Source organism: Trichomycterus rosablanca, chromosome 24 (genome assembly GCF_030014385.1).
Source record: "Trichomycterus rosablanca isolate fTriRos1 chromosome 24, fTriRos1.hap1, whole genome shotgun sequence".
Classification (NCBI taxonomy): domain Eukaryota; kingdom Metazoa; phylum Chordata; class Actinopteri; order Siluriformes; family Trichomycteridae; genus Trichomycterus; species Trichomycterus rosablanca.
The window spans coordinates 1,433,250-1,505,338 of record NC_086011.1 but is presented as its reverse complement, the minus strand read 5'-3'; the positions used below and the strand labels follow the sequence as shown (position 1 = coordinate 1,505,338).

The 72,089-nt window shown below is 43.9% G+C and overlaps 2 protein-coding genes and 1 long non-coding RNA gene across 3 annotated transcripts in view; 2 read left to right on the top strand and 1 right to left on the bottom strand.

Moving 5' to 3' along the window:
• slc6a11b (solute carrier family 6 member 11b) overlaps positions 1–15,237 on the top strand; it is a 21,341-nt gene extending 6,104 nt beyond the window's left edge. The window contains exons 6-15 of the mRNA XM_062986155.1: positions 2,185–2,317; positions 4,693–4,827; positions 6,921–7,024; positions 7,987–8,111; positions 8,438–8,550; positions 8,639–8,776; positions 10,755–10,857; positions 11,863–11,963; positions 12,514–12,684; positions 13,301–15,237. Of these exons, the coding sequence (XP_062842225.1) occupies positions 2,185–2,317; positions 4,693–4,827; positions 6,921–7,024; positions 7,987–8,111; positions 8,438–8,550; positions 8,639–8,776; positions 10,755–10,857; positions 11,863–11,963; positions 12,514–12,684; positions 13,301–13,450 (1,273 nt within the window). The 3' untranslated portion in view covers positions 13,451–15,237. The remainder of the gene's footprint in view (positions 1–2,184; positions 2,318–4,692; positions 4,828–6,920; positions 7,025–7,986; positions 8,112–8,437; positions 8,551–8,638; positions 8,777–10,754; positions 10,858–11,862; positions 11,964–12,513; positions 12,685–13,300) is intronic.
• Positions 15,238–15,240: 3 nt separating this feature from the next.
• On the bottom strand, positions 15,241–18,337 carry LOC134301464 (uncharacterized). Its single transcript, XR_010007454.1, has 2 exons — positions 18,146–18,337; positions 15,241–15,483 (listed from the first exon to the last, which is right to left on the bottom strand). It is a non-coding gene; the product is annotated as an uncharacterized LOC134301464 (long non-coding RNA).
• Positions 18,338–36,168: 17,831 nt separating this feature from the next.
• On the top strand, positions 36,169–56,042 carry slc6a1b (solute carrier family 6 member 1b). Its single transcript, XM_062986156.1, has 15 exons — positions 36,169–36,480; positions 40,371–40,745; positions 41,821–41,952; positions 42,057–42,157; positions 43,051–43,160; positions 43,433–43,565; positions 43,664–43,798; positions 44,666–44,769; positions 44,975–45,099; positions 47,249–47,361; positions 47,478–47,609; positions 49,800–49,902; positions 51,214–51,314; positions 51,409–51,576; positions 53,279–56,042. Exons 2-15 carry the CDS (start codon positions 40,511–40,513, stop codon positions 53,381–53,383), a joined length of 1,797 nt encoding a protein of 598 aa, XP_062842226.1. The 5' UTR covers positions 36,169–36,480; positions 40,371–40,510; the 3' UTR covers positions 53,384–56,042.
• The last annotated feature ends 16,047 nt before the right edge of the window (positions 56,043–72,089 follow it).

Sequence of the window (72,089 nt, the reverse complement as noted above, 5' to 3'; positions counted from 1 at the left end):
AAATAAACAAGGCAGGATATTCCGCTAACACACCAGCTCGGGAACTCTCATTTCTCTGATCTGAATCTCAGCTCTTCTACTGGTTGTCTTGGCAGGGCCTACAGCAGACAAAACGGGCCACTAGTCTACCGGGTGGGAAAAGACGGGACTTAAAAATGGGGTGGGGTAAGGACCATGGTTCGTAGCTTGAGTGAGACCGGCCTCATAAGCGAATCCATAGAAGTACGGGTGAATAAGAAGGGGTCGGTGGAGGGAGGGCGTGTCAGGCGAATATACCCTCCTCGTACACCATCGGGGTCTCCAGCAGCAGAAGAGTCATTGGCTATGACTAAATTGGGAGGAAAAGGAGGAAATGCAGAAATAAAATAGTAAAAAATAAACAAAGGTGGAAATTGAACATGTACTGCCAATTGTTTTTATGTTTGTATTATGCATTATATGACCAAAAGTATTTGGACACCTGATCATCAGATCATCAGATCTGATCAAATATTATGAATTTTTATTGATTGTATATGGAAGTGACTTTGCTTTGCAAGAGAAGCTAGCTCTCTGACTTGAAGTGACTCCCAGTCGTTATCTATCTGCTGTCACTGGCACAAAAGTCGAGGAAGTCACAAAGCACAGTGGCACCGGCGCTTGCCAGACAGCTCTTGGCACCGCGCGTCCGTGCAGCGCCCGGACGGCCGCTTACTATTCCGCAGAGCCGCGTAACCTTTTTCACTGATAATTTGTCATTCTTTTCGCATCGGCGTTGTCGACAAGCGTCAAAAGGCGGCTCGCACAGCTAGAAACGGTACGGACACAAATTTGGCTGCGGTCGGCTTGTCTTTTTCAGCTCTGAATGTTTGTGCGTGTTTGCCAAGGCCGGGCCCGGGCAGTCGGGCCGTTCTTACGGGCTCGGACCCTGGACGCGGACCAAGGACACGTCTGAGATGATGAATGGCAGCAGCAGGAAGTGCATGAGAGTGAGCCGTGTCTTTAATACGTCCGAGTTCATATTAAAAACGTGATTTTACGTGCTTCCGGGTGGGCGTGGTTAAACAAAACGTGTGAGAAGAGGGCATTATGGGATATTGACCTCATGTACATCCTTGGATGGCGTAACTGGCTCATTTAATCAGATCTCGAATAATGATTGGATTGTTTTGGCCTGATTGGTTTCATTTAGAGCTAAATACAAATCACCCTTCATGGGTCGTCTTGGCGCCCCCTAGCGGCCTTAATCAGCAGTGTAGACGGTGCAGCAGACAAAACTGCTGGGTAGGAAAAGACAGGACTAAAAAATGGACACTGTGTAAGGACCCTGGTTAGTAGCCCGAGGCACCTGTACAGAAGTGGAGGAAGGTGGAGATCAGTGCGTGACTCTACATAAGTGAGACCGATCCATCGAAGTACAGGGGAACAAGATGGATTTGGTGGAGCGTGCATGCCCGAGTTCAGGCTTCTGCTGTGCTATCAGCCTGGCCCAGTACTCAACAGACACAACTGATGTTGTCAGAGGGAGTAAAGTCATGGAACAAACCGGGCATAATGCGAGAATCCACCGCTTGCTGGTGTAAAGAAGTGACCAGCAAAATGTGTTAGGGGGCAGGTGCTAGTCTGCGGCTCTCCTCGGTCAGCATTTGGGTGGTGGAAGTGATAAGGGAATAGGAAATGACTAAACTGGGGCATTCAGCTGGCACTTTAATGTGTGGTATTCTTTCTCACTGTACATTGTATTACTGACTGTAACCTGTCTGTTGCTCTGTTCCATACACTACAGTATATGGTCAAAAGTATTTGGACACCTGAACGTCTCTAGTCTACTTGACTTCATAAGAATTTTAAGTACGTCTGTGGGAATTTGTGCCCATTTAGTCAAAAGATGACAGTATTTGTATATACTAGGCTGGGTGCTGATTGATCAGTTGATGTTCCGGTTCATCCCAGAGCTGTTGAGTGGGGCTGAGGTCAGGGCTCTGTGTAGGACACTGGAGTTATGCTGGAACATGAAAGGACCTTCCCTAAACTGTTGCTGCAAAGTTGGAAGCATCTTATTTTTGTTATATAACTGATTTATTACACCTGTTAGCAACTGTTGTGGCTGAAACATGAGGTGTCCCAATACTTTTGTTCATATATGGTATGTTGTATGTGGATATTAAGTCCAGATTTAATTGTGAAATGTCTCTGTGTTATAAGGCGACGCGTGCTCAGTATATCTGATGGAATCGAGCATGCTGGGAAGCTACGCTGGGAGCTGGCGCTGTGTCTCGCTATAGCCTGGGTCATCTGTTACTTCTGCATCTGGAAAGGACCGAAATCAACCGGCAAGGTAAAAACAAACGTCTTTATTTATATTATAAATAATTTATAATAATTTATAATTTATTATTTATATTATAAGTCATTTATTCTCCTTCATTCGCTGTTTGTTTTAGCACCTCTTTTTCCTGGTCAGGGTTGCGGTGGGTCTGATTTATTGGGTGAAAGGCAGGAAACCCCAAACAGGTCACCAGTACAACGATTTTTAGTATTTGCAGTTGTCCTGACTGCACGTCTTCAGACTGTGGGAGGAAACCGGAGCACCCGGAGGAAACCCACGCAGTCACGGGGAGAACATGCAAACTCCAAACAGAAAGGACCCTGGCCTTTCAGCCGGGAAATCGAACCCGGGCCCTTCTTGCTGCAAGCCACCGTGCTGCCCTTTCTAGCTCATATTAGGAGTCGTGTCCTTCTGTGCTGCCAAGTTTGGCCAGCAGAGGGGGCACAGAGGCATAGTGTGATCTGTCAGTCCCTGTTCATGTACACCACCTATCATTGTAATAAACTACGGACCTCTTGCTACTGATTACTGGATCAACCTTTAACTTACTTGGCTGTGTTTTAATATCATTACACTGAAAATAATTTATTAATAATAAATAAATAAACAAAAACACAAAGTAAATCCCCCAAAATGATGAATTATATGGAAATAAAAATGTCAAATAAATGGTACCTGGTGTATTTTCACTACATTTTAAAGTTGGGTGACCATTTCTAGCTTTATTCGGGATGCGATTCGTTCGGGGTCCTTTAAGAACAAACTCAATGAGGCAGAAAGAGGAAAGAAAGAGGGATGTGAGGGTTCAAGAGGGGGATAAAAAGGGGGAAAGGGATGTGCGAGGAAAAATAAATGGCTCGGCTTTGTACAGGTCCGGGAGAAAAGAGCTCGGCAGCGAGGCCCCGTATCTGCTGAAGTGGCTTTTGTTCGGCCGGGGGATGAAAACCTTCTCGGCTTTAGCGTCCGGGCCAAGATTGATTTCTGTATTCAGCGGGTGAAAGTGGAGCGATCATGACGAGCATGCAGAGTCCCTCCATCGCCTCTGTTCTCCACTCTGGGAGGAATTATGGCGTCTAGCGAGGCGCTTTCTTCGCTCCTGTTTGACCGCTTCGCACATTCGGGCTCATTGCTAAGCCGCTTGTCGCGGCCGGGCCTTTGTGGGGCCCCTGGCGGCCCTCGCGTAAGCCAGCGGTAGATTTATGGTGCGCCGCTGACCCGTGAATCCCACGGCTTAGGCGTTCGCTGGGAGAAAGTCAACGTGCTTCCGAAACCCGAGGATTGTCCGGGAAAGCCACACACGCATCCACACAGAGCCGCAGCGAGGATTTTCGGTGCCCACGGTTCACCCGCGGTTCTGTATTTTGTGCTCGTAGTGTCACACTAATTGAAAAGGATCAGATTTAGGAAGTGGGAAACGATCCCGACCGCGTGACCAGGGATTAAAGGTGTTCTTTATACTGCTCAGACCTCCAGCAACCTATTAGCCTTAATATTGACTAGGTGTCTCCACTCCACTCCCTCTCTGAAGGCTTCCTGCTAAATTATGAAACACGACTGCTGGGATTCTCTTCTGTTTAGCCACAGGAGCATCAGAGAGCTCACTGATGGGCACTGGTGTTGGTGGTGCCAGACTAATCCCCCAAACCGCTGCCACAACACCTACTAGAATGTCTCAGCAGGCTGCTGCACAACGATCTATACTGCTGCAGAGTCCAATAGCAGTGTGTCCTATACCGCTTCACACACTATAATCCTGTGTGCGGCTACTCAGCAATAGCTTGCTCTAGATGAACAGCACCAATGCCGCTTTTGGACTGTGTCTGTAGGAATTTGCACCCGTTTAGCCAATTTAGAGCATCAGAGCATTTGAGATGTCAGATGAGAAGGCCTGACTCACAGTCGTTGTTCCAATGAATCCCTAAGGTGTTCAGTGTTTTTAGGGTCGGGACTTCAAACGTCTAAGGTCAGGAATGAACCGAGACATCAGGGAAGGCTTCCAATGGGCACAAATTCCCACAGTCTTGTGAGCGGCCGTTGTTCTAGATGAAAAGGTCACACAGAGGTCACTCTGTTTTTAATACCATGTGTTTGAAATAGGACGTCCAGCAAGCTTATGGTCAGGTGTCCGAATATTTTTGGCCGTATAGTGTACATATCGATGAACCTCACCTTGTGCACCAGTCATGCTGGGACTGGAAAGGTCCTTCCCCAAACCATTGCCACAATGTTGAAAGCATGTGCTTGATTTTAAATCATTATACAGTATAATAATAATAATAAAATATAATGAAACGATTCACCTGTAACAGCTGTAGCTACCCAGAGCGGTTTCACCATCTGAAAAGGAAAACCTAGAAAATTTAGCATGTTCTCTCTTTCCTCAGGTGGTTTACGTGACGGCAACCTTTCCATACTTCATGCTGGTGATCCTGCTTATCCGAGGAATCACCCTTCCTGGTGCAGCCGATGGAATCAAGTTCTACCTTTACCCGGACATCTCACGTCTCTCCGACCCACAGGTGAGAACAGATCTAGTCCAGGACCGGTGGAGTTTTTCTTTCTCTTGTCGCTGCTGCCCCCACCTCCAATCAAGGAGGGCAGCCGTGTCACTTCTTTTCACCTACCAAGGGCAGGGTCTCACAGAGCACAGTATCTCATGCACGGAAACACCTCGACTGGTCAGCAGGGGTCGCACTCGCACCAGCGACGAGGAACCCTGTTTGAACCATCGTACATCCCTCTCCAGACAAGCTTGTGTCTGTGTAGGTGCCCGGCTGGCTGATAGCAGAGCTCGAGAGCTCGAGATCTCAGTACTGGTGGGCGAGTGTGTTTTATAGTGAAGAAAATGTTACAATCTCTTTATAACGACAAGGAAGGCAGGCTAACAAAAGGTCACATTTTTTTGCATTCTCTCCCAATTGTTTGCCATTTCCAGTTATTACGATCCCTCTTATGCTTGCACCACTGCTGCCTGCGGAGGGCTGCAGACTAGCACCTGCCCATTCGCTGCTTCTTCACACATGACCTTTGTGCTCCTGTACTCCTCGTGCCAGTGCCTTATCCAGGCAGCAGGGGTCACTGTTACAGCAGCCCGGAGGCAAACCTTTAACCTATCTCTCCTACCTCAGATGAGACCGGTTGTGTCTGTCGAGTGTCAGGCCAGGCTAGTAGCACCGCTGAGACCCAGATTTAGCTCGTCCTAGCACGCAAACCGACACTTTATAAAGAGACACTAAAGGCAGGAGGAAGAAACCAAAGCTAAACTTTATTTCAGGCATCATCTGCCGACCCAAACAAGACAAAACAAACCTCCAAATTAGCCACAACACCGACGCGCAGCTCCTCTCTAATGGAGCGACGTGTCCGAGCAAAGCCAAGCTAGCATATCCGCGCTGTCCTCAGGAGGAAGAAAAAAGAGGTAAAAGGGTGTCGGAGCAGAATGGACGTTCTTCGAGGGAAGCGGCCCTGAGTTTATGGGGTCGGGTGGGTTTCCCCGGTTACCGTGCGGAGGAAGTGAACACCGCGAGCTGTCGATTGTTTGCCCAGTAAAGGAGATTAGTGGCTCAATGGTTGTGTGAGAGTGGCTTGAAACAAGCGCTGGCGTATTTACCGTCCGCTCACGGAGACCCTCCGGCTGAATTCGTGCCCCCTCCTCACGTGGGACGACTCAATTCAGGCCAAATCGACTCGGATGTAAAAACAAGAACACACAGCGGCGTTGATGCGAAGAACCGTTGTGACACAAAGACTTGTACAGTAGGGACCGTTTAAAGGTGAGCGGGACAAAAAGGGCACAAAGCAGCCATTAGATCTCCACCGAGCTGTCCCAACAACCCCCAAACTTTACCCAACACTCGTAGGGGCAATATTTAAATGATTTCTGTAACTTACAAACGATATTTTTAGAAGTGGTTTGTAACATGGGTGCACTCGTGATGCACAATTAGGGGGAAGAAAAGGTCAAACGGGTTGCTCAACGTTGCTGCCGTTGCGCCCTCTGCTGGCTGGCGTGGTTGATGACGGGATGGTAGTTCGTGGCTCTTTGTGAGACCCCGCACTCAGCCATGTGAAGCGGTCAGCAAATAAGCATGTCAGAGGGGCGCATGCTAAACTGTGACTCCTCGGTCAGTGAGGATGTCTAAAATGACTAGTTTGGGAGGAAAAAGGCCAAAATGTGTGTACAGTTTGTTGCTGATCAGACAGATAAAGAAACAAAACGTCTGGAGTGGACCTCTGTGGTCAGATGGAACCAAGATTGTGTCCCTTGGTCACAATAACCAGACGTATGTTTGGTGGAGAAAAGGAGGCCTTCTCTGAAGCAGGGTGGTGGTAGCATCATGCCCTGGAGATGCCCGTGGAATCGGTTCTTTAAAGTTCTTCATTTAATTGGATTAAAGGTCCGAACAGAGTTGAGTTGTTCCAGAAGCTTGTTGATGGCCGTCAGAAGCAGCGGATGAAGGTGGAGGGAGCTCAGAGACGGGCATCATGTGCCACCCAAAATTCTTTTTTTGACTCGTGGAGGTTCAGAGGTTAAAACGCGACGTCCCACGAAGTTCTGACAATATTTTATAGACTGTTTAAAATCGGTGTATAATTCTGGCATGTTTTTCAGGTGTGGGTTGATGCTGGAACTCAGATCTTTTTCTCCTACGCTATCTGTCTGGGGTGTCTGACCGCTCTGGGTAGCTATAACAGCTACAATAACAACTGTTACAGGTGAGTCATTTCATTCTATATTATTATTATTATTAATATTATTGTTTTATATAATTTATTCAGTAAGTAAAGAAATAAAGCCATTCTGAGAGCAAAGAATATTAGTAGGTGTTCCTAATAAAGTGACCGGTGTTTGTTTTCATATTATTGGGGTCGTCTGTACATTATCAGTACGTTGGGCGACACAGTGCAGCAGCTAGTAGCGCTTCCTTTAGGTACTATGATTGGGTAATCCTAAAAACGTGCAGGTGGACTGGATTCTTTAAATTGTTTTTTTGGTAATTAGAAATGTGAATGTGTGTTGCCCTGTTCAGGGTGTACAGGGTGTGTTCCAGGGTGTACAGGGTGTGTTCCAGGTCGTACAGGGTGTGTTTCAGGGTGTGTTCCTGCCTCGTGCTTATTAAGTGATGTACAGGGTGTGTTCCAGGGTGTACAGGGTGTGTTCCAGGATGTACAGGGTGTGTTCCAGGTCGTACAGGGTGTGTTCCAGGGTGTACAGGGTGTGTTCCAGGTCGTACAGGGTGTGTTCCAGGGTGTACAGGGTGTGTTCCAGGTCGTACAGGGTGTGTTCCAGGGTGTACAGGGTGTGTTCCAGGTCGTACAGGGTGTGTTCCAGGGTGTACAGGGTGTGTTCCAGGGTGTACAGGGTGTGTTCCAGGATGTACAGGGTGTGTTCCAGGTCGTACAGGGTGTGTTCCAGGGTGTACAGGGTGTGTTCCAGGGTGTACAGGGTGTGTTCCAGGATGTACAGGGTGTGTTCCAGGTCGTACAGGGTGTGTTCCAGGTCGTACAGGGTGTGTCCCAGGGTGTGTTCCTGCCTCGTGCTTATTAAGTGATGTTATAAATAAGTTTTAAAAAAGTGCGGAAACTTTCTGAAGAACCCTCATAGCTTACTAGATGGTGCAGAGGTTGTATATTTTTTGAGGGACTGAATTAGTCTAATGTGTGTGTGTGTGTTACAGGGACTGTGTGATATTGTGCTGTTTGAACAGTGGTACGAGCTTTGTGGCAGGATTTGCCATCTTCTCTGTGTTGGGTTTCATGGCCTATGAGCAGAACGTACCCATCGAGGCCGTGGCAGAGTCTGGTGAGTGTGACCTACCGCAGCTACAGTGAACCGAGAAACACTTTTTTTGTGTATTTGTGTAGCTTAGTGGCTCGAGCTTTTTGCCACAATCGGAAGATTGTGGGTTTGAATTCCGGCTTTGCCATGCAGCCACTGTTGGGCCGTTGAGCAAGGCCCTAACCCTGTCTGCTCCAGTGGTGCCGTACAATCCCTGACTCTTGACACTGAGCCAAGCTTTCAAACGAGCTGATATACCTGAAACAAAAGCATTTCATTGTATTACACGTGTGTACTTGTGTATATATGACAATTAAAGACATTCTATAACACTTCACATTGTATTTCAGGACCGGGTCTGGCCTTCATAGCGTATCCTAAAGCCGTTACCATGATGCCGTGGTCTCCTCTGTGGGCCTGCCTCTTCTTCATGATGCTCATTTTCCTCGGTCTCGACAGTCAGGTGATAAATCTCTCAGGTCTAATATTAAATCAGATCCAGCTCTGAGGTTTCGGATCGTTAATCGTGTGTTAATGATGCTGTTGTTTAGTTCGTGTGCGTGGAGAGTCTGGTGACGGCCGTGGTGGACATGTACCCCAAAACATTCCGAGTGGGATATCGCAGAGAGCTTCTCATCTTAGGAATGTCCATAACTTCGTTTATTTTGGGGCTAACGATGCTGACTGAGGTAAGAAGAGACGGAAACACGTGGCATTCGGTTGTGTCACAGTTACGTGAAGTAGAAAAATAGTAATTAAATAAACTTGTACATGAGCGCCCCCCTGTGGAGACTTTATGTTACATCTTGTAACCACAATGGGGCCAAATTATACATGAAGAAAGATGAGTTGCATAAAAATCATGGACAAAATGTGAAAAACCCTGATATATAGTATACATGTCATGTTAATATGCTGTCTTTGCTTTGTGATGGTTGGCTGCACAGATGGGTTAGCCCATGATAATACAATCCACTTTGAGATTTTGTTAATCCAGCTTTTTCTTGGTCTTCCTCGATTTACGAGTCCTGTTGTAACACCGCTTTCAATGTACTCATGTGGGCACTTCACACCCCCAAAGTAACGTAACTTGCTGGACTTAATGTGGTTCAGTTGCACCTTTTCTGTTCTGGCCATCTCATAATCTTGCTCAGTGGTGATCATCTTCCTGCATGAGATTCTCAGCAGTTTTCTGATGCACTTGTTCTCAAAAGCCTAAATGCATCTCTCTTCTTTCTTCAATGCATACACTCCCAGGCACAAATATGGACCAGGCTCAAAATGGCAAAACAATATGCTTTGACTAGTTGTAAGAACAAATTATTAGCAAGAAACAGGTCAAGTAACTTAGGTCAAGTAATCAGTTAATCAGTATCAGTAAATTTAATTGGCTTTTCACCAGTACCAGCAGCTGAAAAGGCTACCAAGACCTCTTCCTCCTCATCATCATGCAACTCAAATGTGATTGCTACTAAACAGGCGTCACCGTGCACATCTTGTCGGGTGGTATTAATGTCTACAATATTCTTTTGACCGCTTACCCTTCAGGAGGCAAGAAGTCAAAATAATATTAATACATTTACAAATGTGGGTTCGACTCTGTCACGCATAACACTGCTCATAAAATAATCATTAAGATCCTTAATGAAATAAATCAGTAAGTGTGTCAGTAAACAAGGACATCACCACCACCGAGGGTGGCAGGGTTACGCTGGGGGATGTTTACAAAATGCCCGGCATTAAATTCAAATTAAACACCTTATAAAAATAATAATAATAAAAAAACATGTTTGGGAATAGCTTTGCACAGTTTTTGTTTGTTTTGTGGTGAATGTGGATCTAGGGATCAGCTGCATGCTTACAGTAATAATAATAATGAAAAGCCTTTCTGAAAGACTCATGTTGTACAAAATAGCCTGCAAAGTCCTGCAAATATTTTGAGATCCACATTTACTATCCTGCAGACACCACGCTGGTGATCTTCCTGGGATTATGTAGAATCAATCAACAATTTCTTGTTGTTTCTACCACAAATAGTAACGTTATATTGGTCATGCTGGTTTAGAACAGCTGTATTTTTCTCCTGTTTGACAGTAGTAACGTACCAGTACTTCACAAACACATTTTAAACTTTTGCATTTTCTTTCCCCCAAATTCCAATTCCCAACTACAATCCTTCTGCCGCTTGCACCACCCTAAGGTTGACTGAGAAGTTGCTGGATTGTTTAGAACAGGACACGTTATGCTCTATGTGTTCCTCCACTACTCAGTATTAGCCCCTATTTTTGCCCTGACTGACCCTGGGACGCCTGTTAATAACCTGCAGGACACCCAGCCGTTATGCTGGTGGCTTATAGCCCATCGTCAGATCACAGTGGTTCCAGTTCCTAAATGTTTGTATGGTCCCAGTGTAAGATAGCCCATGTAGTCTTTATGTAGACTTTATATTTCAATAATTTCCTTCGGGATAAATAAAGTATCTATCTATCAATCCATCCATCTATCCATCTATATGGGAGTTCCCAATAACTCAGTACCAGTGTGGAAACAGTCTAATGCTTCGTGTTACCTGTAAAGAAATCTCTGACTAGAATTATACTGATATATTATTATTATTATTTTGATGTATGAGGGTAGTTTTATTGAACTGTGTGTCTCTGTTATCAGGGTGGAATGTACGTCTTCCAGTTGTTTGACTATTACGCTGCCAGCGGGATGTGTTTGCTCTTCGTAGCCATCTTTGAGTCCGTCTGCATCGGCTGGGTCTACGGTATAAAAAAAACCCTTTTCACCTCTTTAATATTTCATAATTCAGTCACATAACACTAAAAAGCCGAGCCTGGTGTACCAGCCATCTTTATAAATGATTCAGTGATTCCACACAGAGCAGGAATCTCAGTCTGAACACGCACAGACAATGGATGATCGTCCGGTTTTAATCAGTTAGTGAAGGAATGGATTATTCTTACACAGTTTTAAGTTATATTAGTGAGTAGTTAGCTAGTTAGTTAGGAATGTAAACATCGGATCGTCCCAATAAGTATTTGCACCCTTTAAATAAGAAGACATATTTGTAGGACTGCTCTGCCATCTGCTGGACAGTGACATGTACTGCATGTGGTAACGCCTCTGTAATGTAGGGTAGCTGTCCTCAAACTGTTTTTCTCTTAGACCCCCTGTGCTTAAAATAAATAAATAAATAAATAAATAACAATTCTGGGACCCCTTCGACACCGGATTTGATTTTATTCTTATGCTTTTAAAAAGTATGAGAAAAGGTTTTGTGTTCTTGCTCATGGGAAATTCAATGAATCTATGATGAAGGTAAATTATCTTCTGATTTTAATTGATGTAGTGGGTTTATTTTTGTTGAACTGGTCAAAGCAGCTTCCTCACCTTGGTCTACTCCTGCGGAACTCCTGCGGAACCTGCATTAACAACACCAGATTCATGGAGCATGATCTATTATCTATCTCTATCTATCAACTGAACTGGAATCTTTCGTAGTCGCTGTTCATTGACCTTTGCACGTCTATGGCGGGCAAATCAAATATGTGTCTATTCCTGATGACCCAATGTAGGCAGATTAAAATTGATCTATTTGACATCACAAGAAATCTCCCTTATGCCAATAACCTATTGATTTCCCTGCCCCATCACGTGTGATTTTTTTTTACTCTTTCAATTAAGTGCAACAGGCTCAATGCATTCAGCAGAGCGGCTGATTTCTGATTCAGAGCTTCGTCTGATTACGTGTTATTATTTAATTTTTCAGGTGGTGACAGATTTTATTCAAACATCGAAGACATGATCGGCTACAAACCCGTCTTTTTCCTCAAGTGGTGCTGGAAAATCCTCACACCCGGGATCTGCTCCGTAAGTTCGCCACACATTATCAGACCTGATATACACAATACGGCCGAAATTATGTGGTCACCTGAGCGTGTCTTATAGCCCATTCCGAAAACACCAGTATTAATTAAATACAGCACTGCTCTCTCTCTCTGTGTGGAAGAATTTGTGCCCATTTAGTCAAACAAGCTTTTGTAAGATTACGTATGAGAAGGCTGGCTCTCAATCAGCATTCTGATTCATCTCAAAGGTGTTCAAGAGGGTTAAGATCAGTGTTTGGTCCAGGCTGCTGGATTCCCTTCACACCACACCTGTCTTTAGAGAACTTACTTTGTTTGCAGAGGTAGCCACACGATGACTGAAAATCACCCTCCCTAAACTGTTGTCACCAAACTGGAAGCATGTAATCCCTAATCTTTATTAATTCAGAGGAACGTTTACACCTTTGTGGCCATATAGTGCATTTTTAGCACACTGTCAGTTTAAAAACATGATCTGTATGAAGGTCGCACCAGAACATTTGACGTGTTGATCAGAGTATCGATCTGATTTGTATTTGTTTGATCTGTTTTAGGCAATTTTCCTTTTCTTCCTGATCAAATACAAACCCCTGAAATACAACAACGTGTACACGTATCCAGACTGGGGTTACGGTATCGGCTGGACCATGGCGATGTCCTCGATGGTGTGCATCCCTCTGGGCATCGTCGTTCAGATCTGGAAAACAAAAGGAACCTTTATGGAGGTACGACTTTTATGGAGGGGGGCTTCATCTGTCCTTCCCTATTATGTTTGATTAAATTGCTCTGTATGAACAAAATACACAATATATGGGTCCATTCCTGACCTAGGAGGGTCGTAACTAACGCACGCTCCGTCAGACACACGTGCAGTACTGACCGCTTCTTTTCACCTTTCACATTGGGTTTATATGGAGATCTGTATCGTGCATGAAGTGTCACGCACTGATCTGTACTGGAAGTGAATTCATGTCCTTCCGTCTTCCAGAGATGGCCAGTTGTGCCACCAGCGAGTATTAAATCTCTGGACTTGGGTCCGGGCAGTGATGGGGTGACATGTTGGGCTCTCTGTGCCACCCGAGCCTTATAAATGTGGATTTTATGAACAGGAAAAATTTTTGTCCACGTGTTATTCATTTATTCTTTATTTATTAAGCTCATCAATCTGGCTAAGATCTGCAGAAACACACTCACATTTATTTAGCAGCCAATCCACCTACCGTACGTACGATTCAGAAACCAGATAGTCAGATAGAACCGTGCGATGTGTAGCTTGTTATCTGAGGCTCATACAGTATCGAGGCTGATCTGATCTCGTGTTCCGTCTGCCGGTGATTTCAGAGAATCAAGAAGCTGACCACCCCGAGCGCCGATCTGAGGATGAGAGGGCACGTCAGCACCAAGAGCCCCTACGCTGTCAACGACGCTGATGCCAAAGTCAGAGGGGATGGCAAACTCTCCACCATCACGGAGAAAGAGGCGCATTTCTGAAGCTGAAGCGCCGACCGGGGACGCGCCCGCAGCCACCAGGATGGGAAAGGAAAAGAACTCAAAAGTTGCCTTGATTATCGGTGAAGTGAAAACGATTATAAACGATTATAAGTGATTATAAATGATTATAAGTGATTATTACCTTTCTAGTCTTGCCCTTTTGCACAAATGATTAACACATCCATCACAAGTTAACATCACCATTAAAAACGTTGCCAGTATTGGAACCTAGACTGTTATCTTGTGTATTTCTGTGACACTAGTGATTAGTGAAGCCAGGGTGAAAACGTGCTGTAAAGTTCTTTTCTTCTGCAGTTTGAATTTTGGCGAGGCTGTGTACGATTTTATTGTTGCTAATGTTTAGATCCATTCACGGACCATTCCAAAATTTGCAGGGACATGTGTGAAGCCTTTTTTTTTATTGGTCGGTTAGCACCAGCCTTGGGGGGCGGGCGTGACTCAGCGGACTCGTTCTCCGCGGTGTTCATAACATTAGATTTTACGTTTACATTTTCGGCATTTAGCAGACGCCTTTATCCAAAGCTACTTACAGTACTGTTACAGTATACAGTCTGCACAACTAAGGGTTAAGGGCCTTGCTCAAGGGCCCAACAGTGTCAGCCTGGCTGTGGTGTGGTTTGAACCAGTGACCTCCTGATTACTAGTCCAGTACCTTAACCACTAGGCTACAACTTGCCCATTAACGTCAGTTTTCTGTTGTTGATCTGGGTCGGGTCAGTGAAATGATTAGCAGGTTTGCAGGTATATTGTTGATATGCTGGTAGTCCAGGGCAAGTTCACAGCAAGAGATTAGGGAAGGCCCTTTCCTGTTCCAGCATGGCCCCTGTACACAAAGCATGCAGAAAAGTTCACTTTAAATCAACTCTGGTGGCCTGAACCGAAACATCAGAACATCGCCCAGCCACATAAATGCTGCCGTATTTTGACTGAACGGGCACAAATTCTCACAGACATACTTCAAACTGTTGTGAGAAGCCTTCTCAAAAGATCTCTCACACAGAGGTCACTCTGTGTCCATCAACCTCATGGTGAGCTGTCCAAATACTTTTGGCCATATAGTTTATTATTATTTTGACTAAAAATGCATCAAATTTGATCAGGGGTGGAACAGTGGGTGCGGAATGTACCTGGTACAAGTTGTAAAAGTGTAAGAGTCTTTTATTATCTTTTTTGGGACTGGCGACTGATTCGGAAACTGAAGCATCGCATAGTTGGTGTTATAACGCTGATATACGTGAACTAGCTTCCTCATTGTTTAACGCTCGCCCTGGATTAGGAACAGGAGGTCGTTTACACCTTTTATCCTGATATATAAACGTGTGCAGGCCACCGGACCGACGTTTGGCCTCTTCTGCAGCCCTGTGGCCCCAACATGAAAATTTGTGTTTGAGTATTTAGGTTATTAATATGATCCTGTTCGAGGCCGGCACACACGCGTGTGATTTTTGGTATGGTCTGTTTCATCATGACACGTCACCTGTTTGTGCAAGTAAACCATTTAAAGTTTTAATATTTAACTTCTGAGACTTCTCAGTGTATATTTTTACATCTGCTTAGTTTTGATCCTCCACCAGTTTCTGAGGGATGAAATTTAAAAGAGGGTGTGTTTCTTCTGGGATGACTTTTTATATGTCGCTCAGCACGATGTTCCTATAGAGATTTTAATGCGAGTGTTCTATGTCGTCTCTGTTCGCACAGATTTCGGTCTTCACAGGACGCACGAATGATCTGCTTACTCATTTTTAAAAATAAAAGTACAAAAGAAACCATTCTGTCATTCGCCTTTATTTTAAAATGTTTTAGACTGCGTTCGGTCAGGGTCGCGGTGGGTGCAGGTTCACCGGGTGACACGGCGCGAGAGGCAGGAACACGCTAGACGGGGCACCAATCCATCGCAGGGCTTCGGCCATTCATCTGCCTTTAAACTTGGACAGTCATGTCTGTGTAGACGGCTGGCGGGCTGATAGCACAGCAGAGATTCGAACCCGGGTCTCAGCAGCGGTGGATCCTGTCTTCAAACATGACATTACATCTTATAAACATCATGTCAGACCCATTTTTAAATCATGCATTAAATAATCATCATTCATTTATTCATTGTCTGTTTTATCACGTCTTTATCCTGGTCAGGGTCACAGTGGGTCTGATTCACTGGGCGAAAGGTAGGAAACACCCCAGACAGTTCACCAGTCCATCACAGCGCCCACACATACTCATTTTTAGTAGCTCCAATTAGACTGACTGCATGTAGTTGGACTGTGAGAGGAAACTGGAGCACCAGGAGGAAACCAACACAGACACAGAAAGGATTTGGGTTGTTCTGTCTGAGAATCGAACCCAGGACCTTCTTTCTGGGAGGCGAGAGTGCTACCCACCGAGCCACCAGTATCAGAATTTGCTTTCCATCTTTTTCATGTTATTAATAATAAATTAATAATTAATAATAAATAATATAATATCTAATAATATAATAAACAAATAATAAGTACATTAATATGAAAAGCTTGGCTAGTGCACAGGCCTCTTTTTGTATCACTATGTGATTTTGTCTGGACAGTTATATAAAAATAAATGTATAGAATAAATAATTATAAACAGGCGACTGGTCCTTTAGATACTTTTGCACACATTAAATCAAACCACGTCTTTATAGAGCTCGCTTAGTACTAAATGTGATAGGGGACATCCCCAAAATCATGTTTTATTCACCTGTTAGAACTAAATTCACTCATTAGAAGGGGTGTCCACATACTTTTGGCCACATAGTGTACAGAATCAGTAGCATCATTAGTTTAATTCGTATCAGCGGTTTTATTACGACTTCTGATCCCATGAGCAGGATTTATATTTATTTATTTTATGATCGCAGTGTTATGAGTGTTTCATGTGCATGCCAGACCTTTGGCTTTTGTCCAGTCAGGCAGTCATGGTCCCTCTGAGCCCGGGGTCCGGCTCACGCTTCGTCGACTTGTTTAAATTCGGATGAGTAAGGCATGGCTCCAGGACCGAGCTAATATTGGAACCCAGTGCCGTGCAGACATGAGAGGACTGCCTACAACTATACTTTCAGTTCTGAACATCAAGGCTGTTGTGGTTTTAAATTTTTAATTTAATTTGAAACTCAATACCGTTTCTTTAGACTGAAATAATCTACACTATACGGTCAAATGTATGCGGACATACAGTGTATTGCATTTACATTGTTTAGTCAGGATCACATTGGGTGCATCGGGCATAAAGCTCGGACCTGCCAATCCACTTCAGCAATTTAAACCTGCAGTTCTTTTCAATCATTTTTATTTCCTCTTAACGGTTCTGGGTTGTTTAGGGTTGTGATGGGTCAGATGCCACCCAAAAACACTGGGCACAGGGCAGGAAAACACCATGGGCAGGGCACCAATCCACCTTAGGGCAACAAACTCACTCATGCTATTCACTTACTAACCCACACGTTGTGTAAATATTAGAGCAGCCAATCCACCTACTGAACGTTTTGGTAGGTAAATGTAAACAAAAGTAAATAAAGAAAACTTCACACCCCTAAATCCCTAATACAGGAGCATCCGAAAGAAAAAAGCTTCAATAATAATAACAAGTGGGCCACAAATTTCTCTTCAAACACATTCAGTCCTGATCTTACATTATAGACATAAAAATAATGACAGAGGTGCCAAATATAGCAAGTCCATCCTCCGGTCAAATATAATGACTAATCAGAGCACCCCCACCCCTGCTGACAACGGGTGCTTGATTTGGAAGGTGCCAGGCGCTGGACGGCGGGTGGAGCTGGCACACGGCGAGCCGTCTGAAGCAGTAATCCTGCAGTACAATAGAAGTGATTGGGCTCGACGCGTAATGGGATGCTAATGACAGCTAGCCGAGAACGGAGGAAGCCGAGAGCGGTGCGTGGCGAGGTCGGGCGTGCATCTGCACCCTGCATCGCAGCGCTGATGCCCCTCGAGCCAAGCTGAGACTGGCAAGCGACTGGCAAAATGAAGGGGAAGATGAGGTCAGAGAGAAAGGCAGGGAGGATGAAGAAAGTGCCGAGGGAAGGAGGTGGAAGGAGACGGAGGGGTGTGAACAGTTCCAAATAAAGATGAGCAGAGGTCCTATTGAGGTCAGGTACCGTGCTGTTTCTTTAATCTTCACTCATTGCACTGTACTAATTTTGATATATCCAATTCCTCAACTTGAGCACCTTTTACATCATTTTCCTACTAAATTACTCAGCACAAGTCCCAACCACTAGCTAAGCCTCTTCTATCTCTTCTAACAGCTACAAATATTAGTGGCGTGAGGGCTGACACATGCTTCCTCTGCGACACCAAGTCACTGATTTGCAGCTCATGCAACATCTTAGACAAATAAGCGCCAATTATGATCTCTTGGACCCCCGACTACAGACGGCAACGACAGTGTCAGAGCTCAGACTTGCTTGCCTACAATTCCAACGCAAGTGAGGTCCTGTAAGCTTTGTTATTAATAATTAATAATAGTATTTCTTTATTTTAAATCTCATGTCCTTCAGTTCATGGATGAACCAGCAATGTAGGACTGTTAAATCCTCATCGTTTATGTTTTGTAGCCTCTTAAATAGTGATATTATATTATATATAGTGAGTATAGTCATCTGTGTATAAAATCATCGTAAAACCATGATAAAACACATCCTACCTGTTAAAATCAGCCCACCTACCGGCCTGTTCAGCTCCCACATGGTGGTACAGCAGGGGGCAGAAGTGGTACAATCTCAGTCAGACATCACACCCACCCCCTACACCGCCGATCGTTCCGAGCTGGAGAGCAAAATAAAGACCGTGCTGTGTCCAAATTATTGTGCACATTAAAGACAGTCCATGATTTTTTGTTCATTCATTGATTAAATAATCTATATTGATTGGTGCATCCCAATTATGCATCAATTTTTAGCTGCAGCATGAAAACAAATGGGCAGCATGGTGGCACAGTGGGTAGTGCTGTTGCTGCACAGCAAGAAGTGCCTGGGTTCAGTTTCCCAGGTGGGCGACCAGGGTTCTTCCTCCGAGTGCTCCGGTTTACTCCCACAAGTCCAAAGTCAGAATAATTGGAGCTACTATTAATTGCCCTGAGGTGAGTGTGTGCCTGTTTGAGGTGTTTACTTTCGCCTTTCGCCCATTAAATCAGACCCACCGTAACCCTGACCAGGACAAAAAAATGAATGAACCCGATTTATTGCAAACACAACACTTACTGATACTATAGCCCAACATTGCAGAGGGTTCTAGCTTGAGTTTGACTCTCAGTGGTGCTACTAGCCCGGTCAGACACTCAACAGACACAACTATGTCTGAGTGAGGGAACAGTGACCCCCTCTGTCTGAGTATCCGTATGGAATACGGCTTATAATAAAAATCTAGTATAAAATATGGTATTAATGAATTAAAAATATATTGACTTTAATGTTTCTTTCTATTATTAAAACAAATAAATCATCACTTTTTTTAAATAGGGAGTTAAAGGTAAAGGTTCCCAGATGGTGGATAATGGATAATCTGCATGTGACTCTCCGTGCGTAATACGGATCTCCATATAAACCCACTTGAAGCAGGTGAAAAGAAGTGGTTGGTACTGCACACGTGTTGGAGGGTGTGTGTAAGGAAGTAAAAAACTTCCTCCCAATCTAGTCATATCCGATTCCCCAATCGCATTAAAAAGAGGCTCATGGGTCCGTTATCTACTCTACAAGGGTTTCTATTTTTTCCAGCCTGAAGAGTGAACGATTGACTCATGCAGGAATGAACTGTAGGTGATTGCAAATGGTTCACAAACATTTTCCTGCAGCTGTATAATGTGCATTTGACGCTTGTATTGAAAGACATTCAAAAACCGAATGCAAGCTCTCATCACTGATGCTGTGTGTGTGTGTGTGTGTGTGTGTGTGTGTGTGTGTAGCATATTTTCCTCAGCGCTGTTGACGTAACAGACTTTGGCAGGTGTGTAATTTCTTTTGATTCACTTCTGACCTATAGTGACTCCATCTCTACCCAAAACACACACACACACATCCAATCTAATATCTGCAGACCCCGTGCGTCGATTCGGCTGGCTGATACACACGTCAGAGTTCGACCTCTAAAATAATGCCATCTCTCCCTGTCAGGGCCGATAAAAGTCCGAGCAGGAACCGAAGATTTCAACCACACAGAAATAAAAGATCTACAGACTGATTAAAAAAATAAAAACATTTAAAATCTTGAGACTAAAAATGACAATAATGAGCAAGCACAGAAGAATTTTTATAAACTGGGGTGACTTGGTGGTTTTTGCAAGATGAAGGATTCATGCCACACTACAATTAAGGATCAAACCCAGGACTTCAAAACTCTGTAGCTGTGCAGCACTCATTCTGATTTGTCAGAATAAAACTAAACTCACAGGGATTGCTCGTTTTTGCTCGAGGGAATCAAGGAGTCGAATCTTAACGAGTCGACTCTCATAAGCAAGAGGAAAATACTACTTAAAGCTAGAGAGAAAGATAGCGCTAGGTGGAACGGCGACCCTGGACAGTGGATCAGCTACTTAATCCACCGACACACCGCCTCACGATTGCAGTTCCTATGCTTCCTTCCATTCCTGTCTGAAGAGTCGATTTTGCCGCTGATTAGCTTACTATAAAGGGCGCTGAAGAACTCTGTATATAAGTGTAACAAAAGTGACTCCAGAAATATAAAAAATGGCTAGATTACTCTGAAAAAGATCTCAAAGATAAGCACATGAGCGTTCACTTTACCGGTAAAAGTAAGTATGTAAGCAAAACGACTCTGTGTCGCGTCACGGATTCGGCTCTCTTAAATAGAACCGAACGCTTGCCGCTCATTAGTCTTGATGAGCGCTGATGCTCATGGGAGCTGTAGTTCTCTGAAGCGCTTGTGACTGACCCACCCGAAACATGTACCCTGTTAACTTTTCGGGTCACATTTTATGCCCCGCAACCCTTTAAAATGAAGCTGTTAGTGAATACAAATACAAAGTGTGTGTTTTCTTCATCCTTCTGCTCATTTCTGTTCAAACAGCACGGCTAATGACTCGTCTGGTTAAATCCACAAACCCTGAAGCTGTTTGTGAACGAGCTGGGAATTAAAAACAGAAGTGTGAATAAACTGTTTCAAATGAAGCTAAAACAATAATAAACAGAGAGTACAGAGTGTTTAACATCACAGCTGATGCCTCGTTTACTAGTGTATGGTTTACTTGTTTACAACATGGAGTTCAGTGTCTGTCAGAGGACATTTTGCTAATGTGAGCTAATTTATGGAAACACTTTTCTGCATAAAACCTAGGTGCTGAAGGTGGATTGGCTACTTCAAATTTATCTTGATGAATGGCGAGTGGCGACTAAATGGCTGTCCCTAAATGACAGCCCCTTTTCCAAGGCGGTCCCTACATAATGGAACCACGCTGGGCCAGGGCAGCCTGTCATACTGTGACAACCAGTTCCCAGTTCTGCTCTGTCCCTTCTTTATCCACTTTCTCCGTGGTTGGCTGCAGATGTTTTTGTGTCATTTGTTTGTTACCTTCTGTTATTTTGGCCACTTTATTATTATTATTATTTGCGATTATCCACTTAGTATTGTTCTACCTTGGTCAAACATTTTTTCTACTCTATAGTCCAATGAAGATGCACTTTACACCAGGCTAGCTTGTGTAGTATTGATTTTGCTTTCAAAGTCATTTTGGAACATAAAAACCAGAAGCTGATTTGTGTGCATTATTTTTTCTATGCATCGGCTCCATTTGTCGGCTTGTGTAGCTTCATGGTTGAGCTGTTATTGCTCCTAGATGTTTTTGCTTTACATAAAGCAGATTCATCATCTAAGCTGCTATTTGCATATTTTTGGCCCAGCAGATTTGTTAAAGAAAATTAACAATAAACTTTATTGAAGAAAAACATGCAGAAATTCTTAAAATCCCAAGACTGCAAGGGTACGTCCCTCCCTCAGACACGGCCAGTCGAGTCGGTGTCCTCGAATTTGAAAGCTTGGACTTTCCTCAAGGCTGGGCCACTCAAGCACCTTGTATGTAAACTTTTGACTTCAATGGCACATTCATTCAAGGAGTTATGAACATTATATTCCAGTACGGCCCTCCATGTGTGTGTGTGTGTGTGTGTGTGTGTGTGTAGTGTGTGTGTGTGTGTGAGGCCTGGCAGGCATTCTTGTCAGAACGGTTCATGTTAACCTTTCAGTGATGTGAACATGTGATGGATGAGCCGCTAGCACTCGCCTCCTTCCTTTCTCTTGCTCTCTCCTCGCCGTTCCCTTTCTCCTTCCACCAGCCTAACGCCGGCTACAGAGTGAAATAAATAGGAATTATATAACTGGGTTAATAGAGTTTTTGTGCCTGAAAAGAGACACATTTCCCCCAGAAGAACTGCTGCAGATTGAACGCTAAGACCTCATTAGCGATTAGCTTCATTAATCCTAGAGCTCATAGCCAGCGTGGTGGAAAACATATTTGTGGAAGTGCGCAATGACAATATCACGTTGGGGTAACATTTATGGCGGAGAATCGGCCAGGGAAATGAGCAAACAAAAGCAACGACTGATTAGAATGAGCCCCATTCACACACACATTTAACTGTAAAAAAAGTTGGGACAGTAGTAAAAAATGTTAATTAAACCAGACAGAAGCGTACTGGTTTATAATAAAGTCCCGAGATTCATCGCTGTTTTTTGTCCATGGTCTTTCTCATAATGGCAGATTGGGGGTGTCATGTTTGGATGAGCGAGCTGCCCCAGAGGCGGTGTGACAACCCTTTTTCCGAGGCGGTCCCACCATAATGAAACCACGCTGGGCGCAGGCTGCACCATGCCTGTGTTTCTACATCCCTGTTTTGTGTTTAGGGTTCCTCATCTTTCCTTTTTTCTGAGAGCAGAATGTCATGTCGTGAAAACCAGTTCTCAGTTCTGTTCTGTCCCTTCTTTATCCACTTTCTCTGTCGTGGGCTGCTGATGTTTTTGTGTCATTTGGTTACTTTCCATTATTTTGGCCACCTTTGTATTTTTCTAACTTGGTCAAGCATTTTACACTTGGGTTCTTGTTTTTCATGAACCGCCCTGTTTTGTATTATTATTGATCATTTATCATTGTTGATCATTATTAATATAAATAATAATTAAAAAGTAGGATTGTTAAACCTGATAAATAATTGTGATCATAATAGCAGAGGTTTATTACACTCACTCACCTTCAGTTCAAATCACAGCATTGCTCTCGGCCGGTCGGACATCTACACAGACACGATTAGCTATGTCTGAGGGCACGTCTGAGCCCTGGAATGGATTGACGTCCTGTCCAAAATGAAATGGAAAAAGGAAACGACCTACAGATCAAAAAAGTCGAGCCACAGTTCATGTAATTGAACTCTCAACCCTACAGGCTGCCGCCCTTCAAAAAGACAGCGGGACGTATCGGCGTCCGCGGGTGACACTTTCTATTTCAGAGAGATGAGCGGCTAGAGCAGGTGTCCGTTCAGATTTTCCTCAGTAATCAACGCCACTTTATCAAGAGTAGAAAACCAGAGCGCACCAACAATCCGACAGCCATTGAACGTAATAAAAATGCCTCTCTATCTCGGAGAGCCTTTCAGTAAATACATCCTCTCTTCTAAAAGAGCGACCTTGTTTATCTCTGTTAGGACGACAAAAATGAGAGCCTTCACACAGCCTTCAACCCAGGAGAATCCCTAAAGTGATACTTTAGATAACGTGTGCTTCGTAGACTATACGACCAAAAGTATTTGGACACCTGAACATGAGCTTGTTGGACGTTCCATATCAAAAACAAATGCTAGTGAATATAGAACGACTTCTGTGTGATCCTTGCAGCTGGAACAACAGCCGCTCTTCTGAGAAGTACATCTGTGGGAATTTGTGCCTTAGATACAAAGAAATTCCAATATATACTGTAGTTATTGACAGTGTCAATGTGCAGTCATTTCTAATAATAATTTATTTTTCTTTCTTTAATAAGCTAAAATCATTCCATGTGGCTAAAATGAAACGATCTAGGCAATCAAAAAGGAGCAATTACTTTCTCACAGCACCGTACTTGAGGCATAAATACAGTCATGAATGCGGTTACGTAACCATCCTCCCGGTGTCGACTGTGACCCGATGAAGCACCAGAGCAGCGCACTTGCGTGCGACTTTGACAGATAGCTACGATTGCGAGTTTAAGTGCTGTACAGGATAATTAGTGCAGCTGGTCCTGTTGGCGTGTGCCACTGCGGGTTCAAAAGCTCATGCCAACACTTCTCAATCAGAGATGCAGAGCTGTAATTGACCCTGTAAAAAGTGGAACGGTCGATTATTATAATCTCAGCGTGACGCCCCCCGCCGCTGCTGAAATGAACCCGAGTCTCAAACTTCTACCTCCTGGATTTTATGGGCTTCAGTGTTCAGCGTTTTTTGACCATCAGGCCTGAACGTCAGGCTGGAGTATACAATTATGGATATAATATGACAAACACGAACCAGAATGAACCGGACCCTTCACGACCTGGATCAGAATGATGAAAATAGAACAAAAATAGAATTTAAACGCTTACATATGTCTGTGTAAGTTCTCAGTCATATGGTACAAGATGATACCAAGATGCACTGTGGGACGATCAACCTCACAACGTCCTGGTACCAGATACCACAGAAAACCTTCACAGGTCCTGCAAAGTTCACGTCCCGGTATGGTAGTCTTGAGTGCTTGAGTTAAAGGTGACTGGACTTCTTTTTTAGGCTCTTGAAGACGTTTCACCTCTCATCTGAAACGTTTCTTCAGGTCTAAACACTGATGGGAAGTCCCAGGTATTTAACCTCTCGTAGGGTTGTCACTTGAAGGTGGTCCACAGAGTCGCTGACCCACCATGCAATGATGTGAGTGGTTAGGATCACATGGGTTGAGGTGTGAATAAGGGTTAAACTGAACATCTAAACTAAACTTTTGAACCTCTGGCCAAAATGTGAACATCTGTGTCCCTATCAGCATTTAGAATTGAACAAGTCTTTCGGATGAGAGGTGAAACGTCCTCAAGAACCTAAAAAAATTAGTCCTGTTGCCTTCAACTCAAGCACTCCAGAAGTAGTGTCTCTAGAAGGTCTTCTGTTGGTGCATACTAGACCTGATAGCCTTTGTGTTTCTGTGCCATGTTTTGATTGCTCTATATAACTCGATGCAGGATTTCAAACTCTGGTTTTACCATAACTGTACCCACCCCAGTGATGCTCCCAGAGCAAGACCCTTAACCCTCAACTGCTCGAATTGTCATCATTGTAAGTCGCTTTGGGAGAAAGTGTCTGCTAAATGCAGCAAATGTAAAAATTGTTCACCATGAGCAATCAATTAAAGAAGCCAAATAAAATAAATCACCTATTATTAAATAAGAAATGTTATCTGCATAGAACTCCTGTGTGACCCCCATGCTGGGTCCCGACCCCGTGGTTTAAAACCTCCGCCTGGGTAAAATCTTTAAAGTTTGATCCGAACGCGCTCATTCGTGATCAACTGGGTCGTGATAAGGTCAAAGCTTTTAGTCTGTACAGGAAGTATTGACCGAAATCTCTCGACCATTTGTGGAACTAATGAAACCCCAGTAATCAAACAACCAAGATTCAGAACGGGCAACATTTCACATCAACAACATTTGATGTTGAATAAAAATAAAACTGAAGCAGATCTGTTCCTCTGAGCATCGACTGGCTCCTGTGTGCCAGGCTGGTGATCAGCTGGGCGGTCACCGGGCAGTGTGGCGCATCGCTAATGAAGTCACTCCGTGTCAGTGGTGCTGATCTAAAGCGACGGCATGAGGATTATACGGACGCTTCTATCCGAGGCGATGAAATTCTTTATTTAGAGGCTGCCACCGTCCACCAGGTGCAAGACTGCTGTACACTGACCGCTGAATATTAATAATCAATCTGTTTGTGATCAGAAGCGACTGCATTGTGCTCGACCCTGAGAAGACTTCTCACAAGACTTTGAAGTACGTCTGTGGGAATTTGCGCCCAATCAGTCAAAAGATGACAGCGTTTGTACGGCCGGGCACTGATCGATCGGTCGATGTTCTGTTGAGTTGAGCTGTTGAGTGGGGCTGGGGTCAGGACTCTGTGCAGGACGTTGGAGTTTCTTCATGTCTTTATAGAGCTTGATTTGTTGCTGTAACAGGAACAGGCCTTCCCTAAACTGTTTCCGCAAAGTTGAAAGCATATACAGTAGTTTCCTTTCTGTGATTGATTTATTACACCTGTTAGGAACTGTTCTGGCTGAAATACATGAATTTAGTAATTAAAATCGGCGTCCCAATACTTTTGTCCATGTAACGTATGCCAGAAAGGAGATGACAAGAGCCTGGGTGAGAATCTGGACCCATTTTTGGTCAGAAAAGGGTCATTTGTTTAATATTGTGGAGAAAATTCTGTATGGTCAGAAAAGCTCTGGTGTTGAAGATCCTGAAGGTTCTGAGCTGTACTGAGGAGCTTTTTACTGAAAGCTGAAGTGTTATAAATATAAAGCACCGTTTAACATTTAGGATTTTATGATCCTAATTAGAATTAATCGACCCGTGTGTCATGCGTAGCTGAAGCGATGAGACGTTCATCTCCAGAGTAACTAATCACGTAATTAAAAAAATTACTGCAAAGGTCAGAGGACGACCGGCGACTCTCAGGATTATCAAAATATGGATTAAGCTCCTGTACGAGCAGCTTCGGTCCCGGCGGTGGATGAAAAACCCACAGGAGCCGAATGCACTCTCGCAGGAAACGAGGCTCTTGTTGCTAAGCAACACGTCTGTAATTATTACCGCCGTACGTTTCCGCTTTTTGATTTGATTCGTACGTTTTAAAGCGTGCGTTAGATTTGCGTATGAATTTACAGAGTAGTGCGACTTGACGTTGTTCCATCGCGAACGAATCAACACTGATGTCAGATACCTGCTGACACACCCATATTTACATTTACATTTTCAGCATTTAGCAGACGCCTTTATCCAAAGCGGTTTACAGTATACAATCTAAGCAACTGAGGGTTAAGGGCCTTGCTCAAGGGCCCAACAGTGCAACCTGACAGTGGTGGGGTTTGAACCAGCGACCTTCTGCTTACTAGTCCAGTTCCCTAACCGTTAGGCTACAACTACCCAAGTATAGTAGTTTTTAGTGAGTATAAGGCCAGAATTATGTGGACACCCTGTTATTTATTGAGTTTTGGTTAGTCAGGTACACTTTTTGCTAACTGGAGTATAAAATCATAGACAGAAAAGGTGTTTATGCTTTTAACTTTGTGGCAACAGTTTGAGGAAGGCCCCTTCCTGCTCCCTATGCACAAAGCGATATTAATAAAGAGAACACCCAATAAACAAACCTAAACCTTTTTATCCAGCTTCAGTTCCCGACCTCACAGATCAGGAACTGCTCTCACTGTATCTCACGGGCACAAATTCCTACAGGCGCACTTCAAAATCTTGTGGACAGCCTTTCCAGAACAGTAGACTGCGAGATCCACAAAGAGGGGACAAACACTGTACTTATACCCGCAATTTTGGAACGCGTTGTCTGACAAGCTCATGTCCCAGTACTTTAGTCCATGCAGAGTGAACTGGGCTGTGTTGATTTTATGCTGGTTTCACTGGTACATCAGCACTGAGATGCTTGCGTTACTGTTCAGAAGGGAACAGGAAAGGGGCCTTCCATAACTTTTAGTCGCTACAGGTGTGGCCGAAACACCTGAACTTAATAAGTAGGAGTGGCGTCCATATACTTCTGGTCATTTAGCAATAACAGAATAAATGTTTGTGGGTTTTTTGCTGGTCAACACCAACATTTTTATTTTAATGGTTTTGCTGTTTAGCATAAAAAATGCTGGGTTTTTAACACGTCTATGCTTTTTCTGCTTGTTAATTATTAATATTCATATAATTTCTTACCAAAAGTATATGGACGTCACTCCTAATTATTAGATTTATAATTAGAACTTAATAGTTAGGAGTGGTGTCTGTATAATTTTGGTCATTTAGCGCACCACATTTCTACACTGAACTTTTATGCAGATTTTTATTGGTTATTAATAAACGTTTGTGATGTTTTTGATGGTCACCAACTATGTTTTTATTTATTTTTTAACACGTTTGTTGGCTTTTACTGCTTAGCATAAAAAATATTGGGTTTTTAACACGTCTATGTTTTTTTCTGCTTGTTAATTATTGATATTTGTATTGTTTCTGACCAAAAGTATATGGACGCCACTCCTAATTACTAAGTTTATAAAAAGGACTTAATAATTTTATAATTAGAACCTTATACTTAGAAGTGGCGTCCATATACTTTTGATCATTCAGTGCAACACATTTCTACACTTCCTGAATTTTTATGCAGGTTTTTGCTGGTTATTAATAAACGTTTCTGGTGTTTTTGCTGCTTAGCATAAAAAATGTTGGGTTTTTAACACGTCTATGTTTTTCCTGCTTGTTAATTATTAATATTCGTATTGTTTCTGACCAAAAGTATATGGACGCCACTCCTAATTATTAGATTTAGAATTAGGAGTTAATAATTAGAAGTGGTGTTCGTATGCTTTTGTCATTCAGTGTGGCATATTTCTGATTTTTTGCTGGTTATTAATAAACGTTTGTGATGTTTTTGCTGGTCACCAAATACGTCTGTATTTATTTTTAATGCTTTTTTTTTTTTTTTTTTAGCTGCTTGGATAAAAAATGCAGGTTATTTTTTAATATTTGTAGTTTTTAGTACATTTATTCCAGTTTTTGCTGACCGCCAGTCATCGCTTGCTGACTGTCCAGTTTAAACCAGCATCAGCAGCCAGTCTAGACTAGAAGGAGAGAGAAGCAAGTGTGTTTATTTTTTCCAGCAGACGTCTTCAGCTGCCTCCTGTATGCATCTTGATTAGCATTATTACCTCTGTGCTCGCGCTCGGAGACGGACGGCGGCGTTCTGTAAAGCGGACGCTTCGTTTTCCTCGCTGAGAAGGTGAATGTAGGAAGGCAGGCGGCTCAGGAAACAGGAAAAAGTCATTAACTGGTGACGCGACGCCCAGACCGCCGAATCCATTTCTGTCCACTTTGATTAGCGTGAATAGAGAAATGGAGCGATGGTCAGCCGGTCGGAGCCCAGCTGACCAATCACATCAAACCTGTTTATTTACTGGAGAAGTGAAAACTACTGGTCCATTTCATGTAGAACAAACTGCACTTATTTACATATTCATTCATTTATATTAATATTAGCAACATTTCACTCCACAGCGACCTCTGAACCCTGAATATGAGGCTGCGCCACACACACTGGACATAGAAGAACTGTTTTTCTACACGGCCTGGGCACAAGATGCCATCCTTGAATGAATATTACTCGGGTGTCTAAAATTTGGCCCTGGTCTCTTGTAAGTGCCGATATAACGAAGTGGATTCATCCAGGAGCAACAACAGCTCAGCCATGTCTCCACACAAGCTCATAATCCAGAAACACAGAGCTAGAGCCATCCCTACCACGCCTGTCATGTGTTTAAGCGCTTCAGCTGGATTAGGAGTCATTATTGAGCTTCATTGTTAGCTGGAGTGGTGTAAAGCACACTACCACCGGACTCTGGAGCAACAGAAAAACACATTCTGTGGCACTGGAATGAAGCAGCGCTTCTCAAATGTACCAACTGTGTCAGGTACACACACACACACACACACACACACACATTTAAGTAAATCTAAACCTTGTACCATCATATAGGAACCTAATCCATCAGTGTTGGCATTTTCTCCCTGGCATCGGTTCCACTCAGTCATGGCATCATAATTATTTTATTTGAAGTGTTTTTGTCTGACTAAAATAAAAATAACATAAATATTTATTTCACTTAACTGTACTTCAGTTTCCTCAACCACTTTCTCCTGATCAGGGTCACGGCGGGTCCGGTTCAACCGGTAAACACTGGGCACGATGCAGGAACACCTTGGACACGGTGTCGATCCTTCACAGTGCTTCGGATATATAAATCTCTCCGGGTTGTAATCTTGGCTCTGCTACCGGTCAGCTGGGCGCCCCCTAGTGCCTGCAGCAGACAAAATCAGCTGCCAGTCTGCTGGGTGGGAAAAGACGGGACTAAAAAGTGGGCGGGGTCTTCGAACGCCGTGTAAGGACCCTGGTTAGTAGCCCGAGACGCCTGTACAGAAGTGGAGGAACGTGGAGATCAGTGCGTGACTCTCTGTGAGCGAGATCGAAGTACGGGCGAATAAGAAGGGGTCGGTGGACCGCAGACGCGTCGGAGGGAGGGCGTGTCAGGAGAATATACCCTCCTTAGATGCCATCAGGGTCTCCAGGAGCGGAAGACTAACTGGCTATGACTAAACTGAGAGAAGACAGAACAGAATAGGATGTCAGATAAAACTAGATGCCCACGTCATAGTTTGATTTGCTTGGTGTGGAAGAATTCCAGTGGCGCAGCTCTGGGATGAATCGGAACGCTGGCATGTATTGAGGGGCAGGCATTGTCATCCGCTAAGTGGCACAAATTCCCACAAACACACTTCAGAATACTGTGGGAAGCCTTTCCACCTTCAACATTCCACAAGTGTCCACATACTTTTGTTCACTTGGTGTCTCATACATCTCGGTCTGGTCACATGCCAGTCTAAATGTAATGAACACACACACACACACACACACACACACACACACATTCAGGAATGAATGAATGAATGAATGAGTGCTCTGCCTGTTTCCCACTAGACCCCCCACCCAGACATGTGCAGAATACCAACGCTGCCTCCTTTTACTTTCCCCCCTACAGTAAACACGGTGCCCGCCCGCTCCATGCCAGTCAGATCATGGGTAATTTGTCTTGCACTTTCACTGAGCGTGGTCTTGAACACTGATGGGAATATAGACACGGCGAGGAGAGAAAAAACCCAAAAAACAAAACCAGGCTCGCCGTGTCACATCCATTTATGTGAAACTCGCCGATGCCCAGAATGTGCCCACTCTTCATTGGTAAAGCGGTCAGGTAGCTATCGTGAGAGACCCACTGCTGGGTTTCCGCTTTTTCTGAATGCCCGAGGACGCTCTGGTGTGTGTGTGTGTGTGTGACTGCTTCAAGACTGAGGGCCAAACCAGCAGATGCCAATCTCGCCAAATACCTTCAGTAATACACGAGGGTTCACTCAACACACCAGGCACGGAAACACTGGGTGCGAGGCGGGAACGTACCCTGGACTGGGTACAAACCCGGGACTGACCCGCTGAACCCACACACCTACCCACACACCTTTGCTCAGCCTGTGTTCTGCTGGCACAGACTGGCACCATGTTTTGGGAGGTGAAGAACCAGCGTGTATATTTTTAACCTTTTTTTATCCAGTACAGTCGAGGCTGTCGCACGCCCCTCCGACACACAGACAGCTGACCGCTTCTTTTCACCTACCAGGGACGGGTTCTCACAGAGCCACACACTGCCATCCATGATCTGCCACGCCCCCTGCCAGTAGAAGTCGTCGTCCCTCCCCCAGACGCACAGATAGACACGAGTCCTGCCGTGCTATGCCTCAAGCAGACACCAGGAGTCGCTGTTGCAGCAGCAATTTTGGGAAACCTCGCCCAACCCTCCCTTCCTCAGACACCTCAGGACCACTGTCACTTTATTTTGAGTGCCCAGCACCCACTTTACCAGCTGCACCACCATGCCCTCCCTGTAGAGGTCACTCAAAGAGGAAATCCACCTGCTGCATTTTTTGGGTGGAGTCGCCAGTGGAAATACGGACAGTAACCGGAGCTTAGGGTGGAACCTGGGACCCTGAGGCTCTTTACAGTAGAGCTCCTCCTTCAGGGTGGCCAGTCAGAATTCAGGGTACCCAGTGCCACCCTGCCCACCTTCTGGCGCCCCCTCTTCTCTCGAGACCTTTAATTTGCTTTTATTTTTATGTTTTCTGGTCAGTGTTGCATTACCACACGCTGGTCTCTTCCCCCTGTATGTAGATGTTCGACTGGCTGATAGCACTGCTGGGGATTCGAACCCTAGATGCCATCAGTAGAGGGGTGTAGTAATTTTAGTGCTCTTTAGAGACATGCTAAAATAAAATAAAAACGCTTATCGAGGCAGCACACGTGCGACAAATAACAAGCTAGCCTGGCATTAGCAAGCAAAGCTAACCTGACAGTGAGCGCGACTACAGCGTAAGCATGTAACACATTTAAATCCTTCCCTGCTAGCACGACGGAAAAACTGTGCCATCGCTAAACTGTACCCCTTTCACCAGAATACGATTAGCTACAGTCAGGCTTCCTGCGCGCACAGCTCGCTAGTTCCAGCTTTAAAAAGGAGATTAAACGCCATCTTCTGCAATTACCATCTCAAACGCGAGCTCGACTACCCGTGCGCGCCGCTAACGCGTGCCAGACACCTGAAAGCTCGGTCGCGGGTCCTCAAATCCGGCTGGAGCCGAAGCCGCTCCTCTCCGGAGGGCGAATCGACCAGATGGGGCCCTAAACGCTAAGTTTCATTTAGTATCATCGCTGGGTCCGTTCACCCCTCATTGGTTCACCATCTGGCACCATCGCGCCCGTCGTCTCCGCCGCTCGGTTTCAGAGTATTAGAGAAACTGCTGGGCGAGTCTTCATGCCCTCTAGGGTTGGCACACTTTGTGCAGATGGCAGTGCCATGCCTAGCTCAGACGGGCCTTGAAATGAAGTCTGTAGCTTACGGTTAGCCACTGTAGCTAATTCCTTTCTCAGCGTTGTAGCCAGTCAGCGTTTTTACGACCCTGAATGGCCGAAAGTATTCGGACGCCTGACCGTGAGCTGGCTGGACGTCCTCTGTGTGATCTTTTCAGCTAGAACAACAGCCACTCTTTTGAAAAGGCTTTTCACAACCATTTAAAGTATGTCTGTGGGAATTTGTGCCCATTCAGTTGACAGGAATTGGGCACTGATGTTGGTCAAGAAAGCTCCATTGAAGTACCAGTTCATTCCAGAGCTGTTGAGTGAGACTGAGGTCAGATCTCTTGTAGCCTTGGGGTTAAGGTACTGGACTAGTAATCAAAAGGTCGCTGGTTCAAGCCCGACCACTGCCAGGTTGTCACTGTTGGACCCTTGAGAGAGGCCCTCAACCCTAAATAGCTTACAGACTGTATATTGTCACAGTACTGTAAGTCACTTTAGATAAAAAGCATCTGCTAAATGCAGAAATGTAAATGGAATGTAAATGCTGGAACAGGATAGGGCCTTCCCTAAACTGTTGCTGCAAAGTCGGAAGCACACGTGGGAGAACATGGACACGGACAGAGCAGCATCGTCCACTGTATGTTCTGATCCGACTGTCTGGCTTCATGCGTGTTTAAGAAACGTGTGCCCCAGCATCTGTGTGCTTTGCCAGCGTGGCTGTCATGCAACCAGCAGAGGTCGCCAGAGTGCACTGGGGGAATTGGGTGTATCCAAACTGGGACCATGCAAAAAAATAGAACAATAATAAAACTATTTAGTTCTATAAGCTTATTAGAATTATCGTGGGTAGCACTGTCGCCTCACAGCAAGAAGGTCCTGGGTTCAATTCCCAGGTGTGGCCGTCTGGGTCCTTTCTGTGTGGAGTTTGCATGTGGGTTTCCTCCGGGTGCTCCAGTTTCCTCCCACAGTACAAAGACGTTCAGTCAGGTTAATTCCTAAATAGGATAAATTGGTGGTAAAACAGACAATGAATGAATGACACACACACACACACACACACACACCAATGCAAGCGATTAAGTACTAAGGGCCTTGCTCAGGGGCCCAACGGTGGCCTCCTTCAGACTACTACCACCCGGCGTGTAGAGGAAACGCCCCAGTTCCTCCTGTAATTAATGCTGCGGTCTTTCACACTGGAGGTTTTAACATGTGGTGTTTTTTTAAGCATGGTCACATCAAAGCGCTCGTTATGTAAATGAGGCATAATTATTATAATTACGGTCAATCAGCCTTTAGTGCTCGACAGCCTCTAAACCCGAGGAGACGTAAAGCTCGCTTAAATGTGGACAGTGGTTATTGTACGACATCAGACCATCCGGACACTTCTAACTTTTGAATTCATGTGTTTCAGCCTTAACAATTACTAACAGGTGTAATAAATCAGCTATATTAAGGAAATGATATGCCCACGACCTTACAGCAACAGTTTAGGGAAGGCTGTAAAGGCAAGTCTATAAAGACATGAAGAAAAGCTCAGTTGTTGGGCAGCTGTAGCCTAGTGGTTAAGGTACTGGACTAGTAATCAAAAAGGTTGCTGGTTCAAGCCCCACCACTGCCAGATTGCCACTGTTGGGCCCTTGAGCAAGGCCCTTAACCCTCAATTGCTCAGACTGTATACTGTCACAGTACTATAAATCGCTTTAGATAAAATCATCCCTAAATGCTGAAAATGTCAAATTAAAAACCAAGAAACTCTAGAGTCCTGCACAGAGCCCTGAACTCAATAGAGGCTTTCAATGGGCACAAATTCCCACAGTCTTGTGAGAAGCCTTCTAGTTGTTGTTCTAGCTGAGAAGGTCACATAAAAGTCGCTCTGATTTAACACCGTTTGCTTTTGAAACGGGACGTCCGACAAGCTCGCCGTCAAGCGTCCGAATACTTTTGGCCGTTTAGAGTTTATTTCTGACCCAACGTGTTCCAATCATTCAGTCACAGAAAAGGAACAGTCGCAGAAATCGTTGGATTCACAAGACTGAGACTAAGAAACTGCACAGAACCCTGACCTCAGCCCCACTGAACAGCTCTGGGATGAACCGGAACATCAATAGAGGTTTCCAATGGGCACAAATTCCTACAGTCTTGTGAGAAGCCTTTTAAGTTCTAGCTGAGAAGGTCACATAAAGATCGCTCTGATTTAACACCGCTTGCTTTTGAAACAGGACGTCCGACAAGCTCACGGTCAAGCGTCTGAATACTTTTAGCTGTTTAGAGTTTATTTAGTCACAGAAAAGGAACAGTCACAGAAATCGTTGGATTCACAAGACTGAGGGACAAACTCGAGACTTTATGTTCATCCTTCATTTATTTTTGATGTGCCACCCTATTGATGTAAAACCTTCAGCCCGGCTCATTATTTGCAGTTCGGGGGGTTGACGTCTGTAAAAGCGAGTGAGAATTCTTCAGGGTCCCTCCGAAAAAAAAGGGGGGATTTATTTTGGAAGGCAGCCACATAAGAAGATTATGAACGCAGTGTAGGGTTTATCTCTCGCGCCCAGACTCTGCTCGCTGACGCTCTCTTATCGCCGCCTTCCAGAATCCACAGTGTGATTGGCATCGTGTTCCAAATCTGCCAGTTTGGCGACCGTTGGTGCAGCCAGAGCAAATTACTGAGCATTTTTTGAAGCTGTGCGGTGTATTTTTAGCAGTGGGTGGACGGAGGGCGTTGGCACAGCTGATGTTGGCACGTGGAAGTGAAAATGTACCTCAGTATGACTTTTCTTGTTGCATATTTGTCACACTTTATAGTGTTAAATTAATTTCATCATTTTATTTAATGTTCATCAACTGCCTTAACTTGGTCGGGGTCGCTGCAGGTCTGGTTCCTTTGAGATCCACTGGGATCCACCGGAATCCATTGCAGGGCATCAGCCACCACCCACAGACGCACGGCTGGGTTTGAACCCAAGCACCTACAGTATGATTTTAACTTAGCAAACAAAACAGGATGAACTTCAAGATGAAGCCTGCTATAAATCAGGTTGCTTAAAGTTTCTATAGGAACACTGTGCCACAATCTGAGGGAATTCCAGTACTGCTGCTAAAAAAACAAATATCGGTGCCCGCCTGGTATTTGTTTTAATGAAATTGGCAAAATTTGCATTCCTAGTCCACAGGCAAACAAGCGAGGAAGACCCCTGTCCTAAAGTCAGCTCTCAAATTCATAAAATGTATAAAAGAATTTATTTTAAAACTGACATTACCGACCGTTCCTGACGAGTGTCTATATTTTCACCTCATTTGTAAGGAAGAGTGAGTGCATTGATTCATTTATTCTCTGTTTTACCTCCGCTTTATCCTGGTCAGGGTCTCTGTGGGTCTGATTCATTGGACGGAAGGCAGGAAACACCCCGGACAGGTCACCAGAGAGCAGACTTACACTTTGGGCAACTTCTAGTAGCTCCAATTAACCTAACTGCTTGTCTTTGGTCTTGTGGGAGAAAATCGAAGCACCTGGAGGAAACTCAGGGAGAACATGCAAACTTCACACAGAAAGGACTTTGATCACCAGGGCAGGGAATTGAACCCAGTTCCTTTTTGCTGTGCAGCAATAGAGCTACCACCTCATCACCATGCCGTCCCTGTCAAATATAAATGGTTTTTCTATTTAAGAATAAAACAATTAAAAGGACAGCGGTGGCTCAGCGAATAAGGTATTGGATTAGTAATCAGAAGGTTGCCGGTTCAAGCCCCACCATCCTTATATTGCCACTGTTCAAACTGTATCCAGTCATAACTGTAAAATATTCCTCAGTGCACATTTAACCTTATTAAACTGTTTATTTTAACCTGTAAGTAATTAAAGTATTTGATCAAAAAAGAGCGAATGACCCTAATTAAACACATAACAATACACACACACACACACACACACACACAAAAACACCGTCCATATAAAAGCCGGGGGCTGTGAAGATGCTCCAGAGTGATGTCAGTGCTGGAGATGTTGGACTCGGAGACATTGCACCCTCACACTCTCATTGGAGCTCGGCGGATGAAGGTGGAGGATCATCATCATCATCACCACCACCATCATCTCCATCCTTTGCTGTGCAGCCTGATGGTTTAGTTGCTGCTGTTGCTGCTCCAGGCTCGATCTGCTCCTCTGTTTTGGGCTTTTTTCCCTTTTTCTTTTGACTCCATTTTCATCAGGATAAACACTTGTTTTTGCGCGCTTATTTATGGAAACCATTTGTTTGTCTTTGCTTCAAGAGGAATAAGTGGAGGATCCAAGGGTCTGGAAGAAGAATCAGGTTAAATGTAAGCAGATTTCGCTTTATCTCATGGTGAATGGAGTTATATATATTGGCTAGTTTGTCATTTGTTGCATTTTTTTTGGTTTGGCAATCGGAATCGTTTGCACACCGTGCGTAAAGGTTTGTGCACAATGGGTATGTGCGCCTTCTTTCAATTGCCATGCGCACTGCAGATTGTAAATGGTTAATCACGATTTTTACATTCACAGGAATATGTTAAATAAGATATGCATAAAATTTACATTCATTATAATTAAAAATGACCAGGATTTCATTCATCCTTCTTGTTTTACTGAATAGTTCCTACCAGGTAAAAAATACATACATGAACAAATAGATGATACGGAGTTTAAATGTTTATTTTAAAAGTAATCATACGTGTTTTGTAAAAAGCCACATCTCCTCATTTTAGGTCACAGGTTTCATTAATTGCGCTTGAATTTGAATGCGCACAAATGATGCGCGCTGAACCCGGCTGCGTCTCAAACGCACAATATAAAACACAACCTGCACACAAAAAAATCACAATTTGGACGCATTTCAAATAGCAGAGTGTGTGTTTCACATAGATTTTGTTCAGTTCCGTAGTTCTGGTGTCTGTTTCAATAGAAAAAATATCATATAATGCGCGCCAGGACTAAATAGCTGAAAATATTCAGGTCAGGACGCTTTTTAAAAGAAAAGAGAAAAAAACAGCATTTAGATCTAGATATGCTGGTGAAATCACCTGGACTTGGACCTTGAGTAGATGCAGAACAAGGAACGCACTGAACTATTGCATTTAAAAAGTACAATAAAAAGTAATTAATTCCTTCAGTTACGCATCTATTTTTTGTAGATCGCGCATTTTAAATCACATTTTGTTGTGGTTTGGAGCGCAGCCTGTGTGTCACAAATCACGAATTATATGATTCACTTAAGTTTTAATACCATATACAAATGCTGTTAGGGGTTTGTATTGTATTCAGGGTTGAATAGCACAATACAAAATGCTGTATTTTAGGGATTCTGGTGAAGTTGGTCTCGGATTTTTATTCGGAGCGCTTAAATTGGCACTGAATTCAGGTTGCGTTCCAAATCGCACATAACTGCACTAAATAACTCGCCAAATCAAATGGTCACATTTCTGACACTGGTTACTATTCAGTATATATTTAAATCGTCGATGCACCAAGGTAAATTACACTTTTAATAGAGCGTAATAATAACTGATAGGATGTGCGCGCCGTTCAAATCCATTTTAATGAGCCGCACAAATGCAGATACCGAATATTACTGTAGTATCACCTTTATTTCTCACATTGCCACCCTGATCAGGCTGCTCAATTCAGTAAATTAATAAATGAGTGATTTTCTTTTCACAGCTCTTGAATTTTAGCGGCAGAGAAAGAGCGTCGGGCTGCGTCCCAAACCGCACAACTCCGCACTAAATAGTGCGTCTAAACATTTAACGCCTAAATATACTTTAAAATAGTTCCCTGCAGATTACATGAACCGCTGTACATTAAAGCGATTTAGAACACAGCCTTAATGACTGTAATGAAAAGCATTACTGTGCACTTCATTTGTAGAGTAAATCAGGCAGATTGCGTATTTTACGCACCATTGGCGGCGCAGTTTGGGTGGCATCCTGCCTAAAATTGGCGTTGGAATTTAGGGGCAGAAAAACAAAAATGTGTTCAGTTTTCAGCGTAATAGTGTGCAACAAAAATGCTCATTCCTACAGTTGTGTGAAACATTAGGACACAATTAAAAATTACCAAAACGAATACGCTGTTGTTAGTAAAAAAAAAAAAAAGAAGTTCCAAATGCATTTCTGACTAGGGTTGCCAGTTATCAGCCGAGAAGAAATTTCGGAGTGTCTTGAATGCTTTAGCCTACTTTTTAATCTCAAACCTCAGCGTAATAGTACCTGCAGACCTGGCAACCCTTTCTCACTGACTGCCTTCCTAACAGTACAATGTCTTGTGTCAATAAAAGTGACATAAATTATTATACGTTTTTATTTGAAGGTGCTGAAATGAGTTTTTAGAGCAGGAATCCCTTCAGTCCAGTCATAGAGACGCACTTAGTCTTGAGTTTTGAGATTGCTGCGCTCCTAACACACCTGATCCAACTTAAGGGTTGATTAATAATGAGCTTATTAGCTAAATCAGGTGTATTGAATACCAGGAAAGCTCGGACACTGGAGTTGAGGAGTTGTGTGTGCGTGTGTGTGTGTGTGTGTGTGTGGGGGTATTGGTTTCTTTATGGCATCTTAAAAATGGGCAGAATTTTAATCGTGGTGGAACTGATGGAGTGGGTACCGCACAGCAACATAGGCCCCTGTCTGTATGGAGTTTGGTACATTCTCCCCTTGCTTCGGCCATGTCATTGTGGATTGTTTTTCAGGAACTCAGGAACATGCAGAAGGTGGATTATTTACTCTTATTTGCTTTTAGGTGTGAGCGAGTCTGAGCGTTTTCACTTGTGCCCAGCGTCTTCGGGTGGCACCTGACATATTTTATCAGAGGCATTGTGGAGGTGGGTGGTCTGAGGGGGGTTGCACTGGGGCCCATAGTTTAAGGGGGCCAATAGCAATCAAGCCAGTAACAGCTTCATTCAACCATTTATACTGTTACTAATGCAAAATTACACCAGTGGATCATGGACAAGGGGGCAGGAAAGAGTCTGATTTTGGGAAGTTGAAGAGGGTGTTGAGGGAGGTGGGCATGAAGAGTAACACAAAGGGTCGTTTTAAAACTGACAATTAAAATTTGGATCAAATGTTCGTGCCGAAAATATATTCAGGATTCGTGCTGGGTCCGCAATAAATAAACCCAAACAAAATCCCGTCTTACATAAGCAGGTTTAAACTGCATTTTTATTGATTTATTATTAACAATACATAAAATAACATATTTCGTTCTTATTTTTATAGGGTGCGTCCATGCTGGATAGTAAACAAGTGGAAAATATTATAAATGAAGTCACCAACATGGAACAATTCATATTAAATATTCTGAACAGAGCTGCTAGATTTGGACCTGGAAAATGTGCAGTTGGGGGGGGGGTGATAGTTCAATAGTGGATGAACTTAAACTCTAATTTAAATATTTATTAAAATGTAATATAAATATTTCATTCATGAGTCTTAGTTTGTAATTACTTCACTGTATTTTACGCATCATTTTCGGGTGGGGTGCAGCTTCTCTTACTCAGGGTAGGGCACAAATTAGAGGCAATTTAAAATTAAGAGGCAATTTATCCACTCACTGGATGTTTTTTTTTTATGGGGGAGGGGAGGGTGGTGGTGGTAGGTAACCGGAGTATCCAGTGGAAATCCACACACATGTAAGGTGAGCATTGAAAACTCCACACAGTCAGTGATCGCAGTTGTCACGCAGCAGTTAGGGTACTGAACTGGGTTCATGCCACACGATCGCCATGTTGACACTGTTGGGCCCCTGAGTAAGGCCCTTCATTGTATTCAATCATCAGCTGCGCAACTACACTGTAAAACTCGCAGATTATTTTTTTTTCTGCTTTACACACCACAGCACAGCACAGCACAGCACAGCACAGCTCTGGTACCAGTATGAGAAACGCTGGTTCGAATAAGTGCGCACTGAACCCAGGCTGCGCTTCAATCCGCGCATTAAGTGCCTCAGAACAGCACCATCCTACAGCTGGGTTTGATGATGGAGAAGTGATTTGCACACTGTTTAATGTTGTGATTTAGGACACAGCCTGCATCGATCCGCCTTCCTGTCGCTCAAAATTCACCATCACGTCTCCGCGCTGCAGTTTTATTACAGAATATTAGAAAAATACACTTGTACGTTTTCATTTCTAGTTCTGTTAAAGTTGAGTTTCGAACATTTGCACCTCTGATTAACTGTCTGTTACTTCCAGATCCCGCTGACCAAAGTCGCGTTTCTGTTGGGGGCCCCGGAGGAGCCGCCGGAGCCGCGAAGCTGCTGTCCGCGTGGAGCGGAGCCGAAGTCCCGCGTGCGGCCGCCAGGAGCTCCGCTAAGCCCCGCGACATCACCAGCATGTCCAGTAACGGAGCGAAAGCGTCGGATGGACACGTCCTGACCGAGCTGAACGACGCGCCCGCCACCAACGACAAACCCAAGACGCTGGTCGTAAAGGTGCAGAAGAAAAAAGAGCTGCCCGACCGAGAGACGTGGGCCGGCAAGTTCGACTTTCTGCTGTCGTGTGTCGGGTACGCGATCGGGCTCGGGAACGTCTGGAGGTTTCCTTACCTGTGCGGCAAAAACGGAGGAGGTACAAAACACAACACAGGGGGATAAATTCAGCTCCAGGTGTAATTCTTACAACTCTGGAAAATATAGTTTCATTTATCATAATAATATTAACAACTATAATAATAACGATGATAATAATAATAATAATAATAATAGAAATAATAATAATAATAATAATAATAATAATCATAGAAATAATAATAATAGAAATAATAATAACAATGACAACAATAACAATAATAATAATAGAAATAATAATAACAATAATAAAAACAATGACAACAATAACAACAACAGTAATAATACAAATAATTACTGTAACTATAATAATTATAACAATAATAACAATAATAAAAACAATGACAATAATAATAATAATAATAGAAATAATAATAATAACAATAATAAAAACAATGACAACAATAACAATAATTACAGTAACAATAATAATATAACAATAATAATAATAACTGTAATGTAATAATATCAATTATAATATTAATTTTAATAACAATAATGATAATAATAATTATTATAATAATAAGTAAATAACAACAACAATAATAATGACAATAGTAATAACAGTAATTAATATAGTCATAACAATAATAATTATTATTATTAAAATTTCGCATAATAAATCGCAATTAAATTAATTTAAAATGTATTTCAAATGTAAACATGTATTTGTGAAAAAAAACATTAGTGCAAAAATGCTGTTTAAATACAAATATGAATTATTTATTATAAATTAATTATTACAACTAAAATTTATTAAAATATTGTTTTAATGAAACTATCAATTTATTATTTTATTAATTTTTAGTATGATTTGTATTATTTAAAGATGATTTAGTGCTTGGTTTTGTTAATAATGAACAATAATTTATGTGAACGTTCTCATTTATCTGCAGGTATAATAACGTCTTTCGATCATATAATTTATTCATATCAATAATTGTTTGGTTGCTGGTACAGTTTATATTTCCTTCTCATTGCTGATGGAATTAATCACGTTTTCATTTTTCCAGCTGTGAATAAATGAGCTTCTGTTACGGTTCAGTGATTTAATGACCCTTTTATTTGTTTTTCAGGAGCCTTCTTGATTCCTTATTTTCTGACACTTATATTTGCCGGCATGCCCCTGTTTCTGCTCGAATGCTCTCTCGGTCAGTACACCTCCATCGGCGGCCTCGGGGTGTGGAAGCTGGCACCCATGTTCAAGGGTAATGATGGAATAACAATCTGTACCATCAGGATGGAACATTTTCATCATAACAACAAAGATATGTAATTTAGTGATTGAATGAATTCTGTGGTTTGTTGGTAGGTGTCGGCCTGGCAGCAGCAGTTCTGTCCTTCTGGCTCAACATTTACTACATCGTCATCATCTCCTGGGCTATTTACTACCTGTATAACTCCTTTACTAAGGTACGACCGGTGTAACGAAGCAAAAGTGCAGTTCTTAATTAAAAGTGCAGAGTAAATTAAATAATAAAGTTTACCAAAACGTATAGCCAAAAGTATGTGGACATGCTCCTTATTAATGAGTTAGAGTGTTTGAGCCACACACACGACAACAAAATCAATTCTAAACGTAGTTTGGGGAAGGCCAATAAAGAGAGTCCCAGTCTGACCAGTCATAACTCTGGTTGGAGGAGCCCTGACCTCTGAACACCTTCTGGATGAGTTGGAACTTCGATGGTGAGCTAGGCCTCCTAATTTAACATCAGTGCCTGATCTCACAGATGTGGGCACAAATTCCCATAGACACAGACATTGGAGGCTGTTGTAGCCACAAAAAGGTTTCTGCTAAGGCCTCAGGTGCATCAGTTATTAAGGTTCTAACCACTAGCACTGTAATCTGTGAGCACCAGCAAGGCAACTAACAGAGTTCCAGTAAGGTCAAACTAATGAATGTTCAAACTGGAGATTGGAAATGGTTTCACGTTTGTCAGAAAACAGCATTCCGGTCAGTGAACGTCACACGTGGTGAAACATCAAGAAATAATATGACCAAAAGTATGTGGACACACCAAACTAATGATTGAATTCATCATTGGTGCCTGACCAGTCACAATGGGCACAAATTCCCACAGACACATTCTTGTCGCAAACGTTTCCAGAAGAACATAGTTATAATATAAATAAGAGATGTCCAGCAGTCTCACTGTGAGGTGTCCACATACTTTTGGCTTGCGCCAGACCACTGTCTCATGAGCCAGTGACGTCCAGCCTGTTTTAAATAATGTTTATTATTAATAATAATAACAATAATAATAATAATAATCATCATCATCATCATCATCATTTTCTGGTTTCAGGAGCTTCCGTGGAAATCCTGCGACAATCCCTGGAACACAGAGCGCTGCTTTTCCAACTACAGCCTCCCCAACACGGCGAACATGACCAGCGCCGTGGTGGAGTTTTGGGAGTAAGTACTGGCATCCACTTGCTGGAAGAGTTTCGGGCCTTCAGCGCTCTGGTTTGCATGCTAAAATGCTGCTTCTTTTATAAAAGGACCAGTGTTATTTGCACAAAAATGCAGCGATTGTGCCCGCCTGGCGTCCGGACAGCTCGGCCTGACATGACGTGCATGGAGAATGAAGGCTGTGTTTTGACTAAACGGCACCGTCGATGCCAGTCCGTCTGGGTCGGGGTACGTTTCGGCTCGCGTGTAACGTCCGTTTGTATGTGCGCCCACAGACGTAACGTGCACCAGCTCACCGACGGACTGGAGAAACCCGGGGAGATCAGGCTGCCGCTGGCCATAACGCTGGCCATCGCGTGGGTCCTGGTCTACTTCTGCATCTGGAAAGGTGTGGGATGGACAGGAAAGGTGAGAACTTGACGGATTTAACCTGCCGTCCCCACCTGAGGACGTTTAACACCTGCTTACAGTGTTAAGTCACGGATGTTGTGTTTTTGTTTTTTCAGGTGGTCTACTTCTCAGCCACGTACCCGTACTTCATGCTGCTGATCCTCTTCTTCCGTGGAGTGACGCTGCCAGGGGCCACAGACGGCATTTTATTCTACATCACACCTGATTTCCAAAAGCTGAAGGAGTCCGAAGTACGTCAGATTAGATCTACAAAACAACTGGACTCATCCATCCATCCATCCATTCATCCATCCATCCAATCACATCCATCCATCATCCAATTACATCATCCATCCATCCAATCACATTCATTCATCCATCCATCAGTTCAATTCAAATAATTATGATTACCAGACCAGGACCTTAAACGGATATGTAGAATTTGGACACGTCATTGGGACCAATGGGCACGAGGGCCACACCTGCATCCCTGGGGCACTGAGGCAGTGACTTCTTTACCAGGGCTGATGGGCACAAAGTTTACCAGACTGATAGGTATGCCACCTTTAGTCCAATCAATGGGCATACAGGTCAGGTCATGCCACGCCTCCTCTACCAGGAATGACAAGTACATAAGACGTGCTTTGAGTAGTCAAACTGGTGGACACAGGAGCCACACCGTTCTATCTGGAACCTATGAGGGCACCACACGCGGCACACTGGCAAAAAACCCATTTTATAATGTTAGTACAGCAGCCCACTCCTGCTGAGATCTGGGGATTCAGGGTTCAAATCTCAGCGGTGCCATTGGGTGGCACACTCTTTAGTGCACTCTCAGTGCCAGTCCCAAGCTCGGATAGAAACAGGAGAAATAAAAGTGTTGCGCCAGGAAGGGCATCCAAGTCTGTGGACCAGATCCACTGTAGTAACGCCTAAATACAGGAGCAGCCAAAAAAAAAACAACTAAATAATCGTACAAAACAAAGGTCCATATTTCACCCCAAAATACAGCCATAAATCATCACAGACATGCAGTCGTCTCTTTACTTCGATTTATTTGTTTTAATGAAGTCATTTATAATATTCATGATCGTTTTCTGTCTCATTTGTCCTCTTAGGTGTGGCTCGATGCTGCCACCCAAATTTTCTTCTCATACGGACTCGGTCTGGGGTCTCTAATCGCCCTCGGAAGCTACAACCCCTTCAACAACAACGTGTACAAGTAAGCAGCAATGAATTGACCCACGATATCGACGCCTACAGTCTCCTTCTTTTCTATAATACAGAGCGCTTACCGTTCACCCATCACTGCAAAATATGATCCGATACTATTCAGGCCGCACAATAAAGCAGGACGTCTAGTCAATCTTCGAGGAGTGGAGGTCGATATAACGAGGGCAGATAATCACCCTCTGTGTTCTCCGCAGGGATTCCATCATCGTCTGCTGCATCAACTCCTTCACCAGCATGTTCGCCGGCTTTGTCATCTTCTCCATCGTGGGATTCATGGCGCACATCACCAAAAGGCCGATCGCCGACGTGGCCGCGTCAGGTAATTAAGATTGACGCCGGACGCTCGGGTGCTCGGGCGAAAGCCTGCCGTTCAATTCCGAGGTCAAAAACAATCATGATGGATGAAAAGGAGCTTTCAATCAAACGTAGGATAAAGTCCCAGCACTAGTAATCCATGACTGTGTGGTGTGATGCAGTCGCATTTCCATTTATTCATTTATATTTATTTTATTTGTTAGTATGGGGGGGGCAGTGGGTGTGAATAACAGTATAGGATTAAATGCTTGACTTCTTCGGTACAAGGGTTCAGTTACGTCTACATGTCCTCTCAGAGCAAACACCATCCATCCATCTATATGTCCATTCATCCATTCAATCACATCCATCCATTCATCCATCCATTAATCCATTCATTCAGTTACATCCATCCAATCACATCCATCCATTAATCCATTAATACATCCATCCATCCATCCATTCATTCAGTTACATCCATCCAATCACATCCATCCATTAATCCATTAATGCATTAATACATCCATCCATTCATTCAGTTACATCCATACATCCAATCACATCCACCCATCCATCCATCCATCCATTCATCCATCCATCCATTCATCCATCCGTCCAGCCATCCATTCATCCATCCCTCCATCCATCCATCCATCCAATCACATCCATCCATCCAATCACATCCATCCATCCAACCATCCAATCACATCCATCCATCCAATCACATCCATCCATCCAACCATCCAACCATCCAATCACATCCATCCATCCAATCACATCCATCCATCCATCCAATCACATCCATCCATCCAATCACATCCATCCATTCATCCGTCCATCCAATCACATACATCCATCCATTCCATCCATCCATCCATCCAATCACATCCATCCATCCATCCATCCATCCAATCACATCCATCCATCCAATCACATCCATCCATCCATCCATCCATCCAATCACATCCATCCATCCAATCACATCCAACCATCCAATCACATCCATCCATCCAATCACATCCATCCATCCATCCAATCACATCCATCCATTCATCCGTCCATCCAATCACATACATCCATCCATTCCATCCATCCATCCATCCAATCACATCCATCCATCCATCCATCCATCCAATCACATCCATCCATCCAATCACATCCATCCATCCATCCATCCATCCATCCAATCACATCCATCCATCCAATCACATCCATCCATTCATCCATCCATTGCATCCATCCAATCACATCCATCCATCCAATCACATCCATCCAATCACATCCATCCATCCAATCACATCCGTCCATCCAATCACATCCATCCATTCAGTTACACCCATCCATCTATCCATCCATCCAATTACATCCATCCATCTATCCATCCATCCAATTACATCCATCCATCTATCCATCCATCCATTTATCCATCCAATCACATCCACAAGAACATCCACAACCCACAATGGACAAAATGGATAGAAGAGGGATAGTGCAGGAATGAGAACCGGATGTCATGAAATGTGACAAACCAGCTCTCGGAACCAGAACAGACTGGAAACTATCAGAACCTGTCAGAACCCCTCACCCTTCCACTGTAGTTTTACAGGTGGTTCCGCTCCAAAAACAGGGACATCACTGCTCTACATGGGCACTCTGCTAATCCTTAAAAGCTGCAAGCCCGGGGGCAGTTTCTAAAACCGAAATAATGCTGACATCAGAGGTCAGCAGAAATCTGGATCAGCCTGAGCTTTAGAGAGAGCACAAGAGTGCCAACAATGAGCTGCAAAAAAGAGAGAGAATCCGAGATATATAGGAAACCGTCCACCTGGAACGCTCATGAGGCACATGATCACACTATGCCTCCGTGCCCTATCTGCCGGCCAAACTAGGCAGTGCAGAGGGACACGACTCAACGTGGGTGAACTGCTGAAACCATGGTACAGTAAGGGAAAAGGAAATTACCAAAAAATACCAACTGCATTACAGCTCTCGCACAAAAAGTAAAATAAATAAATAAATGTACAGATTTATAAATGTCACACATACAGAATAAATAAAAACAAAAAATACAGATATATCCAATTCATTGTTATCAATCTAGGAGCTTTCTGTTATCTGTAACATTTATTTAATTATTAATAATAGAACATCATTTTGTGCTCTTTGTATTCCAGGTCCCGGTTTGGCCTTCTTGGCGTATCCAGAAGCCGTTACCCAGCTGCCCATCTCTCCACTGTGGGCGATTCTCTTCTTCTCCATGCTGCTCATGCTGGGAATCGACAGTCAGGTAAAAAACGCCGGATATTAAAGTCCAGTCTATAACAAAGTGCCGTTCATGATCTCATTACATGGTATAAAATTAATAACAGAAATGTAAATGATTGTACCCGTGTTCACCCACAGTTCTGCACGGTGGAGGGTTTCATCACCGCCCTGGTGGACGAGTTCCCCCGTCTGCTGCGAGGACGACGAGAAATCTTCATCGCCATCGTCTGTCTGGTGTCTTACATAATCGGCCTTTCGAACATCACGCAGGTCAGTGCGTTACGTCCGCTCCGATTATCCGTACGGTGGATTTAGCCGGGCGTGGAAGTAAAAGTACGATCGTAATCAAAACCTCGGGGCTAAAAGACCTGAAGTGGGCGGATTGAAAGCTTTCCCAGCTGCATTAAGTCGGATCGCCATGCATTAAGAGACTCCCAGGACCAAAATATCTTTATTTTGGAGAGAGTTAATGGCTTTGTAGTGTTAACAGTACAGTGACCTCAACCAGTTACACACAAAGTATTGGGACGCCTCTTTATTACTTTCAGATTCATGTGTTTAAGCCACAGCAGTTCCTAACAGGTGTAAAAAATCAGTCATATAAAGAAAATACATGTGTCCGACTTTGCAGCAACAGTGTAGGGAAGGCCCTTTCCTGTTCCAGCACAAAGCAAGCTCTGTAAATAACTCCATGTTTTGACTAGATGGGCACAGATTCCCACAGACATGCTTTAAAGTCTTGTGTGAAGCGTTGTTATAGCTGAAAAGATCACGTAGACTCTACACGTCACTCTATTTTAATTCAGTTTGTTTTTGAAACAGGGCATCCGACGAGCTCACGGTCTGGCGTCCAAGTACTTTTGGCAATATAGTGTGAATGGTGTTAAGTCATAATACCCCTGAATTTTCTTGCATTAACAACGTTATTTCCACCATAGTATAAGCGGATCTCTGGATCCCTGAAGTCTGTCTGTCCCAGAGATGTTTAGTATAAGCGGATCTCTGGATCCCTGAAGTCTGTCTGTCCCAGAGATGTTTAGTATAAGCGGATCTCTGGATCCCTGAAGTCTGTCTGTCCCAGAGATGTTTAGTATAAGCGGATCTCTGGATCCCTGAAGTCTGTCTGTCCCAGAGATGTTTAGTATAAGCAGATCTCTGGATCCCTGAAGTCTGTCTGTCCCAGAGATGTTTAGAATAAGCAGATCTTTGGATCCCTGAAGTCCATCTGACCCAGAGATGTTTAGAATAAGCAGATCTTTGGATCCCTGAAGTACATCTGACCCAGAGATGTTTAGAATAAGCAGATCTCTGGATCCCTGAAGTCCGTCTGTCCCAGAGATGTTTAGTATAAGCGGATCTCTGAATCCCTGAAGTCTGTCTGACCCAGAGATGTTTAGAATAAGCAGATCTCTGGATCCCTGAAGTCCATCTGACCCAGAGATGTTTAGTATAAGCAGATCTCTGGATCCCTGAAGTCCATCTGACTCAGAGATGTTTAGTATAAGCGGATCTCTGGATTCCTGAAGTCCGTCTGACCCAGAGATGTTTAGAATAAGCAGATCTTTGGATCCCTGAAGTCCGTCTGACCCAGAGATGTTTAGAATAAGCAGATCTTTGGATCCCTGAAGTCCGTCTGACCCAGAGATGTTTAGAATAAGCAGATCTTTGGATCCCTGAAGTCCGTCTGACCCAGAGATGTTTAGAATAAGCAGATCTCTGGATTCCTGAAGTCCGTCTGACCCAGAGATGTTTAGAATAAGCAGATCTCTGGATTCCTGAAGTCCGTCTGACCCAGAGATGTTTAGAATAAGCAGATCTTTGGATCCCTGAAGTCCGTCTGACCCAGAGATGTTTAGAATAAGCAGATCTTTGGATCCCTGAAGTCCGTCTGACCCAGAGATGTTTAGAATAAGCAGATCTTTGGATCCCTGAAGTCCGTCTGACCCAGAGATGTTTAGAATAAGCAGATCTCTGGATTCCTGAAGTCCGTCTGACCCAGAGATGAAGATTTTCATGTGATGATGTGGAAGCAGCGCTGCATTATTTTTTGCTGACAGCATTACAAAGTTGGTACGATGCTGGAAAAATGCATCGGAGGGTGAACATGTAGAAAAGTGACGGAGTTTGTTTTTGAAATTCATAATAAATAGAGTTAAAAAAGTGCGGAAAGGTTTTGAAGAACCCTCGTATTTTATATTATATTAAATTATATAATATTTTCCCCCTAATTGTCACTATAATTCACACTCAGTATATCCATTACTAATCACTGCTCATTCCGAGCTCTCTGACGGCTGTGCAAATATTTGAATTATGCACATTTATTCATGATGGAGGATTAGTAATGGAGTGAATCACCAGTCTGACCAGCGCTCGCTCGTTAGGCTTCGTTAGCGGTATAAATATATCTTTATGTTTATGTTTTACGCCTCCTTAGTGCCTTTATTTTTTACTTTGCAGGGCGGCCTGTACGTCTTTAAGCTTTTTGATTACTACTCAGCCAGTGGAATGTGTCTGCTCTTCCTGGTCTTCTTCGAGTGCATCTCCATCTCCTGGTTCTACGGTAAAGAAATAATTATTTACACTTATTTATTCGGCAGAGCGACAAGTGGGACAGAATCCCCAGGGTCCTTCCTGTGTGGAGTTTGCATGTTCTCCCTGTGTCCGTGTGGGTTTCCTCCGGGTGCTCCGGTTTTCTCCCACTAGAAATGACCCTAAGTGTGTGTGTACTATGTGTTCTTACCTTTTGCCCAATGAATCAGACCCACTGCAACCCTGACCAGGTTACAGTGGTGGTAAAACAGACAATGAATTAATGATACAGTTTATACCGCTGTTGAATCCTTCATTCTGATTGGTCAGATGGGTATCAACATGACTGAAGGCTAAGTTCAAGCTACACTATATGGTCAAAAGTATACGGACACCTTTTCCTTTTTTAATATTCTATTCATACGTTTTTTACTGTTTCTTAGAATTTAGTCATATCCAGTTACCCAGTTGTATCTCCCCCCTTGCTGCAGTCCTGACCCCCTTGGAAAGCACAGAGTCACGCACAGTTCAGCGCCTCAACCAGCCAGCAGAGGCCGCAATTACAGCAGCAATGCGGAATCCCTTAGAACCTTCCTCCCCACAGACAGAGCCGATTGTGTCTGTGTAGGCGCCCGGCTGTCCGATAGCACAGCCTGAGATTCGAACTCATACCACAGCGGTGGTGGGCTAGCATATCAGACAGCTGATGTTTCAATGCTACAGAAATTGTAGCAGAATATAAAATAATGGAATTTATATTGTGTGTTATTATTGTGATGCCCCATGCAAGCTTCATAATAAGTGATTATTAGAGATAACCTTTGGGATGAAGTGGAATACCGACCTCATGGCTTATCAGAGACCAGTGTCAGTTATTATCTGGCTGAATGGACATGGATTCCTGCTGACGCTTCAAAATATAGTGAAAAACTTCAAGAATGGATGTTTGGATGCCAGTAATGTTGCAGCAACTGGCATCTATTTTCATGCCCGTGTGTTTGGAACGAGATGCTGGAGAAGCACAAACGTGGACAATATTTATGTTTCTGTTCACATTTTTCCACATATTGTAGCTGAAATGCTGAATAAAATGGCGATCTTCCACAGTTCCGCGGTTCTAAAATGTATAACGCGCTTTGAGCAGCTGAATAAATTGCTGACGCGATTCATCTAATCACGTTTAAATTCATGCTAATCTCCTGCACCCGCTTTATCTAAATGCATGATATTAATCTGTGCTAAATAACTCTTGAGCCTGGTGCGTGTAATTATGCAAACGACTGCATCTGTGCTAATGCGCCGCTGCACACCGGTACGACGTTCTTCTCCGTTGTCGTTTCAGGTGTCAATAAGTTCTACGGCAACATCGAGGAGATGATCGGGTACAAACCGTGCATCTGGTGGAAGCTGTGCTGGGTGGTGTTCACGCCCCTGATCGTGGCTGTAAGTATGAGAACAGTGGGCGCCTCAAGGGTCACTTCATAGCACTGACTTCACGGTCACTGACTCTAACTGTCTGTTTTTTTTCTTACTGTAGGGTGTGTTCCTGTTCAGCGCCATTCAGATGGTTCCTCTCACCATGAATAACTACGTGTTCCCAAAATGGGGACAGGGTGTAGGGTGGTGCATGGCCTTGTCCTCGATGGTTCTAATTCCCGGGTACATGGTCTACATGTTCCTCACCTTGAAAGGCTCGTATAAGGAGGTAAGGATCTCAGGATCTCTGAAATCCATCTGACACAGAGATGTGTAGTATCTAATCCTAGTGGTGCTGTCGGCTGGACTGGCATCTGCATGGAGATGATTGACTGTCCAAGGCGGGATGTGTAGCCAAACGGTATAGCAAATGCTTGTCTGTGTCCTCTTATGACCTCTGCTGGCTGAACGATGGTACTGCACAGAGACTGGGGATAACAGAGATCAGTGCGTGACTCTCCGTGCACCATACGGATCTCCACATGAACCTGCCCCCTGCAGGTGAAAAGAAGCGGTCGATCACAGCACACGTATCTAGAATAGGACTAAATCTGAAGAACAATCAAAGAGGAAATGCTTTAAAAAAACAAAAATCGTCATGGTAACCATAAATCAAATGAAATAGAATGTGGATTCCGCTGAGTGAATGTCGAGCTGATTGAAGAAATGAAACGTTCAGAATGAGTGAAGCGGCTACACAGCGGTTCTGCACGCATCTTTGCTCCGGGCGCGTCTGAAAATAGGCGCCTGAAACCTGTAATTATATAAAGAAAGCTTTCAGCTCTGAGCCGAGAGCGACGCCGGAATCAGCACTCACAGCGGGAGCAGAAACGTCAGCGTCAGCTTCAATTACTGCCTGATTAGCTAATCAATCAGTGACTGGATTTGATCCCGCCGTCCGCGTTTCACCACCGTATACCCACCACATCTGCACCGGCTGAGGCGCTGCGTCACGTCGCCAAAAACCTTTAACTGTAACGCCACAGTTTTACGCTTTCTGAATTCACTGTGCGTTTCTAAACGGGTGCGGTCCTGCTACCAGGCGACCTGTCCGGGGTGCTTCCTGCCTTTCGCCTAGTGAACCGTACCCACCATGACCCTGACCAGGATAAAGCGGTGATAAAACCGACAATAAATGAATGAATTAATTTTTTAACAGACACACATTATGTCCCAAACCCAAATATCATATCGAGTTTCTTCTGGGAAGCTTTCGACTACATTTTAGAACATGACTGTGGGGATTCACTACCCGTTAGTTGCAAGAGCAGCAGTTATTATGGCTCCAGTTCATCTCGGAGCTCTTGGTTTAGGGAGGGAGACAGCGGGTAGCTTGGATCAGCCACCCTTTGTGCAGGCGTCTCGACTGGTCAGCAGGTTTCGGCTGTTGTCCCGCCCCTTACAGACACGCAGCCAATCATATGTCTGTGTAGGCGCCTGACTGGCTGATAGCAGAGCTGAGAGCTAAGTGTTTTACAGCTGTGCCACCCGAGGTGGTGGGGTTTCAACCAGCGACCTTCTGCTTACTAGTCCAGTACTTTAACTACTAAGCTACAACTTCGACCAGTCAGCAGGGGTCGTGATTGCTCTGTTTCGGCTGTTGTCCCGCCCCCTACAGACACACACCTGTGTCTGTGTAGGCGCCCAACTGGCTGATAGCACAGCTGAGATTTGAACTCAAGAGCGTGTTTTGCCGCTGCGCCACCCGAGCATTTACATTCATGACTTACAGTAAACAGTCCTCGAGGGTTAAGGGCCTTGCTCAAGGGCCCAGCAGTGGCAACCTGGGTCAGCAACCTTCTGATTACTAGTCCAGTAGTCAACCTTAAAACGTCACTGTATGTTGTTCACTTATATGTCCAAAAATATGTGGACGCTCCTGATTCTTGAGTTCTGTTTTATTGATTTGATATTTTTGGCGTTTTTTGCAGCGTTTGAGGATAATGACCCAGCCCACGGTGGTGGTGAAGACTCAGGAGAACGGACCAGAGCAGCAGCAGCCCGAAAACCAGACCAACGACGAGGCGTACATCTAAAACCCGCGGCGTCCGGCAAGAGCCGCCTCTCTTCTGAACAAAATCGAACCAAGTAATCGAGGTTGAGCACCATACCGGGGACTTCCACGTCTAAAATATAATCACCTACCTCCAGGGGGGGGGGGATAACGTGAGCAACCCGATTACGAGTGAATATTTTAAACGTGTGTGTGAAAAGTGTGTGGGGTCGATCCCCCCGCCACCTAGCGCTAGTTCTTATTGCGTATGCAAAAATATATATTAGTTTTTATTTCCAAAAGGACGTAACATTATAACGCTCGATTACCGTTCAGATCCCCACGTGATTGAACGCTACTGTGCTAATTCCGTATCTATTTACCCGCTGTAATTATGTTACCATACTGTATAAAGATCTTAGATTAGAATCAAATTGTATTTGATTGTATTTGAAATACATAAAAAACATCTGAATGCCGTACGTTATATATAGTAAAGTGTATTATGGGCATGTCCGGGTTCGAGCACCGGCCCGTATCTGAGGCCTGTGTGTGAGGTTATAAAGAGACTTTTACTGTTTATTAAATCTAAATCTTTATTCTAGCTGGATTAGTTTTATGTGCTGATGGCAGAGAGGAGCACGACCTTAAGCAGGGGGGTTTGAACCTGCGGCTCGTGCAGCCATTCGCGGCTGGACTTGTGGACTGTTATTCCTGTATGTTAATCCAACTGTGCCAGGCATGAGGGTGGCATTTGGGAACCGTATCTTACAATTATTAGAATCTAGCTTGTACGTATGTGTGTATTTTATTCTTGTTTAAATAAGGTCTGATAATCAGCAAACATGCAGCGAACCATCCGAGCTTTGGCGTCACGTCTTGTGCCCAAAAAAAGATTGACGATTACTTTCTACACATTTCCGTAAGCCATCGCTTTCCCCAAGCGTTCCACTCAAATTACCCAAGCATCATGACCACATGGGCATCATGTGGGTTAGCGATAAGCTGGGATTTCAACCGATTTTGCCGAATCGCTCCTCACGGCCCCAAGAGTTACAGTTTACTGACAGGTTGTCCATTTTTGGGACACCAAACTGGCCCCATATTAGCACCAGAGCATCTGGCCTCACTCGTTTCCATAGACAGAATTTAAGGGCTTCTGTGAGTCTCTAAAACAATTATTTTATCGTCCGAATCCTTAAGATAAAAAAAATAAATTAATAAAATAATAACGTCCAGACCCAGTCACATTCTCAATCCCACTGTGCTACTGTGTTCAGTCATGCTGCTGTACCAATATAAGTGATCTGATCTGATATCCTTCATTCCGTACGATCCTGCCTGTCAAATCACGCAGACTGTAAAACTAATCCAGCTCTAAAAGAAACTTCGAGTTTACAAAAATCCTGACAAAAGCACAAACACTGAACCGAGTCGAGTTTACAGACGTCAAACGAAGCGATGAACTTTTCTACCTGAGCAGATTCGTCACGCCATACCGGAGACTGTTAGTCGTTTTCTTCTCGTCTTTGTTTTCTAAGGACTGAATAACTTTGTATGTGTTTTCTTAATGGTTTTTATAGCGTCAGGAGGACCAAAACCGCCATTGTGTGTCAAAGCGATTTGCATATGAAGCCGTTTTACATGCACTGTGTGTGAGAAGAGCGCAGGGTTAGAAATAAAGGCACAAAAAAAAAAAAAAACGAGTCACGTGAGGAAGCGAAGCCGCCGATTCCACTGTTAATCCTGCTCGTTCTCGTGACGCTTCTCAGGAACGATGGTAGACGTGACCAAATCTCTCCCGAATCGAGTGGATCAGACCATCCGAGAAGCCGTACTGACCTTCCATACCGAGATGTTGGTTTTTTTTAGGGGGTTTGAGGGGGGTTAAAGGCACCTATGGAGAAACCAGCTGTATTTTACCTAAACTGAAATATTAAAACTGTGAATCATATCGGACGCATTTAGTAGATCAAATTTAAAGAAACACATCAGGGATGGGCACGATTATTAAACTATGTCATATATTAGAGTTTCCATTCAAAAAAATTAAGACTGGTTTAATCCCCGCGGTTCTTTAATTCCAGGTCGGTTAGCTTCCGCGGCAGCTATGTGTACGTGACAGGGGATAAAGGACGTGACATAACGACCTTTATTAACGACGATCCGATAACGTGCAATCGATCAATCAATCGATCAATAAAGGAACGAGTGTTGTGTGAGTTTTGTACAAAGTTTCCGATCAGCAGATCTCTCTCTCTCTCTCTGTAAACCTGTACTGTGTGTAAACGTATCTGTGAACGTCCATCTGACCGCCGAGGTTTCGTCTAAATGTTTAAAAAAATATATAAAAAACCTCTATTCTTTATTCTTTACTCTTTACTGCAATAATGACGAGAATAATAATAATATTAAAGCTCTCAGAAACTAAAGCACATAGTCTTTATGAAATGTAAAAAAGATTACTATCAATAACGAGAAGAGAAGTATATATATAATAAACTATAGATAATACCGTTTGTCTAGTCAGAGAATATTGTTTTGTATATTTCTAACTGTTTCCCGGGCCTAATGTAAGATATTCTATATATAAATAAATACAGAAATAAAGAAATATAATTCATGTCTTTAGATGGTGTTGTATAAAAGCATGATTGCGATGTTATCTGAACAATAAATAAAGTATTATAGATTATAATGAATCTCTGAGTCACGCACGTCTCTTTACATCTGTTTACATCTGTTTACATTTGCTGCATTTGATCTCCAAACCTAAAAAGAATTCGTCCCCGGGACGATTTATATTCATGGCCGAAAACAAGATCATCTGACCCCTCGTAAATGCTTTTTCTTTTTATATTTATTAGTGTTGAAGGAGAAGTAATGATTTGTGCTTGTGGGCTGGTACATTGGTGGACTGAGTAGCTGACGTACTTGCCTTTGTCTCACCTCTAGCTCTCACCTATGGCTCGCTGTTTTTAATTAGCATTTAGGGAAAAGTAATGATTTGTGCTTGTGTGCTGGTACATTGGTGGACTGAGTAGCTGACGTACTTGCCTTTGTCTCACCTCTAGCTCTCACCTCTAGTTCTCCTCCTTTCTTGAATTCATGTACTTTGTTTCCCCCCTTTTGATTCACAAACCGAACTGGTTCTCATCAGGACTGCTGGCTACCTCACCCTGCTCATTCTTAGCCACGTTCATCATGTCAAAATCTAACAAGTATTCGTCCCCGGAACCAGGTGCCTTTGTTTAAATTGCGAGGTGCAGCGATTCATATTCATAGTGGTATAAAAGCTGACATATGCAGCTGTTTTTCAGGACCGGGCGTGGTGCACTATGTTCCAAAGTGGACTACACATCCAAGGTCAGACAAACAAAGCAGTCACCTGTCTCCCTTTTTTAATAATTTTCCCTTTTTTCTTTTAAGTATTAGGCTGTGGTTGTGTGCTGGTACATTGGTGGACTGAGTAGCTGACGCACTTACCTTTATCTCACCTCTAGCTCTCACCTCTAGCTCTCTTTCTTTAATTAGCATTTAGGTAAAAGTAATGAGCTGTAGTTGTGTGCTGGTACATTGGTGGACTGAGTAGCTGACACAATCTTTGTCTCACCTCTAGCTCTCCTCCTAGCTTGAATTAGTTTATTTTGTTTCCCCCTTTGGATGTACAATTCGGACTGGTTCTCTTGTTTGCCAGACTGCCGGCTACCTCGCCCCGCTCGTTCTTACATATCTAAAATAAACCTGGTTGATTATTTGTTAGTATAGCTGCTTTACTGGCCGCCCATTTGAGCTGTCTCTCCTTACAACCACTTTTTTACACCCTATGGCGCAAATACTCATTTTCCTGGACTAACATGCACCCTAAAATACTCCTAAATAGGAACACTGGCAGTCTGAAGGTTGCTGGTTCAAGTCCCGCCACTGCCAGGCTGCCACTTTTGGACACTTGAGTGAAGCTCTTAATTCTCAATTGCTTGTATTGGATTGTGTTGGTACAGCAGGGTGACGAAATGCACAAGCGACCGATGGGCAACATTCAGTACTTGTATACCCATGATGTTTATTAGTATTGTAAGTGTAGCTTATAAAATAATCAATAAATATTGATAACAGATAGGTGCTCCTCATAAAGTGCTCAATAAGCGTGAAAATGACAATAAGGGCATTGTTCTTGTTCTTATTGTTGTTTCTGATCGATGGAGCTCGTTCCTCTAACGACGTGTTCATAATTAGCTCACGTTTTTACGTTTGTTATAATTAGTTCCACCCGATTCTTAGACTTTCGAGTCGTTCCTGTACACGGATACAAATCATTTTACAAAGAAAATTAGACCCGCATTCGACTGAACGGATTAAAAACACGTCACAGCGAGCGAGCGTGTGGTCGGCCGAGTAACGTCAAATCGCTTTGGCAGCGCGGTGAAATAAAAGCCGGCCGTTAATGACCGGTGCTGAACAGAGATAACGGATCCGCTGAAGCGTGCGCGCCATCGATAAGCCTGAACGAGCTATTCAGCTCCGAACAAAGAGAGAACGCCGGGGTACACAGTCGGGTTTTCAGTCGAAATTGCGCCCTGGTTTAAAAGAAAAAGGGCTTAAAAATGAACAGGTTCTACACAACATGACCAAAAGTATTCGGACGGCTGACCGTGAGCTTGTTTTCCAGGATGTCCCATTTCAAAAATTAAGTGACCTCTGTGTGACCTTTCCAGCTGGAACCAGGTGCTCTTTTGAGAAGCCTGCTCACGAAACTGTGGGAATTTGTGCCCATTCGGCTGAGCGCCGATGTCGGTCAAGAAAGCTTATCGATTAAAATACTGGACTAGTAATCAAAAGGCTGCCGGTTTAAGCCCCACCACAGCCAAGTTGTCACTGTTGGGCCCCTGAGCAAGGCCCTTAACCCTCAATTGCTTAAACTGTATTCAGTCATAGTTGCTAAATGCTGCAAATTTGAAGAAAGCCGTTGATGTTCCAGTTCATTCCAGAGCTGCTCAGTTGAGCCTTCGTGTACAGGGGCGCAGTCATGCAGGAACAAGTAAAATCCTTCCCTAAACTGTTTCTGCAAAGCTGGAAGCATGTAGTTTCCTTTATATGCAACTGATGTGGCTGAAACACATGAATTCAATCATTAAAAGGGGCGTCCCGATATAGTGTGTCTATATTAACGATATTTATTCCTCAATAATAAAAATAAAGCAGAATTGAATGTGTATGTTTATGATCTAGATCAGCGCCACCGTTTACTCTGCCCTCCTACCCACCCAGACTCATTACTGCACGGGGGGATGAAAAAGCACGGCGAGGGTACATTTATATTCCGCGGGGGGCACTTCATGCACCAGCGTCATTTTTTTCTGAGCTTTTTTTCGGGCTGTTTAGGAGCTTGTGCTGTTTTTCACAGACAATTACCTTCTCCCCTATAATAGCGGCTCAGGCAATCGTTCTGTCAAAACCGCCCGAGCGCCGCGCAGCCTCCGGCGAGCCGCCGTGATGTATATATCACCGCGCCGTCGTGTAATGAGGAGACGTTAGGATGAGAAGTTTATTAAGTGGCGATAAGTTATCAGAGATTCCAGCAGCAGCAACAACAACGTTTAATTTTTCGTCTTTGTTAGAAACAATTAGTGATGAACTACGAGCGGAACTTATTCAGATCTTGTATATACAGTGTATCACAAAAGTGAGTACACCCCTCACATTTCTGCAGATATTTAAGTATATCTTTTCATGGGACAACACTATAGACATGAAACTTGGATATAACTTAGAGTAGTCAGTGTACAACTTGTATAGCAGTGTAGATTTACTGTCTTCTGAAAATAACTCAACACACAGCCATTAATGTCTAAATAGCTGCAACATAAGTGAGTACACCCCACAGTGAACATGTCCAAATTGTGCCCAAAGTGTCAATATTTTGTGTGACCACCATTATTATCCAGCACTGCCTTAACCCTCCTGGGCATGGAATTCACCAGAGCTGCACAGGTTGCTACTGGAATCCTCTTCCACTCCTCCATGATGACATCACGGAGCTGGTGGATGTTAGACACCTTGAACTCCTCCACCTTCCACTTGAGGATGCGCCACAGGTGCTCAATTGGGTTTAGTCCATCACCTTTACCTTCAGCTTCCTCAGCAAGGCAGTTGTCATCTTGGAGGTTGTGTTTGGGGTCGTTATCCTGTTGGAAAACTGCCATGAGGCCCAGTTTTCGAAGGGAGGGGATCATGCTCTGTTTCAGAATGTCACAGTACATGTTGGAATTCATGTTTCCCTCAATGAACTGCAGCTCCCCAGTGCCAGCAACACTCATGCAGCCCAAGACCATGATGCTACCACCACCATGCTTGACTGTAGGCAAGATACAGTTGTCTTGGTACTTCTCACCAGGGCGCCGCCACACATGCTGGACACCATCTGAGCCAAACAAGTTTATCTTGGTCTCGTCAGACCACAGGGCATTCCAGTAATCCATGTTCTTGGACTGCTTGTCTTCAGCAAACTGTTTGCGGGCTTTCTTGTGCGTCAGCTTCCTTCTGGGATGACGACCATGCAGACCGAGTTGATGCAGTGTGCGGCGTACGGTCTGAGCACTGACAGGCTGACCTCCCACGTCTTCAACCTCTGCAGCAATGCTGGCAGCACTCATGTGTCTATTTTTTAAAGCCAACCTCTGGATATGATGCCGAACACGTGGACTCGACTTCTTTGGTCGACACTGGCGAAGCCTGTTCCGAGTGGAACCTGTCCTGGAAAACCGCTGTATGACCTTGGCCACCATGCTGTAGCTCAGTTTCAGGGTGTTAGCAATCTTCATATAGCCCAGGCCATCTTTGTGGAGAGCAACAATTCTATTTCTCACATCCTCAGAGAGTTCTTTGCCATGAGGTGCCATGTTGAATATCCAGTGGCCAGTATGAGAGAATTGTACCCAAAACACCAAATTTAACAGCCCTGCTCCCCATTTACACCTGGGACCTTGACACATGACACCAGGGAGGGACGACGACACATTTGGGCACAATTTGGACATGTTCACTGTGGGGTGTACTCACTTATGTTGCTAGCCATTTAGACATTAATGGCTGTGTGTTGAGTTATTTTCAGAAGACAGTAAATCTACACTGCTATACAAGCTGTACACTGACTACTCTAAGTTATATCCAAGTTTCATGTCTATAGTGTTGTCCCATGAAAAGATATAATGAAATATTTGCAGAAATGTGAGGGGTGTACTCACTTTTGTGATACACTGTATATGTATACTAACTGAGTACCATCATACGTCTCACAGAAGCTTATCTGTGAAGCATTAGAGGCCACTGTAACCACAAAAACACCTACAACTGAGTTCCAAACTGCTTCTGGAAGCAACTGCTACTGAAGCACAAGATCTGTTTAGCAGGAGATGTAAGGATAGTGTTTTCTTCATGCATGCACCTGGAGCAGGATAAATCACACTGCTATAGGACTCTGGAGCAGTGGAAGTACGTCAGCCTGACTAGCAAATCAGTTGGTTGTTTTTGTTGCTGAGTCCCTTAATATCAGCGAATAAAAAATGTATGGTAAAAAGTTTGGGGAAGGTCCTTCTCTGTTTCCACAGACACACTTTAAAAGCCGTAGCAACTCCAGATTATCTTCCCGCTTGTTGAGGCTGAAGGATTTAAAGAACACGGCCGTGCAACACCTACAACTGAGTTCCAAACAGGAGCTTTAAACCATGCATGCACCTGGAGCGGGATAAATCACACTGCCATTGGACTCTGGAGCAGTGGAAGTACGTCAATGTGACTAGCAAATCAGGTTTGGAATAATAAACTAAAGCTGTTTTTAATGGTTTGGGCCCCTAAATATCAGTAGTGAAACATTAATTCTAGAAGATTCTAAGCTTTTGATATTGTGGCAAAGAGTTTGGGGAAGGTCCTTCTCTGTTTCCACAGACACACTTTAAAAGCTGTGGCAATTCCAAATATCGATGAGGCTGAAGGACAACACAGTCATGAAACACCTACAACTGAGAGTCAGAGGGAGCTGTATAGCTTTATATCGTACATGCACCTGGAGCGGGATAAATCACACTGCTGCTGGACTCTGGAGCAGTGAAAGTACGTCAGCATGACTAGCAAATCAGGTTTGGCACTTACAAGCAGGTTGGAGGAAGATTAATAAACTAAAGCTGTTTTAATGGTTTGGTTCTTTTAATATCAATGGATGAAAACATGAATTCTAAGCTTTAGATATTATGGCAAACAGTTTGGGGAAGGTCCTTCTCTGTTTCCACAGACACTTTAAAAGCTGTGGCAACTCTAAATATTAGCAAGACTAATAAGAACACATCCGTGCAACACCTACGACTGAGTATCAAACAGGAGCTTTATAGCTTTTTACAGTGCGTGCATCTGGAGCGGGATAAATCACACTGCTATAGGACTCTGGAGCCTGACTAGCAAATCAGGTTTGGCACCTACATGCTGGTTAAATGAAGATTAATAAACTAAAGCTGTTTTTAATGGTTTGGTTCCCTTAATATCAATGAGTGAAACTTTAATTCTAGAGAATTCTAAGCTTTTGATATTATGGCAAACAGTTTGGGGAAGGACCTTGGCTGTTTCCACAGACGCACTTCAGAAGCTGGTGCAGCTTCGGATTAATGCCCATGATTATGGAATGGGATGTCCAACAAGCTCTTGGGTGGGTGTCCACATACTTTTTTTGTAGGAGCTCAAAATGTTCCTGTTCCAATTAAATATTTACATTCCAATTAAAAGTGTGACATGCTAACAACCTTCAGTCTATCATTTATAAATATTTAATACGTCTGATTCACCTGCTCAGAACGTCACTTAAACTGTGTTCAATTCTCCTGCACCCTCACGTACCCCTCAGGCGACCCTGCACAGGCGAGTCCTCACCCCGATGCCGAGAATTTCATTCCATTTCGTGTATTTTTCGTCTGTTTCCTTACAAAAAAAAACTAAAAATAAAAAGCCATTAGGACGACCTTTCAGCTCTGACACGCCGCACACCGAGGCCTGTCACGCCGCTGTCAAATAATGACACGTTTCCCCCCTCGTATAACACGGTGAAATGGAAGTGAGCTTTCAGGCGGCGGCGTGGAAATGCGCCCGACTGCGGCGCCGCATGCGAGATGCCGTCGTTAATGTCGTACCTGAGTGCTAGTCTGATTTACAAGCTCTGACTTTTCTAAATGACCTTTATTACTGATCGGTTATGTTTCTGCACAAACATACACAATCCTGATATGAACACGAACACAGACTAAACTAAATGCTATGCTAAGCTACACTAACTGCTAATGCTAAACACAGAGAACAAGAAATGAATCCATACACTAAGCTAATCATTTAACTAGGAATGAACACAGACATTATTAGTTGTACTAAGCTAACTGCTAATGCTAAACACTGAAAACAAAGGAACTTATCTTATCTTATCATTAATAACTGCTAATTCACACAATAAGGTAACTCCTAATGCTAATTACTAATGCTAAACATTGAAAACAAAGGAATGTATACCTACACTAAGCTAATCGCTAATGCTAACCACTAATGCTAAACATTGAAAACAAAGGAACTAAAGCTAAGCTAAACACTAAACTAGGAACAAACATGCCTTTCACATGCCATTTCATGCCGGTAGGTAGATTGGCTCTGAATAGATCTGTAGTTCTATGTGTATACACTGATCAGCAGCGCTGCTGTGTCTGATCCACTCATACCAGCACAACACACACTAACACACCACCACCATGTCAGTGTCACTGCAGTGCTGAGAATGATCCACCACCTAAATAATACCTGCTCTGTGGTGGTCCTGTGGGGGTCCTGACCATTGACGAACAGCATGAAAGGGGGCTAACGAAGCATGCAGAGAAACAGATGGACTACAGTCAGTAATTGTAGAACTACAAAGTGCTTCTATATGGTAAGTGGAGCTGATAAAATGGACAGTGAGTGTAGAAACAAGGAGGTGGTTTTAATGTTATGGCTGATCGATGTATGTGTTAATGGCCCTGATCATCTGGTCAGACTGATGGTTTGGTCTCGTATCGGTCCGTCCGTTTAAAGCGCCGGTTTCACTCAGGGATTTTCATCCAATCAGCTGCAGATCTCTGTAATCCTGACGTGAAGATTTAGGAGCTCTGAATTGATCTGTGAACCTGTGAGAGCGGCGGTGGTGGCGGGAGCGTTAATGGAATCCGGTTTGAACACAAAGCCACGTGAAGTAGGTTAGTGAGATGGGTTTGGTCCTGTGAGTGGACAGAAGAACCTCGGGGCAGTGAGAGCACACAGGAGTCTACGGTCCATTTAGGGGAAGAGAAAAAGAATCAGTGAACCCTGAGTGCCGAGGTGAACGAGGATCTGGTACCTCATAGTGTAAAGATCTCTAAATAGAGGCGCGATGCAAGACACACCATATAGACAAAAGTATGTGGACACCTCGTCTGATTATTAAATATCATATCACCTCAGATTACAGCTGGACTAAAAGCTCCTCTGCAGTTTTATTCACCAGTCACACTAAAGATCGTTGCACAGAAAGCTCATTGAGAGTCATTGTTTACATTTAATAATAATCATCTCTGCATGTATTAGTGGGATAAATCACACTGCTATTGGACTCAGTGAAGCAGTGGAAGTCTGACTAGCAAATCAGGTTTGGCATTTACACGTCGACTGAAAGAAGATTAATAAACTTAAGCTGGTTTTAATGGTTTGGGCCCCTTAATATCAACAAATGAAACATTATTTCTACAGTTTAGATATTATAGCAAACAGTTTGGGGAAGGTCCTTTGCTGTCCACAGACACTTCAGACGCTGTGGCAACTCCAGATTATCTTAGAAATATCAGTGAGGCTGCATGATTCGATCGCACGTAAAGCAAGCACACAGCCGTGCAACACCTACAACTGAGTTCAAAACAGGAGCTGTGTAGCTTTATATCGTACATGCACCTGGAGCAGGATAAACCACACTGCTGTAGGACTCTGGAGCAGTGGAAGTACGTCAGCCTGACTAGCAAATCAGGTTTGGCGCTTACAAGTTAATTGGAGGTAAAATAATTAACTAAAGCTGTTCCTTATATTAATTCTAAGCTTTAGATATTATGGCAAAAAAGTTTGGGGAAGGCCCTTTGCTGTTTCCACAGACACACTTCAGACGCTGTTGCAACTTTGAATTAATGCCCAGGGTTTTGGAATGGGATTTCCATTAATCTTTTGGATGGGTGTCCACATACTTTTGGGCACAATAGTGTAATTTTTCCTCTATTTAATTATTAATAATTTATTTGGCTCTGTAAAAACAATTTGGGGAAGACGGAAAACATAAAGACGTAGAGTTAGGCATGGATGACCAGTGCCAAGCCTCACCAATGGGCACAGACTTTCACAGACATGCTGCAAAATCCTAGAAAGCCATCCCAGAATTGTGAAACCTGTTATAGCTGCAAAGGTGGGGGAGCTCTATATTAATGCACACCTTTTTTCAAGTAGGATGTTGAGCATGCTCATGATCACGTAACGTGTTTATGTACCCACATGAATGAGCCAAAACATTAGAACCACCCCCACAAAAATGTGCATGGCAGTGGAGGTCTGCACCATTGGCACCAGCAGAAGATCTAGGCGGGTGGTCCTAATGTTTTGGCTAATTAGCGTATGTTTCCTGCTCAAGATGATCAGATGTGGTCATTCGGTCTGGTGTTACCGATCATATTGTGTCGGATTTACTAAAACAGGCTGTAGAAATTCTAATCAGTTTTATTTTAGTGTCGGATGGTGAGTCTGTGACTCTGAGCTTCCTTCTTTCACTCCCTCCTGATCCGCTCTCTTTAATGGAAATTAGAGAAACAGTGAATCATGCATCAGTGTGTGTGTGTGTGTGTGTGTAAGACGCTGCTCGGACTGCTAATTAAGTCGGATGAATTAAAAGCCACCCTGGCTGCTCCTCCAGCCCAGATACCCCCTCCCTAAAACACCCAAATCTTCTCCGTTCATCAACACTGAGGCTTTTTAAAGGAAAGAAGTACAAGAGGAACGCAGGAACGCTAAACTAGCATGCAGCCTCGCCGTCCAACATGTGCGACGCACTGCTAACCACTATGCTTTTAGCAATGGTACTATTCTGGTTTAGGAAATGGTACTATGGTATTATGGTGATATTACTATGGTTTTGTACTGTGGGAGGAAACCGGAGAACCTGGAGGAAACCCCACAGACTCCACACAGAAAGGACCCACTTGAGGTTCTGGGTTTAATTCTTACTGTGAGGTGTCAGTGCTACCCACCAAACCACCGGGACGGCAAAATGGCACTATTATGGTTTTGGAAATGGTATTATTATGGAAATTACACTATAATGGTGTTGCAGACTTGACAGTCACTGTTTTTGGCATTTCTCATTTTCCTGGGTCCACATGGTTTTATTCTAGAAACTCCGGTTTCCTGCAGAAGGAATCTCAGGTCTTCTGATGTTAAATGTTCTAAATATGTAGAACATAATGCAATTAAAATAACACAGACGTGTACGTACAGTACATCATATTCTTAAAACGTGTCTCCATCACCCTACAGCTCACGTCTACTGTACGTTCTCCTCCTCGCCTCTCCCTCTCCGTCTCTGACGTGGAGCGCCGCAGCATTAGGCTGCAAATACCACGGGGCAGGACGGAGGTCAGTGAAAATCTCAGCGATTACGGCTCGCGGGCTGGAGCAGCAGGAGAAGAACGTTTATAGATTTCTTTCCCGGCGCCTCTGATTGTAGATAATTACCCCCGTGATGTGAAAGGGGCTCGGCTCGCGTCCTCCCGGAGTGCCATTACCCAGCCGAGCAGCGATTCAAAAGCCGCGCTGAGATTTTCACCTTGGAGACCCGCTGCGAGGCCAATCACGCTCGGGTCAGGAAACCGGGATAAATTCAGAGCATATTGTTCAAAATTCACACTAAATGTGAGCTAGAAAAAGCCAGAGTTCCAGTCGGGGGGTGGAGGGGGCGGATATTTAAATGTCATTACTACAGCGTGATCGGTGAAAATGACGCTTTTTTTATTTTATGCATTTTCTCCCTTTTTAAAACGTCCAATTGCCCGCTTGCGTCACGCTTCCTCTCCACCAATGCTGATCCCCGCTCTGATTGAGAAGACCGAAGCTAACCCACACCCCCTCTGACAGGTGGGCAGCAGCCGTACGCATCTTATCACCTACACATTGACGAGTGCAGTGCAGCTCAGCATTGTGTACGGAGAGACACACCCTGAGAGAACTCTTCTCATCTCTGTGCAGGCGCCATCAATCAGCCAGCAGAGGTCGTAATTGCACCAGTCATGAGAGAGAGACGCCATCCGGCTTAGTCCCGCCCATATCTAAACAACAGGCCAATCGTTGTTCATGTGGCCACTCAGCCTCAGCCGGCAGGCCGAGCTGAGATTCGATACGATGTATTCCAGATCCAGCTCTGGTTCCAGCGTGTGTTTTTACCGCTGCGCCACCTGAGCTGCCGCATATTTTTAACATGTGGTACCGTTACCAACAATAAACACGTCCAGAATGTGCTCACTAGTCATGACTTGACTGATATATTTGAGGCGATGGTACAGCAGGTTGTGTAGGTGCTGCAAAGCATGTGCTACTTCAGGTTCTGGGTTTAATTCAACCTCATATACAGACCATAGAGTCGATAAATCATTAATAGTAACAAAATCAAATAGTACCATTTCCAAAATCATAATGGTACAATTTCTAAAGTGGCGTCTAAATAAATAAAACAATCTGACAGAAACAGAAACGCAGCGTCAGTAAAACAACCAGGAGCATCAGAAACGAAACCAGGTAAAATCACACGTGATGCAGAATAAATCAGATCTTCAGCTCAGAGCTGCTGGTGAAATGCTCATCAGGATGAACCTGGTTCTGTATTAATTGTGATGTTGAGCAGGTCGTCGGTTCTGATGGCACGGCGGTGCTAATCACTGTAATCATCGGGGCACTCGGGTACCACGTTCAGTCTGAGTGGCAGAGACAGAGCAGAGATGGGGGAGGAAAAAAAACCTCGAAAATTTTCCCAGCGTCCTGTACGTCTCTGAAACATGTTACACAAATGATAACTGTAGAATAGTTTAGTAAGGAACCTGAGTAGTAAAAGGTACTTATGGCTTATTTATTTACCTGTTATAGCATATTTGTATCCTGAGCACCATAATAATAATAAGAATAATAAGAATAATAAGAATAATACCAGCTGCATCATCAAACAGCCCAAAATAATAACAAAAAATTAAGTCTTTGGGACCTCAATTCGATTCAGAAAATCCATATTTAAAGACAAATTTCACATAAAATCAATCAACAAAAGAAATAAAAGCACTTTTTAACATTTCCAGACAGAATTCGCTCTCAGTATCTCAGCGTCGGCTCTTTAATTTCCTGGGAAGTAAAAATTCCTTCCTCCTGAGCTCCGGAAACTCCTCGAAGCACAATGAAGTGCTGGAGAGAAGATTTCATGGAACATCTAGCATGTAGCCGTTTCCTGGAGATCTTTTCTCCGCCGGGGGTGAATGAACGGGAGGGGTGGGGGTGGGGGGGTAGTTTGATCCCCGATGGGAGAACAGAACGTCTCACGCCTGGGAAAAACTACATTTGTCAGTGCCACTGCGCTTCCTTCCTCGCTTAATCGCACGGCATTGAGGCGGCGTAGCCTCCAGATCTCCGCGGCTCAGTCGTGTAGTTCTGGCTCGGGTTTCAGACCGGTTTGTTGGTTGCCGTTTGGTTACAGGACACTAGTCCTCTTGAGTCGAGGTCAGGAACTCCCTACATATTCATCCATAGATCCATAGATTGTTGTGCTGGTATGAGTGGATCAGACACAGCAGCGCTGCTGGAGTTTTTAAACACCATGTCCACTCACTGTCCACTCTATTAGACACTCCTACCTAGTTGGTCCACCTTGTAGATGTAAAGTCAGAGACGATCGCTCATCTATTGCTGCTGTTTGAGTCGGTCATCTTCTAGACCTTCATCAGTGGTCACAGGACACTGCCCACGGGGCGCTGTTGGCTGGATATTTTTGGTTGGTGGACTATTCTCAGTCCAGCAGTGACAGTGAGGTGTTTAAAATCTCCAGCAGCGCTGCTGTGTCTTATCCACTCATACCAGCACAACACACACTAACACACCAGCACCATGTCAGTGTCACTGCAGTGCTAAGAATCATCCACCACCTAAATAATACCTGCTCTGTGGGGGTCCTGACCATTGAAGAACAGGGTGAAAGGGGATAACAAAGCATGCAGAGAAACAGGTGGACTACAGTCAGTAATTGTAGAACTACATAAAAACAGAATAATAAACTTTACTGAATTTACGCGCCCCTGATCCAACAGTTCAAGCGGTTAACGGTTGGGTTAATAAATACATTAATAAAAGGTCAATTGTGTTAATTAGATTTTTATTACAAACCATCATTAAATATTTAGAGGAAATAATAAAACTAAACGCTGATTTAAAGCTTCAGGAGCTGGAGGAGCTCGTACTGTGCCCCATCATCAAGTTAATGTAGGAGAAAGTCAGCAGGGGGCTGAACACAGAGTAAGTGCTTCTACTCACCACACACACACACACACACACACACACACACACACTAAACAGGCAAAAGTCAAAAGTAATGGGACGCCCCTCCTAAGTACTGCATTCATGTGTTTTAGTCACAACAATTACAAACAGGTGGAATAAATCAACTATTTAAAGGAAGTTCTATGCTTTCAGCTTTGCAGCAACAGTTTAGGGAAGGCCCTTATCTGTTCCAGCATGACTGCACCCCTGTGCACAAAGCAAGCTTTATAAAGACATTAAGAAAAGACAGCTCAGAGTCCTGACCTCAATGATCCGGATTTTGATCAAACAGGCCCAAATTCCCACAGATGTACTTCAAAATCCTGTGAAAAGCCTTCTCAGCAGAGCGGCTGTTGTTCCAGCTGAAAAGATCACAGAGACGTCAATTGTTTTGGAAATGGGATGTCCAGCAAACAACCAGCCGTGCCACCGCGCCTGTCTGATCGAATCAAATTTTATTGCTGTTATCAGACTAGCTGGCACATTTAAGCCGCCCGCCGTGCCCGCTGTTATCAAACTGTTTGTACAGAACCGCGTAAAAACACAGCAATGCTGGCGCAGCGGTAAAACGCACGCTGGAACCAGAGCTGGGATCTCGAATACATCGTATCGAATCTCAGCTCTGCCTGCCGGCTAAGGCTGAGCATCCACATGTACAACGATTGGCCTGTTGTTCAGATATGGGCGGGACTAAGCCGGATGGGGTCTCTCTCTCTCATAACTGGTGCAATTACGACCTCTGCTGGCTGATTGATGGCGCCTGCACAGAGATGAGAAAAGAGTGCTCTCAGGGTGTGTCTCTCCGTACACAACGCTGAGCTGCACTGCACTCGTCAAAGTGTAGGTGATAAGATGCGTACGGCTGCTGCCCACGTGTCGGATGGGGCGTGGGTTAGCTTCGTTCTCCTCAATCAGAGCAGGGATCGGCATTGGTGGAGAGGCAGCATGACGCAATCGGGCAGTTGTATGTGCTAAAAGGGAGAAAATGCATAAAGAAAATATATATATATAAAAAACACACAGCAATGGCAGCGATGCCACGGTGTGCCCGGTAATTCTCGCTTTTGTTTGAGTATAACAGATTTAAAAAGGAAGTAAGAAAAACTGCAAGCGTTGGCACCGCAGGCCGACGTGATTTCTGTGTCATCCAGTCCACGGCTAAATAACCCGCCGAGAGCCGAGTGCGCTCATGCTGAAAATACCACGATGAGAGGCTCCAGATTGGCAAGCTTGATTACCATCGAGGGGCGTGTGTGTGTGTGTGTGGTGGGGGGGGGGGGGGGGGGATTGCGGGGGGGTAAAAAGCAGCATTGTTTGCACACTGCGAGTGCACAAGCGAGATAATACGCTCCTAACACGGGGCACAATCACCCAGGGCTTTACGGATTCTGTCGATTTCAAGGTCAGAGAGGCTAATTTCGGCACCATGGCTGTCGGGTTGGGCCGCGCCCCCGGCAATCAGGCCACGCCGTGCTCGTACGCGTGCGGGTCCAATCGAGAAGATTCGATTCTGTCGACAAATCAACAGCACATCAAGTGGAGACTCGAGGAGGAGCTCCGACATCGTCCTCGCAGGATACATGCCCGCCACGCCCTCCTCAATCAGTGTAATTACTACCCAGATAACTGGAGACGCTGATTGCTGACAGCTTGTCGTCGTCTGATTGGTGGAACATAACGAGGCCGAAATCAATCTGTAGCGTCTTCAGTTTCTCCCAAGGTTTGTAGGTACCAGGATCTGGCTCACATTGGCTCCACCCGGTGATGGGCCCCACAATTTCCAAAGTTGCCACGGTTAGGCCCCTGAGCAAGACCTTTAACCCTCAGATGCTTAAATTGTGCTCGTTACAATGATAATTGTAAGTCGCTTTGGATAACAGCGTGTGCTAAATGCTTCAAATAAGAATGTAAATCTCATTTCTGGATATTTTCTAAGCTATTGAGGGTTTAGGGCCTTGCTCAAGGGCCCAACCAAAGATACGAGACTTTAGCTGCTCAACAGTCCTGTTGCTGGCAGGCCGGTCAAGCACCTGCACTCTGTGTACAAAGCCATGCTATGAAATATTAATGGACTTCCCGTAAAAGGTGTCACCTCGATGGCAGCATGTTCTGTATCTGATGTCCCAATATACACATACTAGTCAATGGCTTTTGCACCTTTCACTGATATAATTCAGGACCGTCCTTTTCGGCTTTGGCGCGGAGAATTTGACGTCTATTTATCCTGCAAACGAGCTACGATGTGGACACATCTGACCACAGCACATTTTCTTAGTGGCATTTCTGTTGGTAATTGATGTCCGGCTTTCTCTTTGCATAATAGAGTTTCAGGTTGTGTTTGTTGATGCAGCGGCGGACTGCGTTAAGTGACAACGGCGTTCTGAAGCGCTCCCAGGATCATGCGGCTATATGATGGTTCCTCATGCAGTGCGGTTTAAGGGCATAAAGGCTTTGTGCTACACTGACTGAAATGTATCCAGATTCCCTGAATCTGTTTATAATATCATGCATGGTAGACGGTAAAAGGCATATTTTTCTTTTCTTTGTACTTTTGTCACTTAAAGGTTGATGGAATCAACAAATCAAATCAAGTGATTTCATGTTTGTGTTTCTTTGCACAGTAGGTGATGTTGGTGTTTCAGCCCCAGTGACTCGGGTTCGATCCCCATCCCCTATGCCGTCTTATTTTGTTAGCATGTGTGCTCAGTAGTTCTTCACACCACAGCACTCGAACACAAAACCGTTTCGTGGTTTTTAATCCGGCGTTCGGAGTCTCCGGTTCTTTCTCTCGAAGCTCTTATACTCAGAAGTGAGTGAATTCGTGTAGAACAGATTAAAAGCTGCACGGCGCACAAACGTCTGTTTGAAATTCAGCGGTGTGGTCGGGTGGGACCCGGCTCGGTCTCTTCCACTTTCTATTAGCATAAGCTAATTGAATTAGCCGTCCGCTCTGACGGCTCTTTAAATAGCTCGTTACGATTCGCCTCGAGGCCTCGCGGTGTGTTTTAATATTTCAATGTTTACTAATGATTCACAAACAGAGTCAGTTCATATAAACATTTCAGTCTAATCACAGTGAAATTAAAATGATGAATGATTTTGTAGATTTGTGG

Excerpts from the sequence above, each read along its gene's own strand:
- slc6a1b (XM_062986156.1), top strand. The coding sequence starts at position 40,511 with ATGTCCAGTAACGGAGCGAAAGCGTCGGATGGACACGTCCTGACCGAG. Across the intron at positions 43,799-44,665 it reads AAAAGCTGAAGGAGTCCGAA|GTGTGGCTCGATGCTGCCAC; the intron begins GTACGTCAGATT and ends TTGTCCTCTTAG. Across the intron at positions 44,770-44,974 it reads TTCAACAACAACGTGTACAA|GGATTCCATCATCGTCTGCT; the intron begins GTAAGCAGCAAT and ends TGTTCTCCGCAG.